Source organism: Mytilus trossulus, chromosome 7 (assembly GCF_036588685.1).
Source record: "Mytilus trossulus isolate FHL-02 chromosome 7, PNRI_Mtr1.1.1.hap1, whole genome shotgun sequence".
Classification (NCBI taxonomy): Eukaryota; Metazoa; Mollusca; class Bivalvia; order Mytilida; family Mytilidae; genus Mytilus; species Mytilus trossulus.
In genome coordinates, this window is record NC_086379.1 from 13,652,525 (window position 1) to 13,724,613 (window position 72,089).

Sequence of the window (72,089 nt, forward strand, 5' to 3'; positions counted from 1 at the left end):
GCAAAACATTGCTCTACTGAAATAACAACTCCAGTTGATAGATTCTTGTTACCAAAGGAATGAGCGGGGTAGAACACGTCTGAAATAAACTATGATGGATTTATCGATTTTTAGTGTGTAATGCCACTTTCATTAGTATGCAAACAGTAATTTTTATTATGGGAAAATACCAACAAATCGAGAGAGAAAAATTAATAATTGGAAGCATGATACAAGTTAATAGTTCATTCATACCTATATTATGTCGCTGGGATGCTGTCTCATTGAAGGAAACTCGCATCTATTTGTTTAACGTCAAACTTGCACACGTCTTTTGGTTATCTGTGTCGGTAGGATGCGGCTCATTGACGTTTACACCACACTTGTTTTTGATAGACATTGTAAATTTTCAAACATACAGTTAAGGTGTTATTTAATATCTGATAAGCGATGAAGAGGAGACAAAAGGAGCCAATATAAAGGAGAAGAAATTATCTTATCTAAAGACAAAAATGACCTGTTTGGTCGTTCGTATTTCCGTTGTCTATAAATATAGTTCCTGCCATTTTTATGAATGGAATCTATAAGTACTGTGTCTTTAAGGGGGACATCAATGGCTAAAAATGATTAGTTATGCTTTTTTTGTAGGAAAGATTAACATCATTTTTGAAAAATTATTTTCTTTTTCAGATGGCATTGTGGATTACAGTGTCAGATTTGTATGGATGGCAAATCTGTCTATTCAACAAATGAAAAAGAAAATTGTATGTTAAAAAATGCGACTTTTCCAATGTGTCTATTGACGCCATTTAAATATCTAAGCAGTTCAAATGTGTTAATAATTGAGTATTATTATAATATGTCAAGATACTCAAGAGATTTTCAACTTTTTCTTCATTTAGTAACTGTATACGGATAATATGTGAAACAAAAAAACATGTCTTCACTGGGAACTCCAGAGCTGAATCATGAAGACTTCAGTTTAGCAGGGACTTAACTCTAAGCTAGTTTTGGCCATTTTTGCAAATAAGAACTTTACATAAACAGTTAGTGTGAAACTGTTGTGCTCCACGACGACATGTCTTCTTAACTACAGAATGATGCATTGAAATAGAGACTGTGCAATGCATTCACAGAATTTTCGAAAATTTTCGACATATAACACACCCTTTCATTTTGAAAATAGAAATTCTATATCTATTAGTGTGGACCTAAAGTTGTATGACAAGTTTACTTTAACTTTGAAAAGTTTAACTTAATATAGACTTAAGAACAAAAGGTCACCACACATAACCTGTGATGGACACAAAGACCTTAAAAAGCAGGTCCTACCTATACCGTTTTTTCCTTCCAACCCTTTTTACTTCTTTACCATGTACTTTTTTTCTTTTTCTTTACATAAAGTTGATTGAAGTTTTCATCATACTTCGGGTTTAAAAGAGTCTTTTGTTACAGGTATTAAAGAAATCCTTTATTTCCCTGAAGCTGCTTCATGACCAGCGGCAAATATTACAGTCATAATGCAAAATATTTAGTAACAAGTGTGTGATGCAAAACATTGCTCTACTGAAATAACAACTCCAGTTGATAGATTCTTGTTACCAAAGGAATGAGCGGGGTAGAACACGTCTGAAATAAACTATGATGGATTTATCGATTTTTAGTGTGTAATGCCACTTTCATTAGTATGCAAACAGTAATTTTTATTATGGGAAAATACCAACAAATCGAGAGAGAAAAATTAATAATTGGAAGCATGAGACAAGTTAATAGTTCATTCAGACCTATATTATGTCGCTGGGATGCTGTCTCATTGAAGGAAACTCGCATCTATTTGTTTAACGTCAAACTTGCACACGTCTTTTGGTTATCTGTGTCGGTAGGATGCGGCTCATTGACGTTTACACCACACTTGTTTTTGATGGACATTGTAAATTTTCAAACATACAGTTAAGGTGTTATTTAATATCTGATAAGCGATGAAGAGGAGACAAAAGGAGCCAATATAAAGGAGAAGAAATTATCTTATCTAAAGACAAAAATGACCTGTTTGGTCGTTCGTATTTCCGTTGTCTATAAATATAGTTCCTGCCATTTTTATGAATGGAATCTATAAGTACTGTGTCTTTTAGGGGGACATCAATGGCTAAAAATGATTAGTTATGCTTTTTTTTGTAGGGAAGATTACCATCATTTTTGAAACATTATTTTATTTTTTCAGATGGCATTGTGGAGTACAGTGTCAGATTTGTATGGATGGCAAATCTGTCTATTCAACAAATGAAATAGAAAATTGTATGTTAAAAAATGCGACTTTTCCAATGGTCTATTGACGCCATTTAAATATCTAAGCAGTTCAAATGTGTTAATAATTGAGTATATGTCAAGATACTGAAGAGATTTTCAACTGTTTCTTCATTTAGTAACTGTATACGGATAATGTGTGAAACCAAAAAATATGTCTTCACTGGGAACTCCAGAGCTGAAACATGAGGACTTCAGTTTAGCAGGGACTTAACTCTAAGCTAGTTTTGGCCATTTTTGCAAATAAGAACTTTACATAAACAGTTAGTGTGAAACTGTTGTGCTCCACGACGACATGTCTTCTTAACTACAGAATGATGCATTGAAATAGAAACTGTGCAATGCATTCACAGAATTTTCGAAATTTTTCGACATATAACACACCCTTTCATTTTGAAAATAAAAGTTCTATATCTATAAGTGTGGACCTAAAGTTGTATGACAAGTTTACTTTAACTTTGGAAAGTTTAACTTAATATAGACTTAAGAACAAAAGGTCACCACACATAACCTGTGATGGACACAAAGACCTTAAAAAGCAGGTCCTACCTATATCGTTTTGTCCTTCCAACCCTTTTTACTTCTTTACCATGTACTTTTTTTCTTTTTCTTTACATAAAGTTGATTGAAGTTTTCATCATACTTCGGGTTTAAAAGAATCTTTTGTTACAGGTATTAAAGAAATGCTTTATTTCCCTGAAGCTGCTTCATGACAATTGGGAACTCAGAAGATCATGTTTTTGTCAGTAGACAATTTTTTTTAAATATATTATAATTTACCGATCATATAGAGAAGTTTGAAATTAAATTCATTTGATAATATCATCTGCATAAATTATATATTTTCAGATAACAATAGGAATAAGAAGAGCAGGATTTCTATATTGAGGATTTACATGTATGGGACAGAAGACTATTTGACTTGATTTTACTTTAAAAAACTTTTTAATTTTAACAATAGTTCTCCTTAATTGTTTAAAATACTTTTTACATATTTTTTCATTTTAATTTTTTTTTTATGACTTTGTATTTATTCATTATTTAATAAACTTTTATTACTAAACATTTTTATTTTTTCAAATATACATACAATGTGAAACACTACACCATTTTATATTGATAACGTGGGGTAAATGTACACGAGACACTTTGCTGTTGCAATACATGTAACAATATTACTTAATGTCATTGAAAAACCTGAGATTCAGTGATGCAAAGCTAGCATATTCATAGGGCCCCCCTTTCATAGGAAAAAAATGGTTGATTAAATAGGGAATAACTGGAGCGGGCCCCTCTTAAGTTAGTCAGCAGCAGCAACCCCCCATGGAAAAAGTTCTGGATCTGTCACTGGTATCAGACATATACATGTATGTACTGTAGTATTTGAGACATAAGAAAAATAAAAGATATAAAAAGTTAAAATGATGGTCTTTTATTCTTTATAAGGTTTGAATGACTTATATGGAAAGTTTCTAGAATTGTTCACTTCTCCTAGACGAAGTGAGGTCTCTCAAGTGGCCTATCATGACATGACCCTTCACTGTTTTGCTTCCATGTAGATTTCAATGTGTGGTAACCCCTGCACCTGAATAAATCATTTTCAGTAGATACATATCTCTTTTTTCAGACTTTTTGATGAAAAGTTTAAACTAATATACAAATTAGAAAAAAAGAAAACTGATCAACTTGAACCCACAATATATAATTGATCTCAGGTGCTCTGGAAGAGTAAGCAGATCCTGCTCCTTGTGTAGTATTATGAATGAGATGTCTATGTGACCTTTTCCTGGATATGTAAACACATGATTTTGCAAATTATTGCAATTGTGTGCTTTTAGAATGGAGTAAAATGTGTGGAAAGGTATTCTATTGCAGAAAAATCAGCACACAGATATAGGAATGATATGATTCTTAATAAACTATAGATCCTGTGTCCAAGATTTGTTTTCCTGTAGATTGGTGTAGATGTGGGTCAAGCAGTTATATCAATGCAACAAAACAGGATCACCAAAATCAGAGTGAGACATTCATATACCATTTTTAAAGTAGACCTTATATCCGGGTGCGGGAATTTCTCGCTACATTGAAGACCTGTTGGTGACCTTCTGCTGTTGTTTTTTTTTATTTTGGTCGGGTTGTTGTCTCTTTGACACAATCCCCATTTCCATTCTCAATTCTATCTTGTAAGTGATAGCATTTTGTTAATGCTTTAAATGGTCATATACATGTAGCTCTAACATGTATTAAGAATTTGGTGTACTAGGCATTGGGCATTCCTATTGAATGTTAATCTCAAGTTCTCAAGAGTTAAAATGCCCCAGGGCCCAGACACACTCAAACATAAATAGTTAGTCACAGTGTATATCAAGTTGCTTGATAAGCATGGTAAGGACAGACATTTATAAACATGTGTGAGTGTTAACTTCCCACTTGCCTAGTATTTTTTATATAAACAAGAACAAAATATGAAAATTATTGCTGCATCAGTAGTAGGCAGGCAATAGTTGTTGATTGGTACATGTACTTTTTAAAATTGACAAGTTGAAACATTTCAGATTTATAATAATTTACAGAATAAAAGAATGACTTTAACCATTACCCTAAAAATTTGCTTAAAACAAAGACTACCCGAGTGCTTACACTTTGCACTTTTGCATGCTTATTCAGACAACAACTTTTGACTAACTGATTTTTTTTTGTTGAAACAAGGGGGGTAGGTCTACTTCCAGACAATGGAAGTTATTTATATGGACAAATTCGTTCATAGATTAAACCAGTTTCAATGCACTACATACATCTCGCCCATAAATCTGTTACACAACAGCAGCATAATTAAATAACTACAGAAAATGTGATACGAGGAGTTTGAGCAACTTGTAAACATCAACAAATGACGGTGTCAAACCTTCCACCACTCAACATTTTAAGTAAAATATATTTAAAATCCTGAAAAACATCATCACCCTTCGTTGTCTCGATCAATTTTGTGCTTAATATCTGTAAAATATGACATAATTTGCTTGATTTTGCACCGAAATAACTCCCAAAACAACTGAAAAATGATGAATTTTGACCTCCGGTTGAAGTATTTATTATGTAAACAAGACTCAGAGTGACGGGGAATCCTGTACATAGTCATGTGCCCATATGTTTCTAGGTCACATTTATTTATATCTCGACCAATGAAAAGCTTTAGGATGCATTTGTGTCAGTTGTTTGTAGTCGTGGGGATTACCCGCGGTTTTTTGGAAATCAACGGAGGTAATCTTTTGGTTTATCATATTTCAGTAACGGAGCACTTATTTGAATACCGAATTTGGCAGTCGTGTGACAAAATCTATTCTAATGAAAAATTTACCTCAAATACTAATAGATGTTACGTTGTTTCAATATTTTTATTGTCTGAAGCACATGCTACGTTTTTGTTTACACGCTGGTTACAGCGCCACCTCAAAATTTTTAGATTATGTCCCTTTTCCAGCGGGACTACCGGAAGTAGCTCTTCAATGTCACTGGCTTTCCCACTGTGACAAGTTTACTTTAACTTTGGAAAGTTTAACTTAATATAGACTTAAGAACAAAAGGTCACCACACATAACCTGTGATGGACACAAAGACCTTAAAAAGCAGGTCCTACCTATATCGTTTTGTCCTTCCAACCCTTTTTACTTCTTTACCATGTACTTTTTTTCTTTTTCTTTACATAAAGTTGATTGAAGTTTTCATCATACTTCGGGTTTAAAAGAATCTTTTGTTACAGGTATTAAAGAAATCCTTTATTTCCCTGAAGCTGCTTCATGACCAGCGGCAAATATTACAGTCATAATGCAAAATATATAGTAACAAGTGTGTGATGCAAAACATTGCTCTAGTGAAATAACAACTCCAGTTGATAGATTCTTGTTACCAAAGGAATGAGCGGGGTAGAACACGTCTGAAATAAACAATGATGGATTTATCGATTTTTAGTGTGTAATGCCACTTTCATTAGTATGCAAACAGTAATTTTTATTATGGGAAAATACCAACAAATCGAGAGAGAAAAATTAATAATTGGAAGCATGAGACAAGTTAATAGTTCATTCATACCTATATTATGTCGCTGGGATGCTGTCTCATTGAAGGAAACTCGCATCTATTTGTTTAACGTCAAACTTGCACACGTCTTTTGGTTATTTGTGTCGGTAGGAAGTGGCTCATTGACGTTTACACCACACTTGTTTTTGATGGATATTGTAAATTTTCAAACATACAGTTAAGGTGTTATTTCATATCTGATAAGCGATGAAGAGGAGACAAAAGGAGCCAATATAAAGGAGAAGAAATGATCTTATCTAAAGACAAAAATGACCTGTTTGTTGGTCGTTCGTATTTCCGTTGTCTATAAATATAGTTCCTGCCATTTTTATGAATGGAATCTATAAGTACTGTGTCTTTTAGGGGGACATCAATGGCTAAAAATGATTAGTTATGCTTTTTTTTGTAGGGAAGATTACCATCATTTTTGAAACATTATTTTATTTTTTCAGATGGCATTGTGGAGTACAGTGTCAGATTTGTATGGATGGCAAATCTGTCTATTCAACAAATGAAATAGAAAATTGTATGTTAAAAAATGCGACTTTTCCAATGGTCTATTGACGCCATTTAAATATCTAAGCAGTTCAAATGTGTTAATAATTGAGTATATGTCAAGATACTCAAGAGATTTTCAACTTTTTCTTCATTTATTAACTGTATACGGATAATGTGTGAAACCAAAAAATATGTCTTCACTGGGAACTCCAGAGCTGAAACATGAAGACTTCAGTTTAGCAGGGACTGTGTGAAACTAAAAAATATGTCTTCACTGGGAACTCCAGAGCTGAAACATGAAGACTTCAGTTTAGCAGGGACTTAACTCTAAGCTAGTTTTGGCCATTTTTGCACATAAGAACTTTACAGAAACAGTTAGTGTAAAACTGTTGTGCTCCACGACGACATGTCTTCTTAACTATAGAATGATGCATTGAAATAGAGACTGTGCAATGCATTCACAGAATTTTCGAACATTTTCGACATATAACACACCCTTTCATTTTGAAAATAAAAATTCTATATCTATTAGTGTGGACCTAAAGTTGTATGACAAGTTAACTTTAACTTTAAAAAGTTTAACTTAATATAGACTGAAGAACAAAAGGTCACCACACATAACCTGTGATGGACACAAAGACCTTAAAAAGCAGGTCCTACCTATATCGTTTTGTCCTTCCAACCCTTTTTACTTCTTTACCATGTATTTTTTTTCTTTTTTTTTAAAATAAAGTTGATTGAGGTTTTCATCATACTTCGGGTTTAAAAAAATCTTTTGTTACAGGTATTAAAGAAATCCTTTATTTCCATGAAGCTGCTTCATGACCAGCGGCAAATATAACAGTCATAATGCAAAATATATAGTAACAAGTGTGTGATGCAAAACATTGCTCTAGTGAAATAACAACTCCAGTTGATATATTCTTGTTACCAAAGGTATGAGCGGGGTAGAACACGTCTGAAATAAACAATGATGGATTTATCGATTTTTAGTGTGTAATGCCACTTTCATTAGTATGCAAACAGTAATTTTTATTATGGGAAAATACCAACAAATCGAGAGAGAAAAATTAATAATTGGAAGCATGAGACAAGTTAATAGTTCATTCATACCTATATTATGTCGCTGGGTTGCTGTCTCATTGAAGGAAACTCACATCTATGTGTTTAACGTCAAACTTGCACACGTCTTTTGGTTATTTGTGTCGGTAGGATGCGGCTCATTGACGTTTACATCACACTTGTTTTTGATAGACATTGTAAATTTTCAAACATACAGTTAAGGTGTTATTTTATATCTGATAAGCGATGAAGAGGAGATAAAAGGACCCAATAGAAAGGAGAAGAAATTATCTTATTTAAAGACAAAAATTACCTGTTTGGTTGTTCGTATTTCCGTGGTCTACAAAATGTATAAATATAGTTCCTGCCATTTTTATGAAAGGAATCGTTAAGCACTGTGTCTTTTAGGTGGATATCAATGGCTTAAAATGATTAGTTATGTTTTTTTTGTAGGGAAGATTACCATCATTTTTGAAACATTATTTTATTTTTCAGATGGCATTGTGGATTACAGTGTCAGATTTGTATGATCTACATTAAATAAAAATACTATCAATGATTTTAAACATAACTGAAAAAAAATAATATACTCTTTTAAACCCTTCAGAGGTTATAAACACCTCGCCTTTTTATTCAACATCTTAAAATTTCAGAAGAAAAATTTAATGCATATTTAGAACAAGTGCATGCTAATGTTTGTTGTAAATATGAATCCTTATTTGTACAAGACTGGCCGAACCGGGTTTTTAACATGCTAATTCAAAAGATAACCGGAGAAAGGAAAAAAAAAATCATTCACAGGTGAAATAAAATATCAACCTTTCAAATAAAAAAGTTCGCAAGAAAAATATATTCACTGTGGAACCTCTTCTTTTGCTACCTCCACTTTCTACCCTTAAATGAAGCTTTTCAGTCGATTTAAACTTAAACCATTGCTTTCTAACCGATTTATTTACGTGCATTACTGACAGCTCGTGAACGTATCTGTGCATATCCCTAAACCATATCAACTTTACAAAATAAAAAGGCATTAATCAGTTGAGTCAACTGGAAAATCATTTTGATTGTTATAATCCTATGAAATAAGGTTAACAAACATCAAGGACTATATTATGATAATGATCAGAAAAGTTTATTTGTTATATTCTGATATTTAAATTAATATTGTGATAACTCTGTGGTGGTGCTTCCGAAGACATACATTTTTGGATAATAGATTCACAACCATCATCTATTCTAGTACAAACGGTGTGACTCAGATAGAAAAATATCGTTGCTAGGATTTTCTCTAGATGCGCGTTCCGTCTTCATTTAAGTCAACAAAGTCCCTCAAACTGAACATTCCGATTAACCTTCTATTAATTCACCTTATGTACTGATAAATATTCTGATTCAAATTTCAAATATTCACATTGGACATCTCGAACTTTGGCTTGTATCCTTATCCTGATAAATGTTCCAAATTATATTCCAAATAATCTTGTTCTAAAATTTGAACTTTATCATAATGGTCTTTATGAATACCAGTTTCAAAGTTCATTACTTATAATTATTAACAAGAAAAACCTTGACTTTGACCAAAATTTTACACCTCCATTCAAGTTTGTCTGAAGTTTTTTTACATCACGAACTTGAGATATTTAACGCATATAAATATCGCCTCTAGAAATACATCATTCAATATTCAATCTGCTTTCAATATATCAACATGTCTTTTGTTTTAATGAAACTTTGTGTTCTGGCATTTGTAGCCACTATTGGTAAGTCAATTATTTTTAAAAATTTAAGAGATTCTTTTCTGTATTTTTGGGGATATAAAAGCATTTACCGAAGTACATGTAGCATAAAGCGCCGAAGCGCTTCATTCGAAAAAATTGTACGGACGGACAACCTTTTCCCAATTCTATAATATGACTAAAAGAGGAATTCAATACTGATGGTTAAATGTTTTACTAGGATCATGATCATTTTAATTACCTGTGCACCTTATTGCGGAAACTCTGGTCATGATTGAGGTTACATTTCATTTTGAGAAATTTTCAGAAAGACACAATATTGCTGTCAACCAATCAAAAGAAAGTATTATAATGAAACATACAATGTCTGTAATGTAATTATTATTTATTAAACTGATTTTTCATGATTTAATCTGTAATTCATAATTAAAAGTTTTAATGTCTTGTTTTGATTAATGGACATTAAGGTTAAAATCAATGTTAGTTTAAGCATAGCGGTGAAGTTTATGACTAACAATTCTACCCAATTACAAAGTAGCATATTTGATACATAGCATTGTAAAACACATATCTCAATTACAACAACTCTATAGAGAACCTATTAATAATGCATTGACTCGTTAAAATGTAGTAGTATTTCGTGTGAATGGTCCTTATGTCATCAAATTGTACATTGCAATAACATTCCAAGCCCTACCTTTGTATGTTTTTGAATATTCATATTGTTGTGATAAACGTTGTCATTGATAGCAAGAGCAGTTATCGATGCGACGATTTATTGGGATACAGAACACCGTGTGCTTAAAGACTGATTATTAAATAGTGAAGGTTATCATTGTGATGAAAATAAACTAAGTGTCGAATAAATCTTTGTATCTTTTTAAATGGATTAAAGATTGTTATTCTATTACTTTGGATTTTGACAGCCTTCCATGAACGTGATAAATCTCTCTATATCATATTAGAAAGTTCTCTACATTAATTTTCTGTATGAAAGGATACATGCAAATATATTATAATTCTGATTTCAGTATTTTCTGCATGCCCTACTAGTTGGACTCATTATAAAGACAAGTGTTTCTTTCTAAGCCGTGACAACGAGACATTTGCCGATTCACTGGTGAGTACAAAGGAATAGAGCATAGGGAGGGTTTCGAAAATAATTGTTCATAAACTCTTATTCTGATTTCGATTGTTTTACTTTGAAGTATAATTACTGTTGGTTTTTTTTAACGATGTATGGAGTTTGACTTATTTGCGATTTTGCAAAAGTGTGCATTCCAATGTTTGCATAGCAATATCGCCTCTTTTAAAGTTATGCGAATACCTCAAGTGTTTTTGTTTATAATTCATTTCTTAATTGGATACATGTGTTTTGAACACCGGTAAATTACGGTTGCATCTCATTTCACATCACATGATCTTGTATATGAATCAGCCGTTCTTAATTTATAAATAGAAACCTTTAGTAACTACATACAGTTTAAGAATAAGATCATCGACATTATATTAGTAGTGGAAATATATTTTCTAAATGTAGCATATTTTTGTCAAATTAATATCAAAGCAGTTGGTAATGGCCGTTTGTATTAAACGTTTAAGCATGTCGGAATAATGCTGTTTTTCAAGGGAGAGAAATAGCTGAAAATATGTTCAAATTCCCATTTTATATAATGATATAATGTCATATCCCCATGATGAATAAATGTTTGTTTTTATTTGAAAGTAATACTTTTCTATCTTTTCCAAGAAACTATGTGAAGTGATTGGGCGCCAGTATGGTAGATCGGCATCATTAGCTACCGTTGATGATGCAAAAACACAACAGTTTCTTACAGATTTAATGATCAAAATAAGTAAGAATGTGTTGATATTAGATTTTTTAATAAAGAAGAAAGCGCAATTTTTGCTCCCTATCTAGCTTAACCTGAATATATATATAGCCACTATTTTAAGATAAAACTTGGCTGTTTTAATTACATGCAAATTACCTGCAATTAAAAACAAAAATTCACAACGTTACTTTCAAAATTGATATTTGATTGAGAGAATTTAGCTTGTTTTGTTTATTGCATCAACCTATGTTTAATTTGTTTCCAAAATCATTTTGTTTGTTTTCACAGATTCCATTGGAATGTACATAGGATTAAATGACCTTGTAACTGAAGGTGAATTTCACTGGGTAGGTAACGGCAAGCAGGCAACTTACTTTAACTGGGGACCTACCCAGCCAAACAACAGAGGGGGAAACGAGAACTGTGTTGCTATGAGAGTTGATCCAGTTATAGGCTTCAATTATTCTTGGACAGATGGTCCTTGTACAGTACCAACAACATACATTTGTGAAATGGTGTAAGTAATATCGAAAACAAATAGATTTAAACAAATAAAATTTTAACATGGAGCCTTTTATAACTGCAAAAATATATTGTTCTTTTTCTGTTTTCAATGTGGTTTCAACTATTTGGAAATAAACATATATTTGTTGTTTTCAAGATATAAAAACGTCTTTTGCTGTAGTTTTTTTTATCTCTGGGTATTCAGACAACTAATTTACAAAGAACAGGTACAAATATTACAAAATAAGTCGCATTTTACCCCGCTTTGATGTTAAGCAATTGATAATGTAGATATTTCTTTTTGCATAACAGTTCGTTGTGATGTCTACTTCGCGGTCAGCGTTTAAGCAATATCGATTAATATGACCCACTGAGTTCATACCATGACCGGTTGTTTGATATTTGGAGAAAATACATATTCACGCTTCTGTAATATACGTTACAAAAGAGAACTATTTATATAAACTTAAGAATAATTTGTATAATTTGCAACGAAACAATTCTTTACAAAATACGTTATAAATTATCATCATAATGTTACCGATAAGCCTTCAACAACGAATAAAACCCCTACACCCTACCAAAGTATAAGAATCGCTGAAATGTCAAAAGGGAAACAATTTAAACGTTAATACTGACGACTTTTTCAAATATTTATTTATTCGTTTTAGGGCAGCAGATATTGGAAACCTTCTTGGATAGCTGTAATTGTCAGTAATCGTTTTACAATTTACTTGTCACTTTATTTATTACATATTCACACACAAACATTGTTGTTGCTTTTATTTGATATTTTGCGTTTTATGCGAATTGATGGATATTGAGAGCGCCGAAGGTGTAACACGGATCGTCGTAAAAACAGAAATTATGTTTTGTAAACTTGAAAATAAAATTGCAATGCAAATAAACTCATCATAGATACCAGGACTAAATTTTGTATATACGCCAAACGCGTGTTTTGTCTACAAAAAAAGACTCATCAGTGACGCTCGAATCCAAAATTGTTTAAAAGGCAAAATAAAGTAGCTGATTATTTCTGGTAAATTTCACATATTTATCGTTTATCTATCTACTTAGCATTTAACAAAAGCCATTGCTGACTAACGTGTATTATGAAGAACAAGAAAGTATTGTAAAGCGAACTTATGTTTTTATTTCAAGTATAAGATATGAATATAATTTTTCACATCATGCAATAATAACCATCACAAAAGCACAAAATGTATATAAAATAGTCCTCCACATAAATATAACAATCCATGTTGTTTCCAGTAACAATGTGTTTTGGTTGACCTGATGTAGACCTACAGTATGACCAGACGAAAAGATAAAACTTATAGTTATTACATTTCCTTTACATATAGTACATATAGTACCCAATTACTATCTGGTGTGTGATATAAAAAACATGCTTATTATGTATACTTATATGCATGTAAAAGTGAACAGCGGGGAAATGAAATACCAATGTACTTTTGGAATTTTCAAATATCATTCTAAAATCACCTGTAATCAGAATAATCCAAAGGATTGATTTACAATAATAAATACGGGTACATATAAGTCTTCTTGTTGCGATGAAATCATTTCGCCAAAGTACCCTTACTTTGATACATATGCACTGACTTGTTTTAGTTCCATATAAAAGAGACATATCTCTGACGACCGAATCCAAAACATTAAAAAAGATAAAACCTTGATATAGCCTCACTTAAAAAAAACTTGATTTAGCCTCACTTAAATGAAATTGAAGAATTGTTGATAAGTGTTCCATCATCTGCATACCTTCATCAGGCTAATAAAGTGTCAAGTACTAAGTTTGTGAAATAACATTTATCCAACAGCACCTGGAGATGTTAACATAAAACAATCAGGTTTTTAACTCGATATCTATTTTTTTTTAAACTATTATATTAAAAAATGAAATAATCATGAAAGGTAACATTATGCTCTAAGAATTATGTTTCCAAATCAAAAGGAAACAAAAATATTATTGTCATGTCGTGGTTACATCAAATTGAAACTCTAAACACCAAACTTTTAGCTAGAATCTTTTCAAAATAAATCAATTTAATCAAACGCTTGATACATCGTTGCCTCAACAAAGGTTTTAGACTTTATAACAAGAATTTTTGATAAAGGTAGCTACATTTTGTAAATAAACAGGTATTCATTCTTTGTAAATTGACAATTCAGTGACTTCAACATAAATTTATGTGATTAAACATTTTGAATATCTTGTATAAATGTAATCACGAAATAAAGACAGATTTGTCGTTCTTTTTCTATGATTTAAAAATATGCAAGTTGTTGTTATTATTTAAAAGAAACGCAGGCTAAACAAATGGTATTCCTTCATAAATCAGACAAACCAAAATATTTACTAGTCTTTAAATCATTCAGACAATTCCACCTTTTTTTACAAAATGTGTCATGATTTTCTTTAAAAAAAGCTAACATAGGTGTACTGTCTTCTGTTATATATATATTTGTATTAAATAAAAACATAAAGTGGTCATTCATTAATTTGCAATTGACAATAGCAGACGAATGTTATTTTGTAATTTTCAAATTTTAAAGAATGGTGACGTGTTATTTCGACTCTTTTGGTTTAAATTCTCTTTAAAATGATTTAATATTCATGGTTTTCCTAAAATCTTGTGTACATCTGATAAAGGTTATTTTAGAACACATGTCGTGTTCATTGAAATCAGGATTGTTCGTTTTTAGAGAATTAAATATGTCACGCCTATGTATCAGTAATCAAATTCAAATAACTATGGTTCTTCAGATTCAATTTTTTTTAACAGCTTATTAATTGCCGACTGATAATTAAAATTATTTCCGCGTGAGCGTTCCTGATTAAGGTAGATCAAAAATAGGGCTTCGTAAACAAAACAATCCAATTCATAATTTTCATTTACATAGCACTTGGCCGATAGGTCATCCATTATCATATCGATAGCAGCTATGGTTGTAATTAATTTATAAACATATACACAAACAATAGTCTGTTCCAAGTTAAGCATGACATTTGTCTTATTTGTCTTATTCTTTTATAACTAATATCAAACAGCATACAATGTATCAACCCAAAGACAAATAAAATCTCGAACAGACACTCTCTCGAGTGTTTTGATGTCTCAGCTTGATACGAGTGCCATATTGAAAAACAGAATTCATAATTCAATATAATATTTAATGATATTGTAAACAATTGTACATAAAAGTGAAGATAATTTAAGCAGTGTATAGATGTTCTCAAAAGTCATGATTACATCAAACAATCAAAGAATTGCCTTAACTTCAACCGAAGTGAGACTAGATAGTTAGCTTTGACAAGTTTAGCTTCCCCTAGAGTGTTTCACAGTGTTGCATTATAGTGTTTTGAAGAGAAATATTTATAACCTAAGGGTGAATCGAGAATATCGCTTTCGCTGGAAATTAATGCAAATAATTGATTGGTTATATTTGTTCAACATTGCAATCAGAGTCAAGTATGATCATACTGATTAACACATACTATTCAATGTTTGTGAATTCAAACACCAAAAAAAAGGTGAGACTTGTAACCCCCACTTACGAACGACTGTAAAATCTCAGCAATTGTGAATCCAGATGATATCACTCAACGGTTAAAACAATTTGACCTAGACTAAAATACATTCTGCAACATGATATTACAGTTGTTTGGACTCTATTTTTACATCTGAAAACCAGTCTGACTTTGTTTATTATTATAACATGCGCAACAATGTGGATTGTTAGAACACATTGTATTTTAGTATGTTTCTGTACGCCTAAATTTGTCTATAAATACATATTTTAAACTTGAAGTTTTCTGTTTATTTCAAGTGCAAAGATGTGAAACAGGACCAAAGTATAAATTCTATATGAGAATTTGCAATAAGATGTCTTAATTAAACACGCAGTATCATGAGTATCAAAGACATTACATCAACTTGTACGAATAACCTAATCAGTATACAAAAATTATAATCCTGGTACTTTTGATAACTAATCAGAAATTTGAATGTCTTGAATTACGCCTTTTTAATTACAGGTCATCTAAGTGATTTATTTCTTTAGTTAAGGACACAAAATATTATTCGGTGTATAGTCCGTAAATACTTTACATAATCAAGGCCACGAATTATGATGATTTTATCTGACATAGACCAAATATAAGTTACCTGAGATTTACCTGTAATTATCAACAACGTAGTGAATTGTTTCAAAGATGATACTTCCGACTCTAGATTGCATTTATATTATTGCCGAATGATGAAATTAGATTGTTTAATGACAAGTTACTAAAGCCAAATCCCCAGGGGACTGATTTGATGAAATTACATTACCTCTAAACAAATTGTAAAATAAATTCATGCCGACCTTTGTGTAATAATGCAGATTAAAATAAAAATCCCTACATAACGATTTTAACATCTAAATTGAAAAAAGGGCAAATAAATAAAAATTAACTGTAGTGATAATAAAGAAATGTGTTCTATCGTCCAGTGAAATATAGTACATACATATCAGGACCAAGAACTGTCAATGTGCTACGGGTTTTTCCCAGACTTGTTCATAATATAACAGTTCCCTGCGTTTTTTTGTTGTTACAATTACTTATAACTATTTTATTATAATCTATTTTAAAGAAAATATTATTGTCATATTATGTACTATATCTGTGTTAAGGGCTGTTACGGAAGAAATAGTTATTGTTTTTTTTGCAAATACTTTTCAACATGCATATGTTATGTTCAATATATAGATAGGGATGTAATTGGATAATCATTATGTGTTTGTTTTTTGGGTTGGTTTTTTTTGTTATTTTTCGGTCTTTCTTCTAAAAGTTTACTTATTAATTTTCAAAAAATTAAAAAATAAAATCTGAACACTTAAAAAAAATAGAAACGGTAAAATATTTCCAATTAAGAGATAACTAAAATAATGACATTATACGTGTCTTATAATTATTATATTGTATGTATGTCATGTATATGTTGTTATTGTTGGAAATAAATAAAATCATCAGTTAAAAAAGAAACAGTCCCCTGGATGACATGTCACCACACCTGAATACAGTAATTGCTCTGAAACATAAACGTCGCTTGCTTAGCAGATGAGCAGCAAATGCCAATTTACAGTGGTATGATCCGGCTTGTAGAGATACCTAATTGACTTGTAAAATTAAAAAAATAAATATATATAAAAGGGAATTATGAGTTAATGTATGCGCAAATAAGAAGCATCCAACTATCGAATTAGGTCAACTTGCATGTTGGCTTCATTAATAGACAAGCAAATATTATGCAATACTAAGCAAAATCTTTTAAAGTGCAGGTATATTATTTGTACTTTCTATCGTCACAGCATTCAATTTCCTTTTATTATCTGACATTTAAATGAGATAAAAGATAAAAGTTGAAATGAAAAGAAACAAATTCCTTTGATATTTGAAATTGATTCATAATCATCGGCACAACTCTTTCCTTAATGCTCTTCTTACTGGAGATTCCGACCTTTCGACAAGGTAAAGACGGTGTTCTCTGATTTAAGCGGTGACTGCTGAAACATCTCTCAGGAAAGTTTTCGAAACAGAATGAATATGCAAAATTATAGAATTAAGTAAATGAATACAGATATGAATCTTCCCTAGTCAACATTTAAGGGACGACATAAAAAAATCAATGAAGGATAAAAAAAACTTAATTCAAATAGTTTGGCAGTTAGAGGTCAAATTTAAAGTTTAATTGACATATATTTTATATATATCCTTATCGATCAATCATTTTTTTCAAAAATCAAGTTCAAAAGGGGGAAGGGGGTCAGTGAAAAACTTTATGAATTAATTTTTGTATCTTGCATTGAACTTTTGATGTCGTCCACGACAAACTCCTGGAAAAAAATATTGCGTCATCCTATTTTTTCTGACAAACCAAAATGTATAGCATACGTTTTAGTCATGGACGTAAATGTATTTTATTTGGCATTATAGTTATCCCTTTTGGGACATCCAATGATGTCCAATCAGCATTTGACCTTATTTGTGTACAACAATCATATTAAGAAAACTCTTTATACCTGTACAAGTTTCAGTCATTCAGTTTAGATCTTTTTCTTTGCCATCATTTATAAAATAGTACATGAAATATGTATATCTCGTCCCTGTACCGTTCAATTTTTTTTTAGCATCCTGTATATGCTTTATATGCAAATATAATGAAGCCGACCCTTGAGAGAAGATTTTTCAACCTGCATTCCTGGACACATGAAAAATCAGGATAGCATGTTTCTGTACTGAAAAACAATGAACACTTGCCATTGGATGTCACGAAAAGAAGACTTAACAGCAGATACACAAAAAAAAAGCTGTAAGTCCGTATTTAATTTTCATGAAATGTTTTACGGTCTATTGGTTATCCTTGTGTATTTTTGTTGTGTGGTTAGTTTTTTTTAATTGATTGGTGGAGGTGGATTTCTCTTCGACCTATGAATGTTTGGTTTTTCCTTTGATAGCTTTCATCTCCTGTTTATCCCTGACCCTGTCGACTCATTTACATGTAGCATCTCCTACCTCTCAATTGTTAATTTTTTCATCTGTATTATTTTACTAAAAATGCATCAACTATAACGGTTTACTTTTACACATTGTGACTCATACCACATCTTCTTATATCTATGAATTATAAAATCAATACATTTGACTTCAAACGATGGAAATTGTTCGAACGTTTACCTGTTAGCTGTAACAACTATCCACTGAGAGTGGCTATTTGAACGCATTTATTTGCCACGTGATAACATGAACTCACAACCACAGTGATGACAGACTTGTGATACACTAGATGATGAATTTATAACCTTTCAACTGCCGAGGACCCTCAACATTAAGATAAAAATGGTGATATATCCTTTTACATTCTTCTAGGTTTCACAAGTTTAACATAAAGTGAAGCAAATCTAGGCTTGTTACGGTTTACCTAACGGATTTTTGTATTTCCCCATTTTTAAAGGCCGTACAGTTTCATATTTAGATTGATGTCAACGACCACACCATTAAGACTCTGTATGATAGTTGTTTAGTTTGCTATCATTCCAGATTTTCTTATTTTCATGAACACTTGATTGTGTAAAAGAAATGATTTAATCATCAGTAATTAGTACTTTTAATATAATGATACAAGTTGTCATGCAAGTATGTGTACTTTTAGATAATTGTTCGGCATACGTATTGATAAATAAACCATAATCATTTTTAGGTTATTGATTCTTTGAGGGCTATACTGTAAAGATTCTTCACAAATCCTTAAAGATATCTCTTCACAAATCTTTATTTAAAATCAATAAGATAATTACTTCTTAAGTATACCTTAAACCCAGTTTGAATTGCTTCAACGTTATATGTCTAGGCTTTATTTTGCTACTAAGAATGCATCGCATTTCATCTTTTCAGAAATAAAGAAGACTTAACGAGATTTTAGAATTTCAGATTCCGATACCAATTGGGTTCGATATCTGACTGGTATTGATTTTTCAGGGGGAAATCTGTGGATAACATGTCAGTCTTTTGTACAGCAATGCGTATGAATAATATGAGATTGCACTAAACACAAACAACGCAAAACCAAACATAAAAGACACAGACGGGTACAACCAATAGTCTTTAACAACAGATTGATTGATTGATTGATTGATTGATTGTTGGTGTTTTCGCGACACTTATCGACGCCATTTTTGGTATTTCGTGAGGGTCATTTTTTATTCGATAGGAAAACTGACCATCCTAATCAATTAAGATTGGAGTAGAGTGCACCTGCACGAGCGGGCTTCGAACTCACAATCTCAGTGTTTACAGGCTAGTGATTACAGTAGTAGAACTACTTAGACCACCTTGAGACCGAGTCCCCTCTTTTACAACAGAAAGATTTTAATGTGTCCTGCCAAATCGGCTCTTGATCGTCTTTAGTCCTTAAAGTGTGTACAACTATTACATGTACTATACATAAATAAACAGACAACAACGAAACTAAAAAATGACAAAATACAGATAGATATTACATAAGACAAAGGGTTACAGGAATATATAATTTACAGAGTGAGAGACGGATTTATATTAGTGTTTCTTGTTTCCGAATCCTTTTTTTTTCTATTGTATAATTGAATTTTGTGAACGTTTGAGATTAACCAAAACACGAAATAAGTTGTCAGATTACTGTTTTGACACATTTACAAACTAAAAGATAATATGACACATGTACTGGTATCTTGCATTGGTGGACAAATGGAATTAACACCTTGGTTTGTTGGTATCAAAGTTGGAAGATCTGATAAGGAAACGTCTTCATTTATGTATTTCGCGTCTTTTTTCTCAGTCGTTTTTAGGTAACCTAGTTTTATTCAATATTGTTATTAATTTGTTTAATTTGTCTTCACATTGTTCTCCTTATTTTTGTTTTTCATTATTAGCTTCTCTGTAAACACAATCGATACCCTCATATTACCTTACCCGTATTTGGCACAACTTTTTGGAATTTTGGATCCCCAATGCTCTTCATCTTTGTAGTTGTTTGGGTTTATAAATATTTTTGATTTGAGCGTCACTGAGGAGTCTTATGTAGACGAAACGTGCGTCTGGCGTACTAAATTATGATCCTGGTACCTTTGATAACTATTAAGACTCTTCGGTTAAAAAAGAAGGCGAGAGAAATGTAAACATGTATGTGGTCATAACGAAATCATATATAGACAGGTGGAAATTAAGAAATAGCAGTTGTATGTGTCTAACTTTTGTTGAAGGCGCGTTTTGAATATGGATTTCTATTTTCTGTTATACAACGGGCCCGGGGTGATAATTGAAAACTGGGATGTGGTGCTTTTTGGAAATAAAAAATCTAGTTCTGTTATAAGTGTTGACACAAATAACTTTTCTCAAAACAGTATTAAAAACGAAAATTCTGTATAACAAGTTGCAAGCAATAATTTCGACTATAACTACATGTAAGTATGATAATTGTTGAAAATTAATATTTCGTAATACGCGTGAGGTCCTTATGTATATCATTCTAAATAATGTCAGACACTGCATATTCGGTATAGAGAACATTCGTTATGGTGGGGCCGTGAAATATCTGTATTTGCACTGTTGTCTTGTCACCTACACGTTATAGATCTATCTCAATGTGTTGGTCTAGAAGTCAGCATGTTTAGTATGTGTTAAACGTGTTTCTATCCTGAATATACCTATAAAATTTCCTACTGCACAACAGTCATCATGCATTTCATAGACGGTTAATTGTCTTCAGGCCAATTATCTAGACTTTTCAATGGTAAATTTCCAATGGACTTCAATTAATGTCAAATTTTAAATGCAAATACAATGTTATATGTTTGCTAAGGAGAGGTATAAAATACCACATGCATTTAAAACTCAAAACAAACAATAAACGACCAAAAGACAAACAACAGTTTAAGAAACACAACATGAGAAGCTTACGATTGAGCAACATGATTCCAACCAAAACCCTGAGTTGATCTCAGGTGTTCCAGAACACTAAGCAGATCCTGCTCCACGTCTGACACCCATTGGCTAATTACCCACCAGATGATGTGAATTTTAACTTTTTGACAAAAAACAGTATAAGAAACACAAGCTTAATTATGACTGAACAACATGATCCCGATCAAAACACTGAGTTGATCTCAGGTGTTCCAGAACACTAAGCAGATCCTGCTCCAAGTCTGACACCCGTTTGCTAATTACCCACCAGATGATGTGTATTTTAACATTTTTCTGAATTTTGGATGTAAATGCTTTTCAATTTCGTACTCTTTTGGCTTTATAAATATTTGATATAAGCCTCACTAATGAGTTTTGTGTAGACGAAACGCGCGTCTGGTGTTCTAAATTATAATCCTGGTACCTTTGATACTCTTTAACAATTATATGTCACCGTACGACCTCTAAACATGAGCATTTATAATACCGTTAAAACATCCATAAAACGCCCCCGCATGAAACATTGTGAAATAGTTTAACCGAAAATCCCAACGACCTAATTTATAAAGAAAAATAGAAAAAAAGACAAAAAGAAGACCATTATTTTTGTTGGCAACATTTTTCCCAAAATATGTTTTGGATGAACCAGTTAAACACCTGCAATATACATTATTGTACAAAGGAATTGTCCAGACTTCCATTTGAAGACAGCACCATTGGAAAAGAGTTGCAATACACTTACGATTTGGAAAAAGATTCAAATATACTAGCGACTAATAATAAACTAGCTAAAGTGGACTTGAATGTTATTGGTCAAGAACACACATGACCAGAGATATCACTCCTTAAAACGGTTTCATGAAGTTTCGTCAAAAACAAGAATTAAGAAAAACATTGCCTGTTATACAACAGATGATAATTCGATAGTGGGGTGGGGTGCTTTTTGGTTATAAAACATTGCATAATCTTCTAGGTTTATTTCTCCTTACACGTACTATTTTATTATAGAAAATATTAATCTCTTGAAGCAAAGGCGAAAAACAGCAACTCCTGTATACCAGCAAACACAACTTAATGAAACACTGTTGAAATTTTGTATAATTTCTTTCGCATTATTTATATTAACATTTTAAGTTTAATTATTAACATGATCTAGTCGTTTTGAGAGTGAGGTATATTTCTTATTGATAACGGCCCCACTGTATTCACATCATATGCATACAGCGTTGAATTTTTAATGTCAACGATTTAATTTAAAGTCTTTTGTTATATTTCTCAGAAAAAGAATAAGATTTATTTTCGGTAAATCCAACTTTTTCTAAACAAAAAAATAGCAGGAGGCAAATAAACAAAAAGCAGCAAAACCACAAACAGAAGTACCATTAGTAATTACTGAGTCCATATTTAAACTCAAATCAACTCAAGATTGTTCGTGTGCTTATGAGAAATCAATGATGCACTATTGGATCACTCAATATTCAAAAATTAACGAAGTATATCCAGTGCACGATGTTTTCTCGATATTGTCAAAATCACAATGTAAACTTCATAGTGTCGTTATTGTGTTAATATTGTCTCCTATCTATGTTTTCTGTACCTTTGTGTTTACATTGTTCACATCGTATAGATGTTGTGAACCAAGTCTTTACCGTTGTGTTTACATCGTTCACATCGTAGACATCGTGGTGTTGACAATATCGTGCCAGCATTGTGTTTATATTGTATACAGAGTCCATACCTTTCTATTTACATTGATCACATCGTATACAACGCAGTATTAACAATATCGTGTCAAAATCGTGTTAATGTTCTTGTATGTCGACTTTATAACTTTTTGTTTCCATCGTTATTATCGTTTACATCGTTGTGTTGACAATATCGTTTTTATCTCGCTTACATCGTCAACCTCGTATTAATAATGTGTACCAAGCATATACTTTTGTATTTACGTTGTTCAAATCGTATACATTGTAATGTTGACAATATTCATTCAGAGTTATGGCCCTTGAACCAAGGTGATTAGTGTTTCATAGCTCCGCAAAAAAGTGAATTTCTGAAAGATTGCAGCTAATAGTACGGTATGAATTGTTGGAAACTGTATGCAATACATGTTTACATTCCTTTTGAGACTAAAACATTCAAAAACGGACAAATAGTTTAGTATTTATCGATGTGTAAAGACAAAAAAAATCCAAACGAAGAAAACAAAATGGCCACCTCTTATGCCGAAGCAGCTAGAGATGAAAACAGATACAAAAACAAAAATGATGACTGCAAGATTGGCAATGTCAAACCAATATTTCTTCTCGAAACAGATGTATTTGGTGAACATGATATGAATCATTTAGGTCAACGCCCATTCCTTCTAAATATAGAGGTATATCGAGCAATAGAAGAACAGGTACCAGTTAGAGCTTTAATTGGGTTACAGAGAGTTCGAGGCATCTGGCGAATATATTTCGACAATGAACAAGACAAAAAAGAACTACTGTCATTGGGGTTAACCATCAGAAGAAAATCAATAACCCTGTACTTGAGAAACCCTAAAGTAACCCTTAATGAAGAACCAAATGCTATAAAGGTACGAGTCAAAAATGTTCCTCTATCAGCAGATGACGACCAAATTCTAAGAACTCTTGAAACCTCAGTTAGTAAGTGTGAGATAATCACTCACTCTAGGGAAAGATTGAGAATTGACAATCTTGTAACAAACTGCAGAACAGGTGATAAGATAGTCATATGCAAACCTTTTGATCCGCCGCTGCCGAGGTCGATGAAAATAGGCAATTATTGGGCTACTATTAGCCATTTTGGCCAAGCATCTACAAGCAGACCAAATATGAAATGTAGTAAGTGTCTAGATGAAGGGCACACAGCAAACAATTGTCCAAACGGATGGAAGTGTAAAAAATGTGGTCAGCTAGGACATAGACAATATGAGTGTGAAGAGCATTCTGATGTTGAAGTTGAGGAAGAAGGCAATACATATATGACCAACGTGGAGAGTGTCTGCAATCCAGACATTTTCCATGAAAGTGAAAATGATGTACAGACCAATCAAGAAACTGAAGATAATGATGAGTCATTCCAGGATAGTGATGTCGATTCCAAATGCACGACAAAACCTCTCCTGAATACCAAGGGTAGAAGTAGGTCAGAGATTGACACGGAACATTCGCATTTGAACCTTGGTACTCAGGAAAGTAAGTCCGCTGGAAAAGACAATTCCCAACAGCATAAGGAAAAACATAAAATCAACAAAAGTGTTGACAGAAGACCAGGTATCTCGAGGTATTTGACAGCAAGACCGAGTCATGATCAGAGTGACACTACAAATAGCACACCTAAACAGTCAAAAACAAAGAACATTGAAAAATCGCCAGTAACCCCAACAGAGAATCTGCATGACGCAACACGAGATGAGGCTGCTAAGAAGCCAAAAAAGAGACGCTAATTTAATATCTGTTATTAAATCAAAATAAAAAATATAAGACTATAGAACTCTTTTATTTTAAATTATAAAAAAAAACTAAAAAAAAATGCATTTTGTCAATCATATTTTTCACAAAACAGTATGTATAGCACTGATTTCATTTATTTTTAACTGTATATATTATTCGAGATATGTCTCAAAATGTTTGTTGTTATGTGACACAGCTGATGAAGGTTGTCCACTTAAAATATTCAGACTGACAGATAGTCTAATCAATTCCAATAATGAAGATTATAAATGGTCTGTTCTTCATGAAAGTTTTATCCTGAAAAAGAAAAAGACAAATAAAAATAAAAAGCACATTAATGTATGTGTATTTAATAAAGTGGCAATTTTTTTTTATTGTGTACTAGAGAATCTAGATATGTGCATGATAATATTTATGCCATGTTACTATAATATTAAATTAAAGTATTTACCATCTGCTACTAAATATCCTGATCCAGAAAACATATTAATCCATCTTAAAACGTCTCCATCAAAAACGGATGAAATAAACTTGACAAGAAATTCTATAAATACTTTAACGTTGAGGTCAAAATATAGAACGTACACAACTAAAAGTAGAGAGCACCAGGACAGCGAAAGTCTAAAACTATTGCAAAACAAACATCATATGCTTGACGAATATAAGCATCATGAGAATAGGTTATCAATGCTAATTATGGAAAAGATCGATAACATAATACATTTTACGGTACGGGAAAATAAACTGCTAAAAATATTGATCAGGAATACACCGACTATAAATATAGAGATAGTAAACAAAGCGGTATTATTTGAGAAAAAAACAAACACAGACCGAAATTCATCGTTTAAATACCCACGATCTGAAAAACCAATCGCAATCAGTGAGGCGTATAACGGTATTTCTCAGGTAAAACAAATGTTATATCAGTATGTAAACTGTCCTATAAATAATTCTTCTTGGAAAGAAACAAGACTAAAAGAATTTAGCTTTAAGTCAGTCAAAAGAAATAACAAAATAATAATAAATAAAATCAATACCAAATGCCTCATTATTAATGGTAAGAAAGATAACTCACCATGCTATTGTATGAAATTTAAAATATCCAACTATAAACCACCATGAAAAAATATTTGCACATCTGTACGGTCAATGCTAATGGCCTACAGCAACCTGAAAAAATAAATAAAATAGTAAGTTGGGCAAATCAACAAAAATGTGATATCACTTTTATACAGGAAACTCATTTCACTAAACAAATGCAAGATACTTTGTTTAAAGAACTTGGTAAAAACATTTTCAGAAGTGATGGTACCAGTAATTCATGTGGAGTAGCAATATGGATAAAAGATAGAATTAATTTTAAAATTATTGATGAGCATAAAGATTCTGATGGCAGATTTATTTTGATTAATATTGAAATAAATGAAAACATTTACACGCTAGTAAATATCTATGCTCCAAATAGATCAAGAGAAAGAAATAGTTTTTTCAAAACAGTTAAATCAAATATAAATAAATATGGATTAGGTCAAACAATTCTTGGGGGAGATTTTAACGACATCTGGTCATTAATTGATACAAAAAATAAAACTAAATCCTCTAAAAAATTTGATAAACCAGTAACAGGTTTAAAAGGGCTTATAAAATCATGTAAATTGATAGACATTTGGAGAAGTAGAAATAAAAATTTAAGGCAATTCACGTGGTGTAGAAAAGATAGATCAGAAGCAACCAGAATTGATTACTTTCTGATTTCAAAAGAAGTACAAAAAAATTGTAAAAGCTGCGATATTAGACCTTTAGTACAGAAAATAACTGACCATAATGCAGTATCTTTGAAAATTAATACTGAAAGAGGAAATAAGGGGCGTGGCTACTGGAAATTAAACTCCAGTGTTTTAAATAATGATGACTATGTAAATGAAATAAACAAATTAATAAACAGATATGAAAACGAATCAATTAACTGTGATGATTTAGGGATACTATGGGACAACTTGAAAATAGAGGTAAGAGATGCAAGTTTAGACTATTGTAAAAGAAAAGCCAAAATTAAAAAAGATAAAATAAATATCCTAGAAAAACAACTAAATGATCTCAATAATAAAGCAAATAATGGTACAGACGTAAATCATATATTACAAAAAGAAATTGAGAATTTGGAAAATGATCTAGATTGTTTATATAAAGACAAAATTAAAGGACAAAAAATAAGATCAAGGGTAAAGTGGTTCGAAGAAGGGGAAAAAAATAGTGCATACTTTTTGGGATTAGAAAAAAGTCGTCAAACAAAAAAGATTATAACTGAACTATATGATGAAAATGGGATCCCAACAACTGATCAAGATAAAATTCTAAATCTACAAGTAAAATATTATAAAAAACTTTATGAGTCTACTAATCCTTGTGAAAATGAAGTTAAAACATATATTAATGAAACAAAATTAACAAAAACGCTTAAAGATTCCGATAGTAATCAATGTGAAGGGAAAGTAACAGAAATTGAATGCACTGATGCAATTTTTAAAATGAAGCTTAATAAATCCCCTGGTCTTGATGGATTGACAGTGGAATTTTATAGGCAATTTTGGACAAGCCTTAAACATATTGTTGTCAAAGTATTTAATTATAATTATGAAAAAAAAGAACTTACAAACTCACAAAAGAAAGGTGCAATTTCACTAATTTTTAAAAAAAATGATCCTCTTTCATTAGATAATTATCGTCCCATAACTTTATTAAACATTGATACTAAACTATTAGCTTATGTATTAGCTCAGAGACTTAAAAAAGTACTACCATCTATTATTAGTCTAGATCAAACAGGATATGTTAAAAATAGATATATTGGTTTTAACATCAGACAAATTCAAGATATAATAGATTATTCTGAGAAATTTAATATAGAAGGAGCAATCCTTTTCTTAGATTTCAGTAAAGCTTTTGACTCACTAGAATGGACTTTTATGACGGAAACACTAAAACGGTTTGGATTTAAAAGTAGCTTTATCAGATGGGTGGAAACTATGTATAACGACATTAAGGGATGTATCTTAAATAATGGGTGGGTCTCAGGTCCATTTAAAATATTTCGAGGGATACGACAAGGGTGTCCGATTTCAGCGTTACTTTTTGTTATAACAGTAGAATTAATGGCAATAAGACTTAGAAGTAATAAAGATTTTAAAGGTATAAAAATTACATTAGATGGAAAATCTTGTAATTTAAAAATTTGTCAATTAGCTGATGATACAACACTTTTTCTTCAGTCAAGGAAAGAAATAAGTTTAGCTCTCAGTATAATTGAAACATTTGGAAGTTTTTCAGGGCTTAAGCTAAATAGAAATAAAACTGAAGGGGTATGGTTAGGACGACTAAAAAGTTCAAAAGATAAATATGAAAATATAAATTGGACCGACAAACCAATCAAAAGCCTTGGAATATATTTTGGGTATGACAAAAAAGAGTGTCAAACATTAAATATTGAAAAAGTGTTGGACAAATTAACGAAACTTGTAGAAAGATGGGCAAAAAGAAAGTTAACAATACTTGAAAAAATATTAGTAGTAAAAGCTCTTCTTCTACCAAATATAACCTACATTGCGACTAACAGTATCATTACTAAAGAAAATCTACAAAATATAAATAAAATCTTATATAAATTCATTTGGAACGGAGGAAAAGATAAAATAAAAAGGTCAATAATAACAAAAAACTTCGCAGAAGGGGGGTTAAAAATGATTGATATAGAATCCTATATAAAATCTATACATTTAAAATGGATTATAAAAATATTAGAATCAGAAAGTGCAAATTGGTCTGTATTATCAAAACTATACCTTAATAAATTTGGAAAAAACCTTCTTATTTTTAAGATGAATGTGAATAACACAAAATTGCTAGATAAAAACATATGGAACAGTACACCAACCTTCTATCAAGAGATGATAAAAACATGGATAAATGTAAATAATTGTGAAAACAATCATCATGATCAAATCAATAATTATTTAGAAATCAGGAAACAAGTTATATGGGGAAACAAATTCATAAAATTTCAAGGAAAATGTCTGTTCTTTGATAATTGGATTGATAGTAACATACTATATATAAATGACATAATAGATAAAAGAGGAAATATATCAGAAGACATTATTATTTCAAAATTAAGAAATAAAAGGAATTGGATTTCTGAATTCTCAAAACTAAAAAGATCCATACCAAAGCAATGGACCAACAAATTAAAATCAGAAGAATCAATCAAAACAAAAGTCCATATCAACCGAACAAAAACTAAACTTAGAGATTGTAATGATGTTCTAACTATTAATGCTAAAAACATATACAACTTAGTATTAAGTGTGTCAAAAACAGAAATACCAGTAGGATTTTTGAAATGGGAAAGAGTCTTAAGCAAAGGGAGACTAATAAATGAATTTAAAGACTCTATTAAATTTAATTTTGAATATCTTAAAGATAATAAAATAAAAATGTTTAGGTGGAAACTAATGCACTTTATTTTGCCAAATGAGGTGTTGCTTTTTCAGTGGAAAATTTCACAAAACAATTTGTGTACATATTGCAATGAAATAGATAATTATAATCATTTTTTCATTACATGTTCATATCATAAAACATTCTGGAAATCAATGAAAGTTTTACTTAAAAAAGTCTTCATAGGCGAACATGTGATAAGTCTTCATTCGTTGGTTATAGGATACAAAATTCATGACAATGTATACTATGCGCTAAATCATTTGCTTAGCTTAATGTTCTTTTCAGTCTATAAATCACATTATGTTTCCAATAAAAAAACCAAAGCAGTAGACACCTTTAAAATTTTTGAATATGAGGTAGAAAATACTGTAGAATTATATAGTATGACCAATACAGAGATCAGTAGTTTATTTACAAATGTGTTGAATATTTTGAAGTATAAAAATGAAGTCATTTTATAGTTAACTTAAGCTACATGTACATGTATAGAAAAAAAACAGATGTTATAGATCTAGATTATGTGTGATTGCATGTGTGTTTTTTTTCTTCCTTTATTATAAATGTACTATGCAAGTAATTATCTGTAAGTGCTATGCCTAAGGTGTGAGTAAGTGTGAAAGGTTTGTTTGTATGTTAAATTTATCATGTGGCAATGAACAAGAATGACTGTAAGCGCAGAAGTTTGTGTGTACAGTAATTATTACTATTATGTATGAATGATAATGTGGGTAAATCAGATATATTGGTGTGTAGGTGTGTGTGTGTGTCTTTGTCAATATATAGGTACTTCTACACGTGTACACTAAATATGTGTATTGTTTACAAACTTAGACAGGTAAACTAAAGGTCACGACACGATACTTATCTAGGTCAAATCAATAACAAATTTAATAAAGATTGAAAGTGCAACTGTGAAAAATATATTTACACTCCAACTTACCTTTACGCAATATTATTCCAAACTCTTAAAACCACATCGAAATTAATAATCCAAATTCACGAAACACTTCAAAAAATATTGTCCAAACACGAGGATAAGACAAGTCGTGTGAGGTCACTTGACCGCAATATTTATTTTTGATTAAATAATAAAAGAACCTAAAAAGTCATTCCGGATGAATAATCAAATTCCGTAAAACAATTAGTGTGTAGATATTTTTTATATGAATATATCTGAAAATACTTTAAGTGATGTAGAAAAGACTATTTGTAACACATATAATAATAGTTTAATGTGTGAATTAAAACAATGTAATTTATTAGTTAATTTTACTGAATATTATCCCTGGGTATTCAGTTGTAATCTAACAGGGAAACTTGATGAAATGCTGTACACCAAGTTTAATTGTTAAACAGCAATATGTGCAATAAAGAATCAATTAGAGTGTTAAAAAAAAAAAAAAGACAATATTCATAAACAGTGTTTTTATTCATTAATATTATTCAATAAAGTCTGTAGATTACATGTATACAGTTTGCATTTTTATGGGATTTTTTAACAGCAACAAAAAAAATGTGATGTTATAGCTCTTACTTGTTAACATTGCTTATATAGCAATGTAAACACAAAATCTTTTTAACATTGTATACATCGCGATATTAACAATGTGAACGTTGTAAACTCTATATAAGATTTCAAACAATGTAAACAATGTTGACACAAAATCGTGTTAACATGGTAGATATCGTGATGTAACCGATGTCAACGATGCAAACAATATATAAAAGTCAAACAATGTAAAAGATGATAACACAACATCGTATATACATGTATTTCATTTCTAAGTTGTTTTATTTATTTATTTAATTGTATGTCATTGTATTTTGTAATTTACCTCTTGTTTCACATGTCAATGTGACTGAGTGTTTTTAAAATAAGGTATATTGTATTATTGTATTGTATTAAGATTGTTTACTTCGCGATGTTAACGATGTCAACGATGTAAACAATATATAAGGGTTCAAACAATGTGAACAATGTTAATACAACATCGTTTTTACATTGTAAACATCTCGATGTAAACAATGTAAACACAATTTATTTCCACGATTTTTTACATCGCGATGTTAACGATGTCAACGATGTAAACAATATATAAGGGCTCAAACAATGTAAACAGTGTTGACACAATATCGTGTTAACATTGTAGATATCGCTATGTCTACAATATTGATTAATAATCGTGCACTGGACATGATAGATATCGCGATAACATAAAAACATAACATAATAACAAAATATCAAAGAAAACAACAGAATTATTTGTGTGTTTTAATGAAATAAATAAACTGACATGTAAAATGTAAAACAATGCAGATGGCTTCCAATATTTGCTGCCAAAAAATGAATAAAAATATATTCAAAAAATAATTAGTTGTGTAATTATATAAAATGATATTCATTTCATCTGTTTGGGATTTTTCGTGAAAGAAGTAGCATATTAACAATGTGGATTTTGAAAGAAGAACATGCTAGCAGTTCATTAGTTGCCTTTTGTTTAATATTTTTATATTGTATTCATTTTTATTTTAGAGGTCGTCATTTTTCACTTTTGAAATATTTTCGATTTGCCAGTTCAGTGATATTTATTCCTTGGTACGCTGCAGTGTATTTTGTTAATTTTGAAGGCATAAAGGTGTACAATAGATAATAATTGGTAACGTATCTTTTTCAAAATTATTCTCATCGGCAATTATACAAATTCTGCTTATTTTTATATAAATATTCATATTTTTTACTTCGCGATAATATGTGACTACTCCAAATATCAAACAGGCAACCGATCTATATATGATTTATATACATACAAATATATTTGGAACAAAATAGCCAGAGAAATTAAAAAAGAAGGTATAGCTATAGACAGAGACGGCATTTTCTTTTTCTACTTTGAAATCAACAAATAGGTGATGAATAAAAGTTGAAACCATTGAAACCCAGTAAAGAAAACAGAGAAAAAACAAAATATGTTTGCAGTGATAAAAAGCACATGGTTAAATTTAATGCATTTAAATAGATTTCTCCGGAAGAGTACTTACATCATTTCACAAATATACGTGGTTGGAACTGTACAAGAACCATCTGTCCAAGAACAATTAAAGCCTATAACTGGATCAACTCTCATAGCTACACAGTTAATTAAATTGTTCTTCTCTGTCACACCACGGGAAATACATGTAACTCTTACAGTAAAATGCATATAAACATGATAAAGGAAAGTAGTTACAAATTCACAAGTTACACATTATTTTTATTTCATTTTCTAAAAACGCATATTGCATGACGTATATTCTCCTATGTGTTACTCACAATTTTAATCAAAAAGATTTGTAGGGCAAGAGGCAATTCTCTCTGAGACAATGGATCATACCAAATATCTTCAACGGATTCAGTACTTATACATCTTCGGATTTCAAATTTTTGACTTTGAGCGTTCCCGATGAAGGTAAATCCAGAAAAACGCTTCGGACGCATGAAATTATTCAACGTGTTGTTTTCCATTTTTGACCACTGTGTTCAACTGAAGTGAATTAATGAGCACGGGTTAAATCCTATTCTGAAAATATGTTTCATTTGTACATACTTAGGTTTCAATTGATAACATTTTCGACTTGTACTACAAACGCATCGAATGTATCAGGTTTATAAATTTGTACGGAAGAAGCGTGTCATCAGACGCACTCATAATTGACATTTCGATTTACTTTCTAACAATCATCTCATGTACTGATAAATTTTCTTATTCGAATTTCAATTATTCACATAGGACATCTCGAACTATGGCTTTTGTCCTTATCCTGATAAATGTTCCAAATTATATTCCAAATAATCTTGTTCTGAAATTTGAACTTTTTATCAAAATGGTCTGTATGAATACCAGTCTTACAAGTTCTATATGTATCATTAATAATTTAAGAAACCCTGACATTGTTTCTTGTCCGAGTTTTGCACCCACAGTTCCGTTTGTCGGCATTTTTTGGACATCACGAACTTGAGATAATAAACGAATATAAATATCGCCTCTAGAAATGCAATATTCAGTATTCAAACTGCTGCCTATTATATCAAAATGTCTTTTGTTTGGATGCAACTGTGTGTTCTTGCAATTGTTGCCACAGTTGGTAAGTCTCACTTTGTCAAGATTAGAATCCTTCTTTTTGTAAATATTTAGGGTGTAAAAGCGTTTACCGAAGTACATGTAGTATGAAGCGCTGAAGCGTTTTTTTTTCAAAAAAAAATAAAATATATGCACGTTCAACGCTTTTACAACCCTTTAAAATCACTAAAACCAGCATTTAATACTTATAATTTCATTTTTTGTTAGGATCATGAAAACCAGATTTTTTCAAAGTTTTTCTTTTTTTTACCTGTTCACTCTATTGTACGCATTTTTTTTTTGGAATTGAAAGTAAATTCCTTTCTACTGTGCATGCTGTGATGAGTTTTTTTTTTTTTTTATCAATGTTTGAAGCAAAAAAAACATGTATTTACATAATATTATTGAAAAACTGGTCATTATCGTGATATATAGACCGGTTTTTTCCGGTCCGTTTTGTTCTGTTGATACCGATGGAATTTATTCATGTCATTACTGAAGAATAAAGAATGTCATGGGTTCCCTTGTTATCCAATAAGATAAGCTTATTCTTAACCGATATAAAATAATTCTTGTTAGTTTACTGTGAAAAAGCGTTGTTTTTATTTTATATTATGGGCTTCATATGTACGTACTTGTGGGCGCTTTAACGGAGAACCAGTGACAAACGCTCAAAGCTTTTACAACCAAACAAAAATACCGAAATGCAAAATTTAATGACCATAACATGCAAAATTTAGTGTAATTAACTGGCTGTTTCTGTATTGACACTAGTATAGATTCAAGGTTTGCTGTTTCCCGTAGGGTCGAGGGCCAATTCAGCTAACCGATAATCTATACCAGTGTCAATACAGAAACACCAAATTCATATCACTTTTATGAAATAATCCAACTTTTTCAATAGAGACTTGTTCTGAATAATCTATTACATTCATCAAATGTGAATATAGGGCCAATATGTTCAATACGGACTGCAATGAATCCTGAATTACATGAACAATATATGTTTACATGTAATTAAAGGATTCATTGCCAGTCCGTATTGAAAATATTGGACCAGCCAGAAAAGCAATATAGATCACGTGATTATTAATTATGATCGAATTTATTTGAATAAAGAACACCTGGTTTATAGGTGATTCTGATTATCAAAAAGTGAAATCTCTTTGAAACAAGGGTTCGTCGTGATGCAAATAAACTGAGCGTCGAATAGATTTAATCACTCAAAATGTCATATAGATTATTCTTTATTGATTGACTTTTGATTTTCACTGTCTTCCTTCAATGTGACAACATTTGTTTGTAAATATAAGACAATACTCAACATTTATATACCTATATGGAGTTATTTTCTTTCAGAACGTCAGGTCAATCTTTTTCAGAATCAACCTGGACGATACCATGTATCAATGGTTTATGCTCCAAGGCATAAAATAATTACCTGTGTAAGGTCATTATTTTCCTTGATAAACATGCAAGCTATAATTTACTTCAAACATTTATTCGTCTAATAGTTTTTTGTTGCCGATTTGGAAATTTATTTTCTAAAGTTCAACCGATGATAGATGTAAAAGAAATCGTCATTGTAAACCCGCAATTTAATTTTAGAAACAAGATAACGTGAAGTTTTGTTGATTTATCGCTATAATAAAGAAACATTATCATATAGGTCAGATGAATTTTAATGTAGACTTTCATTAAAATAAATCCAGATTTAACACATTCGTGTGTAAGATATTGAAAATCTTATTGAGTCAATCTGAATAGGTTGATTGATTTTTGATTGCTTGCTTAACGTTCAGTGGCAAATATTTCAGGCATGATCAGAACGATACACACTGAATAGGGAATCATATTGTGACCTACATGTATTTATATTCTTATTCGTGTCAGTTCTTAATTTTTTTTAATTTATGTATACTTTTTACTCTATCAAATGATCAACTTATATTCTATTGAATAACATTAACGTAACTCACGAAAGGGACGGGTGCGGAGGGTATATAATTTTATCCTGATTATCTTTAAATACAATGTATTGCTATTCGAGAGACAATCTTTCTGAATTTTTCTTTCGATTAAAGTAAAATGTTTAAATAAATAACAACTTTTCCGCAATAGAAGTAACATAAAACATACCCCTTCCCCCTTTTCCATAAGCTAAGTGGTACAATAAATAATTTACAATGTGTCTTGTATTTGTCATACACCGTTATCGGATGGCAACAATACATTTGTGTCTTACTTCATTCAGTAACAGCAATATTTTTATTGTGTACGGATAATAATTTTTAAATTTTTTATATCTAAATTATTTAGTGAGTTTTATTTCACATTTTAAATGAGCCGCAGGGCGTATTTAAACCTGAACGCATTAGAAAGGAATATCCCACTTAAGTGTTGTCGGTAAAAAAGGATACTCAATTTTACAAATCTTTATTAAATTAATATTTTTTGAAGGTATATAAGTCAGATAATGCATATTTTAAGTTTTTTCTTGTCTTAGAACACACCTCGGGGTGTCAGGATTGTTCAAAGAAAGACCTCCCTTCGGTCGGTCTTTCATTTAATCAATCCTGACACCCCTCGGTGTGTTCTACGACAAGAAAAACCTTAAAATATGCATTATCTATAACGTATATACTATATGAAAGGGTACATGTGTACTATCTTTTTGATTTTTATTATTTTCATTTTAGTATTTTGTGCATGTCCTAACAGTTGGACTCATTATAAAGACAAGTGTTTTTTTCTAAGCCGTGACAACGAGACATTTGCCGATTCACTGGTGAGTACAATTAAATAGAGGGAGAGTTTCAAGAGTATTTTTTTATAAACTTGTGTTCTTATTATAATTACGGTTGTTTTACTTTCATTAAGAATTACTCCTCATGTATGGAACACTGTATTGAGTTTGTCTTTTTCGTGATTCTGAATGAGTGTGCATTCAAATGACGGATAATGTATGCATATCAGAAGTGAATTACTACTTGAACACATCCAGTATATATAAAGTTATGTGAACCCTCTGTGATGTTGTCCAATATTTATGTCTTGTTTGAATACATGAGTTTTGAACACCGGTAAACTACGGTTGCATCTCATTTCACATTACGTGATCATCTGTATGATTTCAAAAACATTTAATTTATACATAATATTAGTAGCGGACGTATATTTTCTAAATGTAGCATATTTGTTTTCAAATTTATATCCTGGTAATCGCCTTTTGTGTTAAACGTTAAGGTTAAGCATGTCGGAATTATGCTGTTTTTCAAGGGAGAGAAATAACTTGAAATATGTTAAAATGTTCATTTGATATGATGGCATAATATCATATCCACATGATGAATAAATGTTTGAAAGTAATACTTTTCTGTCTTTTTCCAGAAACTATGTGAAGTGATTGGGCGCCAGTATGGTAGATCTGCATCATTAGCTACCGTTGATGATGCAAAAACGCAACAATTTCTTACAGATTTAATGATCAAAATAAGTAAGAATGTGTAGATATTCATTTTTTTTTATGAATAATGAAGCACAAATTTTGTTCCCTATCTTGCTTAACCTGAATAAATATATATAGCCACTATTTTAAGGTCGAAATTGGCTGTTTTTATTTAAAATTTCATGCAATACTTCAAACTTGGTTGATTTAATTACAAGTAACTAACATGCAAAATAAAAAACAAAATTCACAAAGTAACTTTCAAAATGTATATTTGATTGAATGAATTAAGCATGTTTTGTTTTATAGCATCAACCTATGTTTGGTTGGTGTCCAAAACCATTTTGTGTGTTTTCACAGATTCTATTGGAATGTACATTGGACTAAATGACCTTGTAACTGAAGGGACATTTCACTGGGTAGCTAACGGCAAGCAGGCAACGTACTTTAACTGGGGACCTACCCAGCCAAACAACAGAGGGGGAAACGAGAACTGTGTAGCTATGAGAGTTGATCCAGTTATAGGCTTCAATTACTCTTGGACAGATGGTCCTTGTACAGTACCAACTACCTACATTTGTGAAATGGTGTAAGTATTATGGCAAACAAGTCGTTTTAAATGCAATACGTTTAACGATGTGATTTTAGTTACTGTAAAATCATGTTGTCTTTTTCTCTGTTTTTTAGATTTTAACTATCGAGCACATATTTAAAGTTTTCAAAACTTTAGTTCCGAATTTATTTGTGTGTACATAATGCTTTACTTGATCAATCGGTTGATATTTGAAGAAGACACGTGCTTATATTAACGCGTCAATAAAATGATAAAAAGATTATTATTTATAGAAATCAGTAGAATTTGTAAAATTGCCAATGAAACAAGGTTTCACAAGAAATGCTAAAAATTGGCGTCTATTTAAATGTGAAAACTGACGGCCCGGTAACAAAAATTAACAACAAAAGGTAACTAATGTATAACTTCGTTCAAACGTCCCATTGGTAATGTGTCAACAGTTTCTTCTTTTGCGAAAAATCCTACACATTTGAAATAAACATTATTTAATATATACAACTGATTATTTTTCTCAAAAAATTCTTTATTTATTTTAGGGCAGCAGATATTGGAAATCTTCTAGGATAGCCGTTATCACCAGGAATTCGTTGTACATTTTACATGTCAGTTTATTTATTACATACATTCACACCAACTCTGTTGTTTTTATATTTATTTTTTATGCAAATTGCTGGATATTGAGAGAGCACTCAGTGTAACATGTATTGTCGTAAAAGAAAAATATTCTTTATTTAACTTGAATATACAAATGCAAACTGAAGCAAAGTGATTGTTTACGGTTAATATTATGGGCTATTCAGGAGCCTGTAATTCAGTGGTTGTCGTTTGTTTATGTGTTACATATTTGTTTTTCGTTCATTTATTTATATAAATAATGCCGTTAGTTTTCCCGTTTGAATTGTTTTACAATGTCTTATAGAGGCCTTTTATAGCTGACTATGCGGTATGGACTGTGCTCATTGTTGAAGGCCGTGCGGTGACCTATAGTTGTTAATGTCTGTGTCATTTTGGTCTCTTGTGGACAGTTGTCCGATTGGCAATCATACCACATCTTCTTTTTTTATTATCTTTTATCTATTTACTTAGCAGTCCAAATTTTTTAAGCTGTAGCTGACTGTCGTGTATTTTGAAGATCCTGAAGTTTGTGTACATTTTTATTTACATTAAAAAAATGGATATAATTTTATAGATCATGAAAACCTAAACAGCATAAAAACACAAAATATGTAAATGGTCCTTCAATAAACATTACAAACAAGGTTGTTTCCAGTAACACTGTTGTTTGGTTGACCTGATGGAGATAAACATGACACACTATATACCGGAACAAAAGATATTACTTCTAGTTATTACCATTTCCCTTACATATAATATCCATCAATATCTGGTGTGTGATATGAAAAGCATGATAATTATACATACTTAAATGCATGTAAAAGTGAACAGCGGGGAAATGAAATACAAATGTACTTTCGGAATTTTCAAATATCATTCTAAAATTACTTGTTATCAGAATAATCCAAAGGATTGATTTACAATAATAAAAAACGGGTACACATAAGTCTTCTTTGTTTCGATGAAATCATTTCTCCAAAGTACCCTCACTTTGATACATATGCACTGACTTGTTTTAGTCACGCATTTTCCATATAAAAGAAACAAATGTCTGAAGATCGAATCCAAAACGTTAAAAAACAATAAAACCTTGATATAGCCTTACTTAAAATGAAATTAAAGAATTGTTGATAAGTGTTACATCATCTACATACCTTCATCTGACTATTAGGTTTGTGAAATCACATTTATCCAACAGCACCGAGAGACGATAACATAAATCAAACTGGTTTTTAAATCGATATCGATTTTTTTAAACTATATTAAAAAATGAAATAATCGTCAAAGGTAACATTTTGCGCTAAGAATTATGTTTCCAAATGAAAAGGATTTTGTTTATTGTAATGTCGTGGTTACATCAAATTGAAACTCTAAACACCAAACTTTTAGCTAGATTTCGTCAATTGAAGAACACATTTTCAATAGAATCTGTTCAAAATAAATTAATTTAATCAAACGCTTGATGCATCGTTGCCTCTACAAACTTTTTAGACGTTATACATTGTGCAAGAAGATTATCTGATATAGGTAGCTACACTTTGTAAATGAAGCGGTATTCGTTCTTTGTAAATTGACAAATTACTGACTTCAACATCAATTTATGTGATATCTTGAATATCTTGTATAAATGTTATCCCCAAATTATTAAGATAATTATGGAAAGATGTAAACTAAGCAGAAAGACAGATTTTGAGTGATTTGTCGTTCTTCTTCTATGATTTAATGATTTGCGACTTGTTGTTATTATTGGTAATAAAAGAAACGCAGGCTAAACAAATGACGTTCCTTCATTAAGCAGACAAACCAAAATATTCATTAGCCTTTAAATCATTCAGACGATTCCACCTTCTCTTACGAAAATTGTCATGATTTCCTAAAAAAGAGCTAACATAGGTGTCCTTTCTTCTGTTATATATATTTATATATAGGTATCAAATCAAAACCATATATTGGTACTTGATTTATTTGCAATTGACAACAGCAGACGAATCTTATTTTGTAATGTTCAAGTTTTAGAGAGTGGTGACGTGTTAATTCGGCTCTATTGGTTTAAATTCTCTTTAAAAATGCTTTAATATTCAGGGTTTTCCTAAACTATTTGTATTGTGTACATCTGATAAAGGTTGTTTTAGAGCACATGTCGTGTTCATTGAAATCTGGATTGTTCATTTTTAGAGAATTCAATATGTCACGCCAATGTATCAGTAATCAAATTCAAATAATTATGGTTCTTCGGAATCAATTTTTTTTTAACAGCTTATTAATTGCCGACTGATAATTAAATATTTCCGCGTGAGCATTTCTGATTTTAGTAGATCAAAAATAAGGCTTCGTAAACAAAATATTCCAATTTATAATTTTCATTTATATAGCACTTTGCCGATAAGTCATCTATTGTGATATCGATAGCAACTATGGTTGTAAATACTTTATAAACCTTTAAGCATACAATAGAATGCTCCATTTTAAGCATGATTTTTTTCTTATTTGTCTTATTTTTTTATAAAGAATATCATACAGCATACAATGTATCAACCCAAAGACAAATAAAATCTCGAACAGACACTCTTTCGAGTGTTTTGATGTCTCAGCTTGATACGAGTGCGATATTGAAAAACAGAATGCATAATGTAATATAATATTTAATGATATTGTAAACACTTGTATATAAAAGTGAAGATAATTTAAGCAGTGTATAGATGTTCTCAAAAGTCATCATTACATCAAACAATCAAAGAATTGCCTTAACTTTAATCAAAGTGAGACTAGATAGTTTACGATGACAAGTTTAGCATCCCCTAGAGTGGTTCACAGTGTTGCACTATAGTATCTAAAAGAGAAATATATATAACCTTGGGGTGAATCGAAAATATCGCTTTCGTTGGAAATTAATGCAAATTATTGAATAGTTAGTTTTGTGCAACATTGCAATCAGAGTCATACATGATCACACTGATTAACTCATACTATACAATGTTTTACATTCAAACACAAAAAGGTGAGACTTGCAACACCGACTATAAAATCTCAGCTATTGTAAATCCGGATGATATCACTCAACGGTTAGATTAATGTGTGCTGGACTAAAACACATTCTGCAATATGATATAACTGTTGTTTGAACCCTATTTTCACATCTGAAAAAAAGTCTGACTTTATTTATTATTATTACATGCGCAACAAAATTCCGAAGTTCTTTTCTATGTTGTAGTGGATTGTTAGAACACATTATAGTTTATTATGTTTCTGTAAGCTTAAATTTGTCTATAAGTACATATTTTGAACTTGAAGTATCCTGTTTATTTCAAGTGCCAAAATGTGAAACAAGACCAAAGTATCAATTCTATATGAGAATTTGTAATAAAATGTCTTAATTAAACACGCAGTCTCAAAGAAAGTACATCAACTAGTACGAATTATCCAATCAGAAATTTTAATATCTTAAATTACGCCTTTTAAATTACAGGTCATCTAAGTGATTTATTTCTTAATTTAGGAAACAAAATATTATTCGGTTTATAGTCCGTGAATACTTTACTTAATCAAGGCCACGAATTATGATGATTTTATCTGATATAGACCAAAGATAAGTTACATGAGATTTACCTGTAATTATCAACAACGTAGTGGATTGTTTCAAAGATGGTATCCCAACTCTAGATAACATTTATATTATTGCCGAATGATTAAATGTTATATTGTTTAGTGATTAGTTACTAATACAAAGTCCCCAGGGGACTTATTTGATGGAATTACCTCTAAACAAATTGTAAAATACAAAACATGCCGAACATTGGGTAATAATACAGATTGAAATAAAAATCTCCTACATAACGATTTTAACATCCATAGTGAAAATAGGCAAATAAATGAAAAATAACTGTAGTGATAATACTAAAGATGAAATTTGTTCTATCGTGCAGTGAAATATAGTACATACATATCACGACAAAGAAATGTCAATGTGCTAAGGGGTTTTTCCCAGACTAGTTCATAAGATAACAGTCCCCTGGATTCGTTTTGTTAAAATTACTCATGACTATTTTATTATAATCTATTTTAAAGAAAATATTATTGTCATGTTATGTACTTGATCTGTGTTGAGGGCTGTTACGGAAGAAATGTGTATAGTTTTTTTTGACAAATACTTTTCGATATGAATATGTGATGATTAAATATAGATAGGGATGTAACTGGATAGTCCTTATGTGTTGGTTTTTTTTTATATTCTTTTTATTTTTGGGTGGTTTTTTTTTCTTTCTTCTTAAAATTTATTTATTAATTTTCCAAAAAAATAAAATTTCTCTTAACTCTTAAAAATAGAAAATGTTAAATATTTCCAATTAAGATATATTTATAAAAATTACATTGTATATATCTTATAATTATTATATTTTATGTATGTCATGTATATGTTGTTTTTGTTGAAAATGAAAAAAATCATAAGTTAAAAAAGAGACAGTCCGCTGGATGACATGTCAGCACACCTGAACACAGTCATTGCTCTGAGACCTAAACGACGCTTGCTTAGCAGATAAGCAGCAAACGCCAATTTACAGTGGTTTGATCTGGCTGGTAGAGATCTCTGATTGACTTGTAGAAAAAATAATTAAACCTAAAGAAAAAGGAACGGTAAGTACATGTATACGCCAATGAGAAGCACCCAACGATCGAAAGGGGGCAACATGCATGCAGGCTTCATTGATAGACAAGCAAATAGTATGCAATACTAAGCCATATCTTTTAAAGTGCAGGTATATCATTTGTACTTTCTACCGTCGCAGCATTCAATTTCCTTTTATCATCTGACATTGAAATGAGATAAAAGTTGAAATGAAAAGAGACTAATTCCTTTGATATTTGAAATTGATTCATAATCATCGGCACAACTCTTTTCCCAATGCTATTCCTACTGGAGTTTCCGACCTTTCGACAAGGTAAAGACTGTTCTCTGATTTAAGCGGTGACTGCTCAAATTTCTATAAGGAAAGTTTTCGAAACAGAAAGAATATATAAAATTATAAAATTAAGTAAAGGAAAACAGAGGTGATCCTCCCTAGTCAACATTTAAGGGACGACAACAAAAAATCAATAAAGGGTAAAAAACTTAATTCAAATAGTTTGGGTGTTAAGGTCAAATTTAAAGTTTAATTGACATATATTTTATATATATCCTTATCGATCAATCATTTTTTCAAGAATTAAATTCAATAGGGGGTAGGGGGTCAGTGAAAAACTTTATGAATTAATTTTTTGTATCTTGCATTGAACTTTTGATGTCGTCCACGACAAACACCTGGAAAAAAAATATTGCGTCATCCTATTTTTTCTGACAAACCAAAATGTATAGCATACGATATTAGTCATGGACGTAAATGTATTTTATTTGGCATTATAGTTTTCCCTTTTGGGACATCCAATGATGTCCAATCAGCATTTGACCTAATTTGTGTACAACAATCATATTAAGAAAACTCTTTATACCTGTACAAGTTTCAGTCATTCAGTTTAGATCTTTTTCTTTGCCATCATTTATAAAATAGTACATGAAATATGAATATCTCGTCCCTGTACCGTTCAATTTTTTTTAACATCCTGTATATGCTTTATATGCAAATATAATGAAGCCGACCCTTGAGAGAAGATTTTTCAACCTGCATTCCTGGACACATGAAAAATCAGGATAGCATGTTTCTGTACTGAAAAACAATGAACACTTGGATGTCACGAAAAGAAGACTTAACAGCAGATAAACACAAAAAAAAAAGCTGTTAGTCCGTATTTAATTTTCATGAAATGTTTTACGGTCTATTGGTTATCCTTGTGTATTTTTGTTGTGTGGTTAGTTTTTTTACATTAGTTGGTGGAGGTGGATTTCTCTTTGACCTATGAGTGTTTAGTTTTTCCTGTGATAGCTTTCATCTCCTTTTCATCCCTGACCCTGTCGACTCATTTACATGTAGCAGCTCCTACCTCTCAATTGTTAATTTTTTCATCTGTATTATTATTCTAAAAATGCATCAACTATAACGGTTTACTTTTACACATTGTGACTCATACCACATCTTCTTAAAGCTCTGAATTATAAAATCAATACATTTGACTTCAAACGATGGAAATTGTTCGAGCGTTTACCTGTTAGCTGTAACAACTATCCACTGAGAGTGGCTACTTGAACGCATTTATTTGCCACGTGATAACATGAACTCACAACCACAGTGATGACAGACTTGTGATACATTAGATGATGCATTTGGAATCTTTCAACTGCCGAGGCCCCTCAACACTAAGAAAAAAATTGTTATATATCCTTTGACATTCTTTTAGGTTTCACAAGTTTAAAGTAAAGCATGTTTAGGCTGGTTATGGTTTACTTAATGGATTTTTGTATTATCCCATTTGTAAAGGCCGTACAGTTTTATATTAAGATCTATGTTAACGCCCACACCATTAGGACTCTGTATGATAGTTGTATAATTTGCTTTCATTCAAGATTTTTTCATCTTCATAAACACATGATTGTGTAAAAGAAATGATTAAATCATCAGTAATTAGTACTTTTAATATAATAATACTAGTTTTCATTCAAGTATGTGTACTTTTAGGAAATTGTTTGGCATACGTTTTGATAAATAAACCATGATCATTTTTAGGTAACTGATTCTTTGAGGGCTATGCTGTAAAGATTCTTCCTATCCTTAAAGCTATCTCTTCACGAATCTTTATTTAAAATCAATAAGATAAATACTTATTAATTATACCTTAAATCCAGTTTTAATTGATTCAATGCCGTATGTTTAGGCTTTATAGTGCTACTAAAAATGCATCGCATTTCATCATTTCAAGATAAAGAATCCCTTACATGTTTTTAGAATATCAGGATCCGATACCAATTGGGTTCGATATCTGATTGATTTTTCAGGAAGAAATCTGTGGAGAACATGTAAGTTTTTGTACAGCAATGCATATGAATAATATGAGATTGCACTAAACGCAAACAACGCATAACCAAACATAAAAGACACAGACAGGTACAACCAATAGTCTTTAACAACAGATTGATTGATTGATTGATTGTTGGTGTTTTCGCGACACTTATCAACGCCATTTTTGGTATTTCGTGAGGGTCATTTTTTAGTCGATAGGAAAACTGACCATCCTAATCAATTAAGATTGGAGTCGAGTGCACCTGCACGAGCGGGCTTCGAACTCAAAATCTCAGTGTTTACTGGCTAGTGATTACAGTAGTAGAACTACTTAGACCACCTTGAGACCGAGGCCCCTCTTTTACAACAGAAAGATTTTAATGTGTCCTGCCAAATCGGCTCTTGACCGTCTTTAGTCCTTAAAGCGTGTACAACTACTACATGTACTATACATGAATAAACAGACAACAACGAAACTAAAAAATGACAAAATACAGATAGATATTACATAAGACAAAGGGTTACAGGAATATATAATTTACAGAGAGAGAGAGACGGATTTATATTAGTGTTTTAATTTGTATAATTGAATTTTGTGAACGTTTGAGATTAAAATATTATTTAACTTAATATCATTTAAAGAAAAGGCGCATCTTTACGGTAGTAAGATTGCAATCAGAGAACATGCTAAATCAACCAAAACTAGAAATAAGTTGTCAGATTACTGTTTTGACACATTTACAAACTAAAAGATAATATGACACATGTACTGGTATCTTGCATTGGTGGACAAATGGAATTAACACCTTGGTGTGTTGGTATCAAAATTGGAAGATCTGATAAGGAAACGTCTTCATTTATGTACTTCGCGTCATTTTTTTAGGTTACTTAGTACCCAGTTTTATTTAATATTGTTATTAAGTTGTTTAATTTGTTTTCACATTGTTCTCCTTAATTTTGTTTTTCATTATTAGCTTCTCTGTAAACACAATTGAAACCCTCAATTAAGACTCTTCGGTTAAAAAAGAAGGCGAGAGAAATGTATATATGTATGTGGTCATAACGAAATCATATATAGACAGGTGGAAATTAAAAAATAGCAGTTGTATTTGTCTAACTTTTTTGAAGGCGCGTTTTGAATATGGATTTCTATTTTCTGTTATACAACGGGCCCGGGGAGATAATTACAAACTTGGATGTGGTGCTTTTTGGAAATAAAAAATCTTGTTCTGTAAGTGTTGACACAAATAACTTTTCTCAAAACAGTATTTAAACTGAAAATTCTGTATAACAAGGTGCAAGCAATAATTTCGACTATAACTACATGTAAGTATGATAATTGTTGAAAATTAATATTTCGTAATACGCGTGAGGTCCTTATGTATATCATTCTAAATAATGGCAGACACTGAGTATTCGGTATAGAGAACATTCGTTATGGTGGGGCCGTGAAATATCTGTATTTGCACTGTTGTTTTGTCACCTACACGTTATAGCTCCATATCAATGTGTTGGTCAAGAAGTCAGCATGTTTAATATGTGTTAAACGTGTTTCTATCCAGAATATACCTATAAAATGTCCTACTGCCCGTACAACAGTCATCATGCATTTCATAGACTGTTAATTGTCTTAATGCCAATTATCTAGACTTTTCAATGGTAAATTTTTCAATGGACTTCAAACAATGTCAAATTTTAAATGCAACTCCTGTATACCAGGAAACACAACCTACTGAAACACTGTTTCATATGAAATCTTGTATAATTTATTTCGCATTATCTATATTCACATTTTAAGTTCAATTATTAACATGATTAAGTCGTTTTGAGAATGAGGAATATTTCTAATTGATAACTTCCCTACTGTATTCACAATATCTCTATACAGAAATCGTCAAAATCGTGTTTATGTTGTATATCGACTTTATAACTTTCTGTTTTCATCGTTATCATCGTTTACATCGTTGTGTTGACAAAATCGTTTTTATCTCGTTTACTTAGTCAACATCGTATTAATAATGTGTACCAAGTCTTTACCTTTGTATTTACGTTGTTCAAATCTTTTACATTGTGATGTTAACAATATTCATAAGACAGTGGTTTATTCATTGATATTATTCAATAAAGTCTTTAGATTACATGTATACAGTTTGCATTTTTACGGTTGTTTTTAACAGCAACAACTCTTTAAAAAATGTGATGTTCACGATGTTAACAATGTGAACGATGTAAACTCTATATAAGATTTCAAACAATGTAAATAATGTTGACACAAAATCGTGTTAACATGGTAGATATCGCGTTGTAAACGATGTCAACGATGTTAACAATATATAAAAGTCAAACAATGTAAAAGATGATAACACAACATCGTGTTAACATTGTTTACATTGCGATGTTAACAATGTCAACTATGTCAACAATATATAAGAGTTCAAACAATGTAAACAGTGTTGGCACAATATCGTGTTAACATTGTTGATATCGCGATGTCTACAATATTGATTAATCATCGTGCACTGGACATGATAGATATCGCGATAACATAAAACCTTAACATAAAAACTAAATATCAAAGAAAGCAACAGAATTATTTGCCTGTATAAATATAATAAATAAAATGACATGTAAAATGTAAAACAATTCCTGACAATTGCAGCTATTTTAGAAGGCTTATAATATCTGCTGCCAAAAAAAATAATGAAGAAATATTCAAAAACAAATTACTTGTGTAATTATATAACATAATATTCATTTCATTTGTTTATGATTTTTCGTAAAAAAGTAGCATATTAACGATGGGGATTTTGAATGAAGTAACATGCTAGCAGTTCATTATTTAGTTGCCTTTTGTATTATATTTTTATATTGTATTCATTTTTGTTTACGAGGTCGTCATTTTTCACGTTTAAAATATTTTCGATTTGCAATTTCAGTGATTTTTATTCCTTGGTATGCGGCAGTGGTTTTGTTCATTTAAAAGGCTACCATTTTACAAATATACGTGGCTGGAACTGTACAAGGACCATCTGTCCAAGAATAATTAAAGCGTATAACTGGATCAACTCTCATAACTACACTGTTAATTAAATTGCTCTTCTCTGTCACACCAAGGGAATTACATGTAACTCTTACTGTACAATATATATAGAGGAAATTAGTAACAAGTCCACAAGTTACACATTATTTTTATTTCATTTTCTAAAAAAGCATATATTGCATGACGTTTATTCTCATATGTAACTCACAATTTTAATCAAATAGTTTTGTAGGGCAATTCTCCTGAGACAATGGATCATACCAAATATCTTCAACGGATTCAATACTTATACATCTTCGAATTTTAAATGTTTGGCTTTGAGCGTTCCCGGTAAAGGTAAATCCAGAAAAGCGCTTCGGACGCATGCAACTATTTAACGTGTTGTTTTCCATTTTTGACCACTGTGTTCAACTGAACTGAGGTAATGAGCACGGGTTAAATCCTATTCAGAAAATTTGTTTCGTTTGCACATACTTAGGTTTCAATTGATAACATTTACTTCTTGTACTACAAACGCATCAAATGTATCAGGTTTATAAATTTGTACGGAGGAAGAGTGTAATCAGAGGCACTCATAATCGATATTCCGATTTACATTCTAACTATCATGTCATATAAAAAAAGAAGAAGTGGTATGATTGCAAATGAGACAACTATCCACAAAAGACCAAAATGACACAAACATTAACAACTCTAGGTCACCGTACGGCTTTCAACAATGAGCAAAGCCCATACCGCATAGTCAGTTATAAAAGGCTACGATAAGACAAATTGAATGTAAAGCAATTCAAACGAGAAAACTAACGGCCTTATTTATGTAAAACAAAAATGAACAAAAACAAATATGTAACACATACAAAAACGAATACCACTGAATTACAGATTCCTGACTTGGGACAGGCACATACATAAATAATGAGGCGGGGTTAAACATGTTAAACATGTACTGATAAATATTCTTATTCACATTTCAATAATTCACATAGGACATCTCGAACTATGGCTTCTATCCTTATCCTGATAAATGTTCCAAATTATATTCCAAATAATCTTGTTCTGAAATTTGAACTTTTTATCAAAATGGTCTGTATGAATACCAGTCTTACAAGTTCTATATGCATCATAAATAATTTAGGAAACCCTGACATTGTTTCTTGTCCGAATTTTGCACCCACATTTCAGTTTGGCTGTAATTTTTTGACATCACGAACTTATCAGACATGAGATAATAAACGAATATAAATATCGCCTCTAGAAATGCAACATGCAGTAGCTAAACTCCTGCTTGATATATCAAAATGTCTCTTGTTTTGATGAAACTTTGTGTTCTGGCAATTGTTGCCACGGTTGGTAAGTCACACTTTTTTAAGATTTAAAACTTCTTTGTGTAAATATTTTAGGGTGTAAAAGCGTTAACTGAAGTACATTTAGTATGAAGCGCTTTATTTTAAAAAATATATCCACGTTCAACGCTTTTGCAACCCTATAAAATCACTAAAAGAAGCATTCAGTACTTATAATTACAATTTTTGTTATGATCATGAAAACAAGATTTTTCAAAGTTTTTCTTTTATTTACCTGATCACTCTATTGTACGCGTTTTTGGCTTTGAAAGTTAATCGCCTTCTACTGTGATGAGTTTATTTTTTTTTATCAATGTTTGAAGCAAAATAAAACATGTATTTGCATAATAGTTATTGAAAAACTGGTCATTATCGTGATATATGGACCGGTTTTCCGGTCCGTTTTGTTCTGTTACTGACCAAAGGAATTTATTCCTGAAGAATAAAGAATGTCATGTGTCCCCTTTTTATCCTATAAGATAAGCTTATTCTTAACCGATATGAAATAATTACTGTTAGTTTACTGTGAAAAGGCGTTGTCTTTTTTAGTTATTATAGGCTTCATATGTGCGTACAAACTGTCAAAGTTTTAACACCCTAAAAGCAAAAAATGAATGACCATAACATGCATAATTTAGTGGTATTAACTGGATGTTTCTGTATTGGATTAGATGTTTGCAGTGTTGGCCTCGAGACCAGTAGGGTATAACAGTGCCAATACAGAAACACCCAGTTCATATAATTTTTATTAAATAATCCAATTTTTTCAATACAGACTTATTCTTAATGCTGTATTACATACATCAAATGTGAATATAGGGCCAATATTTTCGATACGGACTGGCAAAGATTCCTGAATTACATGCACAATATATGTTTACATGAAATTTAGGATTCATTGTCATTCCGTAGTGAAAATATTGGACCGGGCCGAAAAGCAATATTAATCACGTGATTATATAATTATGATATAATTTAGTTGAAGAAAGAACACGTTTATTCTAAATAAAAAGGATGTTCTTATCCCCAGCATAAAACATAGCCGTATTTGACACAACCTTTTTCAACTTTTGATCTTCAGTGCTGTACAACTTTGTACTTTTTTTCACTTTCGATCCTTTGTATCTGGGCATCACTGGTGAGTCTTGTGTGGACGAGGCGTGTTTTGGCGTATGGAATTGTAAACATGATGCTTTATGTTATCTATTAATCGTGTGTTTCTTTGTCTAATACGTTCTCCTTTTTATTTGTATTGTAGTCCTTTAATATTATCTTCTCATTTCAATGTTATATTTAACATTGCCATTAAAGTGCAAGGTTTGGCATACCACAAAACCAGGTTCAATTTTCATATTTGGTTTAGGTGTTATATTTGTTATTCTCGTGGGATTTTGTCTGATGCTTGGTCTGTTTCTGTGTGTGTTACATTTTAGTGTTGTGTCGTTGTTCTCCTCTGATATTTAATGCGTTTCCCTCGGTTTTAGTGCGTTACCCCGATTTTGTTTTATGAGTTTTGAACAGTGGTATACCACTGTTGCCTTTATTTAGAGGTTGTTCTGATTATCAAATATTGAAATCTCTTTGAAACAAGGGTTCATTGTGTTGCAAATACACTGAGCGTCGAATAGATGTCTAATACGTTCTCCTTTTTATTTGTATTGTAGTCCTTTAATATTATCTTCTCATTTCAATGTTATATTTAACATTGCCATTAAAGTGCAAGGTTTGGCATGCCACAAAACCAGGTTCAACCCACCATTTAGTCAGGAATATGACCATTGTTATATCATTGTTAGTTTCTGTGTGTGTTACATTTTAACATTGCGTCGTTTGTTTTCTCTTATTTTTTAGTGTAAATTCACATTGTGATAAGACGTGTAACTGTACTTGTCTATCCCAAATTCATGTATTTGGTTTAGGTGTTATATTTGTTATTCTCGTGGGATTTTGTCTGATGCTTGGTCTGTTTCTGTGTGTGTTACATTTTAGTGTTGTGTCGTTGTTCTCCTCTGATATTTAATGCGTTTCCCTCGGTTTTAGTGCGTTACCCCGATTTTGTTTTATGAGTTTTGAACAGTGGTATACCACTGTTGCCTTTATTTAGAGGTTGTTCTGATTATCAAATATTGAAATCTCTTTGAAACAAGGGTTCATTGTGTTGCAAATACACTGAGCGTCGAATAGATTCAATCACTCAAATTGTACTATACATTATTCTTCATTGACTTTTGATTTTAACTGCCTTACTTCAACGTGACAACTCTCTTGATAACATTTGTTTGCAAATATTAGACAGTACTCAACATGTATATACTATATAAAAGGATACATGCGTATTATTTTTTATTTTTCTTATTTTTATTTTAGTATTTTGTGCATGTCCTAATAGTTGGACTCATTATAAAGACAAGTGTTTCTTTCTAAGCCGTGACAACGAGACATTTGCCGATTCACTGGTGAGTACAAATATATGGGCATGGGGAGAGTTTCGAAAGTAATTGATTATAAACTTGTGTGTTCTTATTATAATAACGGTTGTTTTACTTTCTTTAAGAATTACTCCTCGTGTATTGAACACTGTATTGAGTATGTCTTATTCTTGATTCTGAATGAGTGTGCATTCAAATGACGGATTATGTATGCATAACAGAAGTCGATTTCTTGATGAGACTGTCATTAAGGTGAGAGGGTTAGCGCTATAGAACCAGGTTTAATCCACCATTTTCTACATTTGAACAAGCCTGTACCAAGTCAAGAATATGACAGTACTTGTCCATTCGTTTTTGATGCGTTTTGTTATTTGATTTTGCCATGTGATTATGGACTTTCCGAATTGATTTTCCTCTAAGTAAACTTCGGTTGCATCTCATTTCACATCACGTGATCTTGTATATGATGTAAAAAAAATAATTTATTAATAGAAAGCTTATTAATAAGTAACTACGGGGCGCCGAATGGGACTCTTGTGGTTTTGTACAAAATTCAATTCTGTCATAACAAAATCATTTTTGTCTTACAAAACTATGTGCTACAGACTTGATTGTGAGAACTTCAATTTTGTGATGACAAAATTCATTTGTGTAGACAAAATTCATTTTTGTCATGACAAAATTCATTTTTGTAGACAAAATTCATATTTGTCATGACAAAAGTCAATTTTGTCTTAAAGGTATGCAATTATAAAAATTGACTTTTGTGAGACAAAATTCAATTTTGTCATTTTTATTGAGACAAAATTCAATTTTGTCATTTTTGTTGAGACAAAATTCAATTTTGTCATTTTTGTTGAGACAAAATTCAATTTTGTCATTTTTGTTGAGACAAAAGTCAATTTTGTTAATTTTGTTGAGACAAAAGTCAATTTTGTAAATTTTGTTGAGACAAAATTCAATTTTGTCATTTTTGTTGAGACAAAATTCAATTTTGTCATTTTTGTTGAGACAAAATTCAATTTTGTCATTTTTGTTGAGACAAAAGTCAATTTTGTTAATTTTGTTGAGACAAAAGTCAATTTTGTAAATTTTGTTGAGACAAAAGTCAATTTTGTTAATTTTGTTGAGACAAAAGTCAATTTTGTCAATTTTGTTGAGACAAAAGTCAATTTTGTGACGACAAAATTCATTTTTGTGATGACAAAATTCAATTTTGTAACAACAAAATTGACTTTTATGAGACAAAATTGACTTTCGTGAGACAAAATTGACTTTCGTGAGACAAAATTGACATTCGTGAGACAAAAATCAATTTTGTTGAGACAAAATTCAATTTTGTTAATTTTGTTGAGACAAAATTCAATTTTGTTAATTTTGTTCAGACAAAATTCAATTTTGTCAATTTTGTTGAGACAAAATTCAATTTTGTCAATTTTAATGAGACAAAATTCAATTTTGTCAATTTTGTTTAGACAAAATTCAATTTTGTTAATTTTGTTGAGACAAAATTCAATTTTGTTGAGACAAAATTCAATTTTGTCAATTTTGTTGAGACAAAAGTCAATTTTGTCAATTTTGTCTCACAAAAGTCAATTTTGTGTAACAAAAGTCAATTTTGTGTTAAAAAGGTCAATTTTGTGTAACAAAAGTAATTTTTGTGTAACAAAAGTCAATTTTGTGTAACAAAAGTCAATTTTGTGTTAAAAAGGTCAATTTTGTGTAACAAAAGTAATTTTTGTGTAACAAAAGTCAATTTTGTGTAACAAAAGTCAATTTTGTGTTAAAAAGGTCAATTTTGTGTAACAAAAGTAATTTTTGTGTAACAAAAGTCAATTTTGTGTAACAAAAGTCAATTTTGTGTAACAAAAGTCGATTTTGTATGCAAATTAGTTCACAGAAACCAAACTTATCTAATTTAAATACAAAATTGACTTTTGTCGCTCAATTTTCAAATTAGGTAACAAAAGTCAAGTCTGTGTAACAAAAATGAATTTTGTCATGACAAAAGTGACTTTTGTCCGCTGATAGATAATTTTGTATGACAAAATTTCAAATTTGTAGTATGATACAAATTTTGTTAAACTGAACTCATTTTTGTTGAACAAAAGTCACTTTTGTCCGTACAAAATTGAATTTTGAGTACAAAACCACAAGAGTCCCATTCGGCGCCCCGTAGTAACAGCATACAGTTTTAGAATAAGATCATCAACATAATATTAGTAGAGGAAGTATATTTTCTAAATGTAGCATATTTGTTTTCAAATTTATATCATGGTAATGGCCGTTTGTTTTAAACGTTTAGGTGTAATATTGTTTGTCTTGTCTTTTTCATTTTTAGCCATGGCGTTGTCAGTTTGTTTTAGATTTATGAGTTTGACTGTCCCTTTGGTATCTTTCGTCCCTCTTTTAAACATGTCGGAATTATGCTGGTTTTTAAGTGAGGGAAATAACTGAAAATATGTTCAAATTCTCATTTGATATAATGATATACTATCATACCCCCATGATGAATAAATGTTTGTTTTTAAATTTGAAAGTAATACTTTTCTATCTTTTTTTCCAGAAACTATGTGAAGTGATCGGGCGCCAGTATGGTAGGTCGGCATCATTAGCTACCGTTGATGATGCAAAAACACAACAGTTTCTTACAGATTTAATGATCAAAATAAGTAAGAATGCGTAGATATTCGATTTTTTTTATGGATAATGAACGCAACTTTTGTTCTCTATCTTGCTTAACCTGAATATATATATATAGCAACTATTTTTAAGGTCAAACTTGCTGTTTCTTTTTAAATTACATGCATAATAAAAAACAAAATTCACAAGTTTTGTTTTAAAGCATCAACCTATGTTTGATTGGTGTCCAAAACCATTTTGTTTGTTTTCACAGATTCCATTGGAATGTACATAGGATTAAATGACCTTGTAACTGAAGGGACATTTCACTGGGTAGCTAACGGCAAGCAGGCAACTTACTTTAACTGGGGACCTACCCAGCCAAACAACAGAGGGGGAAACGAGAACTGTGTAGCTATGAGAGTTGATCCAGTTATAGGCTTCAATTATTCTTGGACAGATGATCCTTGTACAGTACCAACTACCTACATTTGTGAAATGGTGTATTTAAGTATTATATCAAACAAGTCAATTAATACGCAACACATGTGACAATGACCATGTTATCACTGCAAAAACTTGTTGGTGTTTTTTCTCTCTGTTGTCTTTTTAAATTGACTATCGAGTAATCAGCACATATTCAATTTCAAAAAGTCCTCTCCGTCTAGAAGTATAGTTCTTTCTTATCTCTCCGAACATTTTGTTCCGAATGCATTTGTATGAACATAATTCTTGACTTGATCCGTCGTTTGATATTTGGAGTCTACACATATTAACGCGTCCGTAATATGTTAAAAAAAAAGATTATAATTTATAGAAACTCGTAGAAATTGTAAAAAATGCCAATGAGACAGGTATTTACAAGAAACGTTATAAATTAGCATCTATAAGTCATTGTTAGGCCTGCAAAAATGAACAAACCCCTTGTAGTTTAACAAAGCACGAAAATGACTGAAATGGCAAATTTAAAACAATTTAAACGTAAAAACTGACGACCTGTTAAACATGTTAATTGAAATGAATACAATATAAAAACAAAAAGGCAACTAAGAATTGCAAGCATCTTACTTCGTTCAACGCATCATTGTTAATGTGTCAACAGCTACTTTTTTCACAAAAATACCACACATTTGAAAAAAACATTACCTAATATATGCAACTGATTATTTTTTTCATTTTGTTCTTTATGTATTTTAGGGCAGCAGATATTGGGAACCTTCTTGGATAGCCGAAATTGTCACGACTTTGTTTTACATTTTACATGTTAGTTTATTTATTACATATATACACACCAACTTTATTGTTGTTTTTGTTTGATAACATGGGTTGTCCTAAGAACACAAATAATATTGAGTTCCCTTAGATATTTAAATACAAAGGCAAACTGATTATTAAGGGGAAATATTATGAGCAAATATCTTTTATCCATAAACTTAGCAGTTCAATATGTCAAAGCCGTAGCTGAATATCGTGTTTCGTAAAGATCTAGACAGTAATGTAAACTTACTTTCGTTTTTGGTTTGGAATAGAAGACATAAATATAATTTACGGATCATGCAAAAAAACACAACACAAAAACACAAAATATGTTAATAGTCCTGCAATAAACATTACCATCAATGTTATTTCTAGTAATTATGTTGTTTGGTGGACCTGATCGAGATACACATGACACACAGTATACACCGGAACAAAATATATAACTTCGAGTTATAACCCTTCCAAATTTCTAGTTATTACCCTTTTTTTTACATATACAAAAAAAAATTGTAGTACCTATAATCACTATCTCGTTTGTGATATGAAAAGCATCTTATTGTGTATGCTTAATTTCATGTACAAGTGACATATTTCAAAAATGACTTGTAATCATAACATGCCAAAGGATTGAATTACAATAGTATGTAATGGTACATATAATCTATATAAGAAGATATGGTATAAGTGCCAATTTGAAAACTCTCCATCCAAGTAACCATTTGTAAACCAATATAGGTCAAAGTACGGTCTTTAACACGAACCTTGGCTAGAAACGAACAGCATGCTATAATGGACCAAAAATGACTAGTGTATTAGCATTCAAACAGGAAAACCTCTTCATAAAATAAACGAAAAACAAGAAAAATTACTTCAACAAACGACAACCACTAAATATTAGGTTCTTGACTTAGGAAAAAATGCAAACAAATTTAGCGGGTAAAAACGTTTTAATACGAACTAACCTTTATCCTTATCTAAATCAATATTGTAACATCATAACATAGAACGGCACACTTTAAAACTTCAATCGGAATGGCTTAACTTAAATCAGACCAAAAGTTTAACGGTGAACATTTATCATCATTCAAACCAACAACCATTACTGAACTCACGAAGATCATACAAAACAATGTGAACTAGATCCAATGCCTACTTATTTACTAAAATAATGTTCAAACGAACTTCTACCAGCCATGACAAACATTGTTAATTGCTCGTTGTCAGAATCACTGGTGCCACCTTCATTTAAACAAGCTATCGTTCGACCATTGCTGAAGAAACCTAGTCTAGATCGTGAAGTGTTCAAAAGTTACCATCCGTTGTCAAACCTTCAGTTTTTGTCAAAGGTCTCGGAAAAAGTTGTTTCATCTCGGCTTGAACACCACGTAGAATCGAGTAATCTGCACGAAAATCTGCAATCTACATACCGAGCTCGTCATTCTACAGAAACAGCTCTTCTACGTGTTCACCACGATATAGTTTCTGCACTGGACAGAAACAGTTGTGTTGTACTTCTGATAATCGATCTTTCGGCCGCATTTGATGTTATTGACCACAAGATTTTACTATAACGTCTTTCGGAGTCTCCGATAGCGCCTTAGCGTGGATTGAGTCTTACTTGGAAGACATAACTCAGCGAGTTGCAATTGGCATCAAACAATCTGACGATCTACATCTTCATTATGGTGTGCCTCGAGGCTTTGTTCTAGGACCAAATTTATACTGCATGTACACGAAACCTATTGGTGAAATATGCAGGCGACATAAAAAGCTATACCACTCGTATATATGCTGAAGACAAACCGGAAGGTGATTGAGACCATCTGTCCGACCGTTTAAAAGCGTGTTTGTCAGAAATAAGCGACTGGATGACTTCAAATATGCTGAAACTGAATCAGGGAAAAACAGAGCTCATCGTCTTTGCTCCGAAACATCGAGTCAAACAGTTATCAAAGTATGAGCTACCCTTCGATGGCACTTTTTTAAGTGGTGCGAACTGTGGAATCTGGGAATATTCTTTGATAAAACCTTGATTAGAACAGCAGGTTAAAGCCGTCTTAAAATCATGTTACCACCAGATTCGAACCATTGAAAACATTAGATCATATATCACTGAAAATGCGTGTAAGTCTGCTCTCTTGTCATCTCCATATTAGTGTACGGAAACGCTTTGTTATATAATGTAAACTATTCCACTATAGCAAGATTGCAACGCGGTCAAAACACAGCAGCTATACTTATCACATAAAAAATGAAGTTTGACTCTATAACGCCTGTTCTGATGCGGCTGCATTGGCTCCCGGTGCAATACCGATCACATTTTAAAATGTTACTTTACGTTTTTAAAACATTACACGATAAAGCACCTAAACATTTATTGTACCATACGCTCCTGTTAGAACACTTCGGTCAGAGATGAAGGACTCCTAACGAAACCAAGAGATGTCCGCACTAACATATACTGTGAAAGACGATTCGACCGAGCTGCAGCTACATTGTGGAATGACCTACCAACTCATTTATTTAAAGAACAATCACTTCCTCTTTTTAAAAAAGGTTTAAAGATACATTTTTTCAGACTGGCGTACTGTGATGTGTAGGATCTGTGATATTTATTTTTACTTTATTCAAATTTTAATTTTTATGCCCCATCTACGATAGAAGAGGGGCATTATGTTTTCTGGTCTGTACGTCCGTTCGTCCGTTCGTCCGTCCATTCGTCCGTCTGTCCCGTATCAGGTTAAAGTTTTTGGTCAAGGTAGTTTATGATGAAGTTAAAGTCCAATCGACTTCAAACTTAGTACACATGTTGCCTCTGATATGATCTTTCTACTGATTGTACCATACGCTCCTGTTAGAACACTTCGGTCAGAGATGAAGGACTCCTAACGAAACCAAGAGATGTCCGCACTAACATATACTGTGAAAGACGATTCGACCGAGCTGAAGCTACATTGTGGAATGACCTACCAACTCATTTATTTAAAGAACAATCACTTCCTCTTTTTAAAAAAGGTTTAAAGATACATTTTTTTCAGACTGGCGTACTGTGATGTGTAGGATCTGTGATATTTATTTTTACTTTATTCAAATTTTAATTTTTATGCCCCATCTACGATAGAAGAGGGGCATTATGTTTTCTGGTCTGTGCGTCCGTTCGTCCGTTCGTCCGTCCATTCGTCCGTCTGTCCCGTATCAGGTTAAAGTTTTTGGTCAAGGTAGTTTATGATGAAGTTAAAGTCCAATCGACTTCAAACTTAGTACACATGTTGCCTATGATATGATCTTTCTAATTTTAATGCCAAATTAGAGATTTTACCCAAATTTCACGGTCCACTAAACATAGAAAATGATAATGCGAGTGGGGCATTCGTGTACTGAGGACACATTCTTGTTTTTTGTGTTTTACTGGTTACATTTCTACCATATATTCTGTGATGAAAATACTTGTGTAAATGCATTCAACAAATTATAATAGAAAAAGAAGAAAACTGAAACAAAAAGGAAAATATTGCTAGAGTTGCCGTTCTTTTTCCATGATTTATTCATTTGCGGTTTGTTGTTATTATTGGTTGAAACTTAATTGAAGCCTTAATAAACTATTTTCCTTTCAAGATCAGACTCACGAAATTATTCATTGACATTCAACTCGTTTATTATTCAATCTTTTTTTGCGAAATATATGTCATGATTTCCACCAAAAAGCTAACAAAGTTGTTCTCTTATCTGTTATATTTGTTTAAATAAAATACAATCCATATACTGTGATTCATTATTTTTCGTTGGATACCAATTGTCGTGGATATCGTAGGTAGAGAGGAACCACTCATTTGAAAGTTCAACGAATAACTATTTTTTTATTAGGTTGTGTGCAGATTTTTACAAAACCACGAAATCAAATATACACGAAATGCAATGCATTTCTTCAAGTCACGAAAATTGGCACCAATGAAAATAAATGAATCCACAATTATAGTGACTTTTGATTTATTTGCAATTGACACCTGTAACAGCAGAAGTACATTGTTTTTGTGCTTGGAATATTTAGAAAAGTGTTACGTGTTAGTTGGGCTCTCTAAAAAGATTTAGTATGCATGGTTTCTCAAACTATTTGTGTTATATATATACATCTGATAAAGGTTATTTTAAAACACATGTCGTGTTCACGGAAATCAGGATTGTTCTTTTTTTCAAAGAATTGAATATGTCACGCCAATGGCTGATAATTGCAATTATTTCCGCATCAGCGTTCCTGGTGAAGGCAGATCACAAAAAAGCGCTTCGGAAACAAAATAATCCGTAGTTCTATTTTCATTTATACAGCATTTGGCCGATAGGTCATCCATTGTGATATCTATAGCAGCTATTGTTGTGAATACTTTATAAACTTATAAATAAGCAATAGCCTGTTCCTAGTTTAGCATGAAATTTGTCGTATTTTTTTTATACAATATCATACAGCATACAATGTATCAACCCAAAGACAAATAAAATCTCGAACAGACACTTTCTCGAGTGTTTTGATGTCTCAGCTTGATACGAGTGCGATATTGAGAAACAAAATTCATAATTAAATTTAATATTTAATGTTATTGTTAACAAGTGTAGATAATAGAAAATATAATTAAGTTAGTGTACTGATGTTCTCAAAAGTCATGATTAAAACACACAATCAAAGAAATGCATTAATTTCAATCGAAGTGAGACTATATATATTGTACGTTGACAAGTAAAGCATCCCCTAGTGGTTCACAGTGTTGCAGTATTGTGTCTAGAAGAGAAATATATATAACCAAAGGGGGAATCGGGAAATTCTTGCATACTATTGAACAGTTAGATGTGTGTTACATTGCAATGAGCGTCAGGTCTGATCATACTGATTATCACATAATTATACAATTTAAATGCATTCTAACACCAAAAACATGTGAGATTTTTAACGTATTTGAGAATCCAGATGGTATCCCTAAACCATATCAACCTGACAAAATTAAAAGGCATTCATCGTAAGAGGAAATTATTCAATTATGAAATATGATTTTATTCTTTTTCAACACAACCTTTTTAACAAATTTATCTAACTTATGCTATATTATTATACTGATCAGAAATATTTATTTTTATATTCTTATATTTAGATTAAAGTATTGGGTACTCTGTGGTGGTTCTTTCTATATCTTTAGCTAGTAGATTTATAACCATCATCTATTCGAGTACCACAAACGGTTTGACTCGGATATAAAAATATCGTCTCCCGGATTTCACCCTTCCGGTGGGTTTGAAACCTGCCTAAGAAGGATGTTCGTTTGGCTTTATGAGTTGTATAAATTCCCCGTATGAATGTAGTTACTTTTTAGAGACTAAGGTTACTAGGTGGTTTTGGTATACACAATTGTGTGTCCTTAATTAACAAACTCTTTCGCCAGTGGCAGTCGACATTACATTTTGAAAAACCTACTTTTTGGTTGATCAATATGTCCTGAATAAGCATGATGTATTTGACACAAAAATCAAGCAGTTAATACAATAGCGTGTGGCACTCTCACTAGTTCAACTCCGACTAAAGTCATGCGTGTCAATTTTCGAAATAAAAATGAAAATTACATTACTGTTGTTTGAATCATATTTCACACCTCCAACTTAAAACTAGTTGTCATATTTAACATGTGATACAAATGTCCGGTGTTGTTTTTTTCTGTTATTGTTCATCGTTAATGCACAAAATAGTGTTTCTGTAAGCTAAAATTCGTCTATAAATAAAGATTTTGAACTTTGGACTTAAGCTTAGAATATTTTGTTTATTTCTAGTACAAAAATGTGAAACAGGACCTAAGTATAAATTCTATATGATTATTTGTGATAAAATGTCTTAATTAAATACGCAGCCTCAAAGGAACTACATTAAATGATACAAATACCCCAATCAATTATTTAAATGTCTTAAATTACAAACATTTCAAATACAGGTCATCTAAGTGATTTTTTTTCTTTAGTTTAGGAAACAAAATATTAGTCGGTTTATTGTCCGTAAATAACTTACTTAATCAAGGTCACGAATTATGATGATTTTATCTGCCATAGACCAAAGATAAGTTACCTGAGATATACCTGTAATTATCACAACGTAGTGGATTGTTTCAAAGATGATATTACCGACTCTAGATAACATGTATAGTATTGCCGAATGATGAAATATTAGATTGATTGGTGATAAGTTACTAAAACAAAATCCCCAGGGGATCTTATTTATGAATATTGCATAACCTATAAACAAAATGTAAAATGTAAAAATGCTATCGACCTTTGGGTGACAATAACGATTGAAATAAAAATCTCCTACAGAACGAAAGGAACCAGTTTATAATAACTGTAGTGATAATGATGAATATAATTTATCATAGCTTATATGGTATTAGCAATGGCGCCAAAAATTGTTTTTACACTTTCGCTCTCACTTTTGGTGAATCAGATTTTCAAAATACACAAAGGGATGAAGGAGTCCAATTAACATTTTGTTTTGAAAACTAGTATATTAAGCAAACTCTCTATACTAAAATTTTATAAATAAATTTTCAATCGTTCTGGTCAGATATTTGCTGTTGCCTTCATTTTTTACATGAAATATGTATACGTCGTCTCTGTTCGGTTTATTTTTCCGCATCCATAATATGCATTATATACAAATAAAACAATGCTGACCATTGAAAACAGATTTAATGTGCATTTCTAGTCACATGAAACATTAGGATATCGTGTTTCTGTCCTGAGAAACCACTAAAAACTTGCCATTTGACGTCAAGAAAATAAGACTTGACAGTGGATACTAACAAAATGACTCTTGAAACTGATTCAGAAGCTTTAATGACAAAACCAGAGCACCTGAATTAACGACAGGTGTTTAATGGGTCTACGTTACACGTTAGTTTTATTTGATGTTTTGTAGACTTCTTTGTCCTTGTGTATTTGTCGTTTTTTTACATTATTTTGTCGGTTTCTCTACGACCTATGACCTTTTTTTTATCTCCCTTTTGTATTTTCCATCTTCTTTTTATTCCAGACTCTGTCGACTCATTTACATCTAGCAGCTCCTTCCACTCAATTCTTCAATTTATTCCCATTCCAAATATGCATGATCTATAAAATTGATGTAGTCGATAGTTATCAAAGGTACCAGGATTATATTTTTACTCGACGTTAAAAGAGCAGAATTATTCGACCTTTTTTTCATCAAAAAAGGTGACTCAAAACTAAATTTAAAATCTCCATATATCAATCGTGTACCTGTCACATGACAGGAACCTGTGATCCAGCGGTTCTCGTTGGTTTTATTCGTCAAATTTGTTTTAAGCATACATCAGGCTGTTGTTTTATTTTTTGGAATGTGAATGTTGTCATACAGGGGTACTTTCTTCTTAGTTTACTGATTGATTGACTACTTGTTGTTTAACGCCATTTTAAAGAGTTATTGGCTAAATGATGACGACCATTTAATTTTGGTGGCAGAAGACGCAACCCGATCTTAGACAGGAAAACTAGCACTCCAAATCGATAGACATATTTACACTTTAGTATTGTTTATTAGATTCTAGCGCACTTGCTTGTTACGTGCTGGTATGTACTCAAAACATCACTGTTAACAGACAAGTTATACACTATATGAACAATTTAGATCACTTGGCCATTGAGACCCCTTAGACATTGAAAATGTGTGCCATATCCTTTGCCATTCCTCTCATTTTGACAATTAACCAAGTTTAAAGTACAGTATGTCGTAGCCTTTTATTTCTTAGTATACGGCTGTTTGAAGGCCGAACAGTTTCCTATTTAGTTGTTAACGCCCACACTATTCAGATGTCTCATTGGCTTTCATATCGGATTTTCTTATTTTCATAAACATTTGAAAGCGTTAAAGAAATGATTCAAGCATCAGACATTTGAAGTCATTAGTATTTTTAAAACATTGATACTAGTTGTCATGCAAGTATTTGTACTTATAGGAAATTGTTCGGGACACGTTTTAATTAATAAACGTTTTGAGTAAATTAATTTTTTAAGGGATATGCTTTGAAGATTCTTCCTATCCTGAAAAATATCTCTGTACGAATCTTAATTTAAAATCAATAAGATAATTACTTCTTAATTATACCTTAAACCCAGTGTTTTAATTGCTTCAACGTCATATGTCTAGGCTTTATAGTGCTACTAAAAATGCATCGCATTTCATCATTTCAGAAATAAAGTATCCTTAACGAGATCTTCCAACTTCAGAATCCGATACAAATTGTATTTGATATCTTACTGCTAGTATGATGTTTCTGAGAATAATCTTTGGATACCTTTTAAACGTCAAAGGTTTTTACATAGCAATACATATTAATGAAATGTGATTTCAATACGGCAGTGTTCCAACAAAACAAAACAAAACATTAAAGGCACAAATAGGTCAACCAATTGTCTTTAACAACAGTCAGGTGTCTTGACAATGTACATGATGTATACGATAAAGCGTGTTAAACTTAAATGAAACTATCATAGATAATCATACCGACAACAACAATTTCCCAAAATAACAAAAATACAGGAAGATATGACATAAGAAAATGAGTGACAAGTAAATATATCATTTAAAGAAATGGCGCATGTTTACGTCAGTGAGATTGCAACCAGAGAAGGCGCTAAATCAACCAAAACTAGAAATAAGTTATCAAATTACTGTTTTGACACATTTACAAACTAAAGGTTAATTAATATCGAATGATTAGAGGATCTAATTAGGTCTTCATTTCTGTATTTCGCGCCATTTTTCTCAATTCTTTTCGTCTTTCCAAATTTTCTTTACAATGTTATTTATTCTTTCACATTTTCTCCTTTTTTTCGTTTTTCTATTATTCTTTACTTCTAATTTGTAAAACCCCATACATATCCTCATTTAAGTCACTTCGGTAAAACAGAAGGCGGGATAAATGTATATTTTGCATGCATGTGGTAATGTGTGAACTTTAATCCCGCAGAAGGTGAAAATAACGAAATCGTATTATAGACAGGTGGAAAGAAAGAGCAGGTGTAATTGTTTAACTGTTGTCGCGTTTTGAATATGGATTTCTACTAGAGTTCTTCATTTGAATTGGTTCAAGTTTCTACTAAATAACGGGGTGATAATTTAAAACTTGGGCGGGGTGATTTTTGGGAATGGAAAATCTGGCTCTGTAAGTATTGACACAAAACAATATTAGACACTGCATATTCGGTATAGAGAACATTCGTATGGTAGAGTTTTAAATATTTGCCTGTGAGATGTTGTCTTGTAAACTACACATTATAAGTCCGGCTCAATTTGTTGGTATAGAAGAGTCAGCATGTTTAAATTTGTTAAACGTGTTTATATCCTGCATATTCCTATAGTATTTGCTACTAAACTTAGAATATGCTTCAATGCATATTGAATTCGAAATTGTTGCCAAGAAAATGCGAAAGATTCCGGGGACATGTTGAACTCACAACACCATTGCGAAAAAAAAACAACAGTACTAGAATAAGAAAAACAATATAGAATCAAAGCTTAAGACTGAGCGACATGATCTCATAAAAAACCTGGATTGATATCATGAGTTCCGGACCTGAGTAAGCAGATCCTGCTCCACGTGTGACACATGATGGGACAATTATCCCCTAATATTCAAATGATGATAAGTAAGTATATGTCACCGTACGACCTTTATGAATGACATGAAACGAATATCGTAAAGTCAACCATAGAAGTACCCCACATGACAAATTATGAAACAGTTCATACGAAAAACCTAACGACACGGTTTATGACAAAAAAATAAACAAAATATGAAAGACAGAAAACCATTTGTCGTCAACATTGAACTCTATTTTTTACTGAATAAACCAGTTAAACACTTGTGATATACAAATGAATTGGTCAGTCTTCCGTATAGAGACTGCACACTGGACAAGAGTACTGATACACTTAATATACGATTTGGAAAAAGGTTCAAATGTACACTCCTTAAACGTTATATTAAGTTTCCTCAAAGAATCGAATCAGGAAGAATATTGCCTTTAATCCTATAGGGGTTTGTTTCCTTATACGTCCTTTCTCGTCATAGAACATGTTGATCTCTTGGAGCAAAGACGATAACAGCACCTAAGTGGACTTATTTCTACCTGGAAACAGACCCAATCGAAACACTATTTCATATGAAATTGTGTATAATTTTATTTTGCTTTATCTATATTTACATTCTAAGTGTAACTATCAAGTTGTCTTGAGAGTGTATGAGCCTTGAGGTATGATTCCGATTCATACCGAGTTGAATTTTTAATGCCAATGATTTGATTTAAAGTTTTTTTCAATATTTCTCAAAAATAGGACAAGATTTTTTCCGTGAATATGACTTTTTCTTAACAAAAAAGAAACGAAAGCAAAAAAAAAGCGACAAACCACAAACAGCGGTACCATAAGTACATTAAACACAGAACACAAAAATGTTTGGTTCCTTTTTACATTTGATATATGACAAAATATGGTGTATAATCAACAATCATTTTGTACATTTTATTATTACTACAATAACTTTCTGTAGTACTTTCAGCTTAACTTTTCATTTCAATCACAAACTGGAAGATTCACTTAATGTCACCTTAAGTGTGATTGCTTCCGAACACCACTCTATCGAAGCAATTCTTTCTCTCGTAAATTAACTGTTTACGTAAAACTATATAAAAGTCTTGTTTACACGACATCGAAAGCATTTTAACAGTTAATGCGTAGTATATAAAAACTACAAATACAAAACTGCCTAATCGTAATTAATTTTGGCTTCACAGAAATGATTGTCGTAAGATTTTGATAAAGCTTGTATAACAAATATGTCTACTCACATGACTTGTTTGAACAATATTAACAATGAGAACAAAAATTCACATAATTAGAAGAAATATCGAAAATGAACATGAAACTTAATGTTTATTTATGTTAATCCGTCATAAACGAGGGTTTCCTTTCGTTTTCTTTTTCATAGTTACTCGCCACCGCCTCGAATTCCTTACTGCATTTATATTTTAGATTGAATGGGTTACGTTTGAATGTCACTTGTTGTCTACGAGACGCAGACGAAGGAATCGGTGATTTCAGTTTTCCTATATGATTATTATATACCGATGACGTAGAAAGTGTTTTTGATGGAAAACTGTTCACAACAGTGTCTGTATTTTTGTCTATTTTCTTCAGGATAGAACGTTTTGGATTTTTCACTCGTGGACTTGTTCGATTAAACTCATGTTTGGATTCTAAAGGAGGTAGCTTAACAGTTCTTTTTGCCTTTTGATGAAGATTAAATTCCACCTTCCGTCGTTTTGAAACTTCATTTTCATCATTCGCGACAATGGTAGAGGTGTTGCTCTCGTCACTAGGATTTGTAAGTGTGCTCTCTCGACTTTTCCTATCGAAATAAGGTTTCTGTTTTATTGGAGGCAGCACAAGGCGGTTACTTATGTCACCTGCAATTGATTGTGGTGTACTTTCGTCGTCTCGTTTTACCTTCTTGTTTTTCTTTTTCTTTGAATGTTTGTCTTTTTTCAATTTACATGCATACAGATGTGTTAAGAATTCACTATTATCTGAATAACGTTCTTTAACTTCATCCAATTCTTTAAGTTTTTTCGCCCAATATCCCTCATCGTGTTCTGACGTCGTTGAATATATCGTACTACGACTTTTCGTTGTTGCAGTACTTGTTGTACTGGTTTCAGATCCTATTCGTGCTGGTTTCCTTGCAGGCAAATTGAATTTGGTGGGTGAGAACTGGTCGTGATATCTGTGATAACCTTTAGTCGGAGACATTTCTCCCTCACTCATGAACATGTCTGTATCTGACACAACACCGTTCTTATTTTTCTTCCTTCTTGGCTTAGTATAGGAAGTGAATCGGTTTTGAAATTCATGGTCATCTAAATTCCCAATTAGTCTTAAATTATCTAAACCACCTCCATATGGTACCGAAATGACAGCTGAGCTCAGTTTCTGACGTATTCCACTGAAAGCAGATTCTCGTCTATCTTCCTTAGAAAGCTTTCCCAATTCTCGTCGAGAATATCTAACGTAACTAGGCAACGCAGTTAGTACATCATCATGAGAATCCATCATGAGCAGATGATACAGATTCTAGAGAATTTTATTAATTTAATATCTTTTTTCAATATTCCTTATCCAAATTATCTTTCGCAAATGTAATTCAACATGTGCTTGGTCAATTTAATCATCTTAACCTCATTAAAGCATACTTCAAAAAGACTGGGCCAAATAAAATCTATTTTCTTCAGGTAATTATTCTGATGAAAAATAGATCATGAATGTTATTCCTCAAGGCGAATTAATCCCATTTCACCGTATAATGTTATCTATTGCAAGAAGTAATTACGGATGCTTTTAAAAAATATAATCTCCGATTTTCACATTGTTATCAAATTCCAATTAGAAATGATTACTCCATATTAGCACACATTTTTGTTAATCAACCGTTTCATGTTATATTTGACAATTTTCTGTGTCACGTTTTTATTTATATAATCCTATTTTATTGGTAAAATATTTATTTTGCATGTGTTTCCAATATTAACGTACAGGCTAGATGTCAAATCCACAAACAACCATCCACAAATGACAGGTAGATCTTAATTAAACGTCACCTGATACTATAATGACTGCTGTACTAGTTAATTTTATTTGTCTATCTGAAATGATACTTAAACATTAAAACAAGTCCAAAATTTAAAACATAAATAATCTATTGTTTTGTGACGTAGATTCTATTACTTATATACAGATCACAAAAGAAAGACGAGAGCTATTTGATTTAAAACAAACAACATTTCATTAAAGTTCGTAATCAGAGTTTGACTGAGAATTTAAGGACAGTTTGGATTGTTTGGTCACAATGTAGCCATCGGCTCGTGTAATCTAAACGATAACAAGTGTATATCTCTTTTAACTTTAATAATTGTAAAGTCCTTGTCAAAATAGTACATGCAAATCTAATATTCGTGAAAGAAAGTTTGTCAATGAATTTTAATCTAGCATAACAATAAAATCTTTAATTTCTTTCTTTCAAAATCTGACACTATATTATGATCTTTTCACCTGTGGCTTTGTTCGATTGCTTGTGGCACGGCATCCAAAAATGTGCATGATATTAGGATAATCTATAAACCGACAAAATATCCGGCACATATGTATTTCCTATGATACATATATAGATTTTAGTATTCCTTTCCATTTCCTCGCGATTTAAAATATTTCAGATAGTGTTTTTAATCCTTGTGTTTGTAAATCTAAAATATAAGTACTTACGATTATTTGACTGTTTCTTAAATAACTCGGGAACTTCCATTCATTCAAGATGTCATATAATAGTACATGCATATGTATAGGATATTGTGCACCTAGTTGCTCAGATGATGTTTTGTTATCTAATTTTAATACAGCATAATTAATTATGTTTAATGTCAATTAAATCAAGGTGGTTATTAGTTACCTTCACATAATAATGGTAAACATCATTTTAAGTCTATGTACAGTTGATGAAATGTTTCATCTTCAGAATCGAAGATAATAAAGTACTGTCGATTATTTTTTTTTTGTATAGGAAGAATAGAAAACATGTTCAAGACTTAATATGTATTATGCACCTGCTTCTCTGCTTAACACGCAACAATTAAGAGTAGGAACGAAGACCGGTCTGTATAGGAGTTAGAATTATAAAGTGTCTGTTATGGTGACATATCTTCCGATGACTTATTCATTTCCTTGAGAGAGAAAGGCGAAAGATACCACCGGGATATTCAAACGCATGGATCAAACATAAACTGACAAAGGCTTGGCTAAAAAAAAAGGGGCAAACAATAGTACACATTTTAGCACAACATAGAAAAATAAAGACTAAGCAACACAAACCCCACCAAAATCGATCGGAGATGATTTCAGGTGCTTCGGAATGGTACTTAGATCCTGCTCCACCTGTGACACCCGTTGTGTTGCTAATGGTATTACAAACCCGTTAAATATTATAATTCGGTAGGTCACATTCGTGAAAAGGGAACGGAATTAGAGTTACGACACAATGAATTTATTGAGAAATTCCAGCAACGTCAAATTTGTCATCAGCATCACCATCATGTGGAATAAACAAATTTATGCATGATTTGAAAATAGATACTTTTGACCCTAAAAATATGTGCATTGAAAGTATTTTATTCGTTGACTTTGTTTGTCTTTTCAGATAAAAGTTAAAATAAAATATTTTTTTATATGTCGACAGCGTTTTGTTACATTCCTCAGATAGTATATAAGAAATCGAAACATTGATGTCAATTAAGTAACCTGATGAAAATAATGCAAGTTGTGTCTCTATTTCAACACTAGAAATTCAGTTATTATAATGCCCAAAGAAGATGTTGGCCAGCAATACAAAATACCATTACAAGTTAAATGTCTTATAATTCGAAAGATAGACTAAATCCATGGGCTTTGTGTCCATATCACAGAAAAATTGAACGAGATTCTTTTTTCCGTATATATTATAGATTGATAAATATTTGATCAAGTCAATTTAAACAGATTTCTAAATACAATGTTCATCTTTTATATTCATGGAGAATATTTGCCACAGGGCATTAAGCAAACAACAATCAGAAATACAATTATTAACGAACATCAGTTTTTCGTTTTAATTATTTTAGTCTCGATTTGTGCAGAATATGTTTTTAAACAGTTAATTTTGTTAATTCGTTTGATGTTCAGTAACAAATATTTCAAAACGATGAGAAATTTGATAACCAAACAAAAAGGTAATTTCTGAACTATGATCGACCTGGATCGGATAAAGGACGGAGAAATTCGATTGCTTTAGAAAGTGGAAGAAAAATGCCTTGCAATATGTCATCGCCGAACCATAAAAGACCCACATCAGATGTTGAGTTTTAACTAGGTCACAGCGTGTGCTGTTATCTTGGGTTCGATCCATGTTCGGCTGAAACCAAAGCCTTCACTTAATATTATTGCTGCATGCTTCTCCGCGTAACACGCTGTATCTATAGGAGTTAAAGCAAAGATTTGTAGACTTGGAGTCTGGATAATATTGCCCGGGTCAAATGTCTATCACACTAACATTCTTTCTAAGCCTTTCAGTGTAATACAAAGCATGGTTTGGAAGGGACGACATCAAAAGTTCAATGAAGGACTCTTAACTTAATTTGGGGAAAAAATGATTGACTCATATGGATATATGTAAAAATCAATATAGGATAACAAAATGTTGCAGCAATTTAACCCCCACCCCCAAACTATTTGATTTTTTTTTTATCTTACATTGATCTTTTGATGTCGTCACTAATCATACTAATCAAAAATATACTTAAATATTAATTCATTCGTACCTTCAGCAAAAAAATATCCATGATTTTTCACCGTTTCTTAAATGTTGTTCATTCCGAACGAATTAAGTGCCATTAATTCATGATAAGGGAAAATGAAAAATTATATAACAGCCCTTACAACATGTACAATAAGGATGTTAAATGATAGCTGTTATGAAAATTAAATGAACTCGTAAGGGAGAAACATATTAAATCCGTAACTCAGTCAAGAGTAGATAAATTGAATTTAATTATTCATCTAAATTTGTCCGTACCTGCTAGCAGCGATCAAGGAAGTTGGTTAAGGATATGTGTGTAGTTATTCTACCAAAAAAGACTTAATAATTTATTTTTGTGATTTCAACGGTTTGATTTCATATTCTGAACTTGTTGGTTCCGCATTTTTATTTTCTATTTTATGTCTGCTTCTACTAGGACTGTGTCACTACTTGTGGGCTGTCAAATATACTAGATTTTCCGTATTTCTATATTTCAAAATTTCCCATATTTTATTCCATGTCCTATAAATACTCATTCATTTGGAAAAGCACAGGGATGGAAATATAGGGTACTTTTTCATGCCAGGTTTAAACCATAGAAGTATAAGCAAATAACACCTTAACTATCATATTTTTCGTTTCGGAAATTTATAGGACATGCACTTAAGTATTCGCATTTATAAGTATTTATATAAGTGTGAATACTTAGTCTAGCTTAAAATATTATTCTTTACGATAAATAACCAGCTAGTTGTCGGGGTCCTACTAAAATGCGCCCGGGAGCGCCCGGGTGAAGAAAAAGCGCCCGGAGAAGAAAATATAGCGCCCGGGGAACAGAATTTTTCCCCGGGTGCT

The 72,089-nt window shown here is 31.5% G+C and overlaps 2 protein-coding genes and 1 long non-coding RNA gene across 3 annotated transcripts; 2 read left to right on the plus strand and 1 right to left on the minus strand.

Annotated features, from left to right (window-relative positions):
• Positions 1 to 10,111: 10,111 nt before the first annotated feature.
• LOC134726172 (perlucin-like protein) lies at positions 10,112 to 12,697 on the plus strand. Its single transcript, XM_063590574.1, has 5 exons — positions 10,112 to 10,135; positions 10,654 to 10,776; positions 11,407 to 11,512; positions 11,780 to 12,008; positions 12,667 to 12,697. Exons 1-5 carry the CDS (start codon positions 10,112 to 10,114, stop codon positions 12,695 to 12,697), a joined length of 513 nt encoding a protein of 170 aa, XP_063446644.1.
• A 12,291-nt stretch (positions 12,698 to 24,988) lies between these two features.
• On the minus strand, positions 24,989 to 25,490 carry LOC134724660 (uncharacterized). The gene is made up of 2 exons (XR_010108472.1): positions 25,413 to 25,490; positions 24,989 to 25,258 (listed from the first exon to the last, which is right to left on the minus strand). It is a non-coding gene; the product is annotated as an uncharacterized LOC134724660 (long non-coding RNA).
• An 8,041-nt stretch (positions 25,491 to 33,531) lies between these two features.
• Positions 33,532 to 38,147, plus strand: LOC134726173 (perlucin-like protein). The gene is made up of 5 exons (XM_063590575.1): positions 33,532 to 33,583; positions 36,258 to 36,346; positions 36,949 to 37,054; positions 37,367 to 37,595; positions 38,117 to 38,147. The coding sequence occupies exons 1-5, from the start codon at positions 33,532 to 33,534 to the stop codon at positions 38,145 to 38,147; spliced, it is 507 nt and encodes a 168-aa protein (XP_063446645.1).
• The last annotated feature ends 33,942 nt before the right edge of the window (positions 38,148 to 72,089 follow it).

What these genes read in the sequence shown, in the direction of transcription:
- LOC134726173 (XM_063590575.1), top strand. Translation starts at nt 33,532, where the DNA reads ATGTCTTTTGTTTGGATGCAACTGTGTGTTCTTGCAATTGTTGCCACA. An exon ending in TGCAATTGTTGCCACAGTTG is followed by an intron (nt 33,584 to 36,257) that starts GTAAGTCTCACT and finishes TTTTCATTTTAG; the next exon opens with TATTTTGTGCATGTCCTAAC. An exon ending in AGACATTTGCCGATTCACTG is followed by an intron (nt 36,347 to 36,948) that starts GTGAGTACAATT and finishes GTCTTTTTCCAG; the next exon opens with AAACTATGTGAAGTGATTGG.
- LOC134726172 (XM_063590574.1), top strand. Translation starts at nt 10,112, where the DNA reads ATGGACATTAAGGTTAAAATCAAT. An exon ending in ACATTAAGGTTAAAATCAAT is followed by an intron (nt 10,136 to 10,653) that starts GTTAGTTTAAGC and finishes TCTGTATGAAAG; the next exon opens with GATACATGCAAATATATTAT. An exon ending in ACATACATTTGTGAAATGGT is followed by an intron (nt 12,009 to 12,666) that starts GTAAGTAATATC and finishes TATTCGTTTTAG; the next exon opens with GGCAGCAGATATTGGAAACC.